This window comes from Artemia franciscana, chromosome 19 (assembly GCF_032884065.1).
Source record: "Artemia franciscana chromosome 19, ASM3288406v1, whole genome shotgun sequence".
In the NCBI taxonomy this organism is placed as follows: Eukaryota; Metazoa; Arthropoda; class Branchiopoda; order Anostraca; family Artemiidae; genus Artemia; species Artemia franciscana.
This window is the reverse complement of record NC_088881.1, coordinates 32,126,140-32,198,228: the sequence shown is the minus strand read 5'-3', so window position 1 is coordinate 32,198,228 and position 72,089 is coordinate 32,126,140. Positions and strand designations below refer to the sequence as shown.

Genomic DNA, 72,089 nt, shown 5'->3' with positions numbered 1-72,089 from the left:
ATCTTTATTTTTTATTTGCCAGGCCGGAATCGAGAGACGAACGCCATCTGTTCGAACCATTTCCAAGTAAAATAAATATAGAAAAGGGAAATAATGAATTACGTGAAAAAAGAATACGAGATTTTTTTTATCTAAAAAGCTTTTCTTTTGTTGCCCTTGCTATTACAGTTCATACAAAAGCAAATAGAAACTAAGTAAAAACCACCCTCCTCCAATGTCAGATTTGCTTCAGTTTAGCCCCTCCACAGACTGAGTTTCTAGCTATGCTCTTGTGTAACCATACGCATCTTGGGTTAAGGCAGCGTTCGCAGAAATTCTTTTCCAGGGGGAAGGGGAATAGTAGACAAAAATAATCGTAGATAATAGTAGACAAAAGTAGACAATATTAGTTTTTTGGAGGTAGGGGGGGGAACAGAGGCTACTATCTCTTCGTGCGTCCCATCATGAGACACTAATATTAGGAGCATTTTCACTTTTTTCTGTGTCCTAGTGTCTAGTGTCCTAGTTCTTTCGGCAATGTCCTAGCAAAAGAATTGTACTTCACCAAGCCTGGGTCACAGACTGGCTATGTCTTTCTTATCACTTTAGTTTACATAAATTGGAAAAACTAAATAAAAAAAAAAGAACTATTAGAATTATAGATAAAATTTGAGAATCTTGATGTTTCCAGGCAGGAGGGGTAGGGCGTGGTACCCATACCTGAGATAATGCTACCAATTTTAGAGTTTTTTCTGCAACCTAAAATATTGGACTTAATATTGGAAAAAATATTGGACTTAATAAAATATATTGGACCTAAAAACAAGAGTCTTTATGAAAAGAGAAGACATTATAGAGACAGTCTTATAATCTAAACCTGTCAAGGCTAGGGGAGGGGGTGTGAGAGTGCCCCGTACCTAAATAAAGCTGTCCATTTTAGAGTTTTTCTTTTAATATTCATGAAATAGGACTTTTTTGTATTTTTGTTATTTTGTATTTTGTTATTATTTGTATTTTTTTTGTTATTCAATACCTGTATTGAATATTCAATTTTACCTAGACTTAATGAGAGAGTAGTTATCTTAACGAGAGAGTAGTTATGTCTTTCCAATTTAATCCAATTCATGTAAATTTGAGAAAAAAAAAACAAAAAACAAATAAACCAAGGAAACTGTATGAAAAACAGAAGAAATCATGGAGACAATCATTTCTAGGCAATGAGGGAGGGAGCAAAGTACCCCGTACCTGAAATAAAGCTGTCTATTTTAGAATTTTTCACGATCCGTATTATTCACTGGTTCATTTATTTTTCAATCATACATGTATTACCTACTAAGTATACCATGTGAAGTCGATTTCTAAAATACTGTCGCGTAACCTAGGCGTAAATTAAAACATATTTCCCCCCGAATATTTTACGGTTGGTATATTTTTCCCTTATTCACTCTTATATTTTGTATTGTTACTCGATATGGCTTGGTACTTTCCCCTCGTTACTTCGTCCAATTCCTGTGATCCAGAATAACGCTATCCGATAATTTTGTGGTGTGAGGATCCAGGGGCCCATAAGGATCGACTTCACTATGTGAAGTCGATTTCTAAAATACTGTCGCGTAACCTAGGTATGATGCGTAAATTCAAACATATTTTCCCCCCAAGCGTTTTACAGTTGTTATATTTTTCCCTTATTTGCCCTTATATTTTGTGTTGTTCCTCGATATGGCTTGGTACTTTACTCTCGTTACTTCGTCCAATCCGTGTGATCCAAAATAAGCTATCCGAGTTTTTTGTGGTGTGGGGAACCGGGAGTCCATGAAGTTAGTCTATGGTGGAATAAATATGCCTGCAGCCGGATTGCGTGATTTTTATACTTTGATTTTTATATAGAAGTATCATAATGAAGACCTTCCAGATTGTTTTGCAGGTATATTTTGTGGGGTCAGATGTTCACCAACACGATACTCGGATGCGAGGAAATATTGAGGGTCCTCAACTTGCTTCTAGTAGGTCTTCTTTTTCTCTTGTTTATAGAGCTTCCAAGCTTTGGACCAAACTTAGTAAGGAAATTAAGGATAATGGCAATTTTAAACAGTTTAAATCTGATTTACGTGTGGGAGTTACTCGGTAGGTATGCTGTCGAAACAGATTAATTATATTTTCAGTGGGTTATTTTTTTGTATTTTTTATGTGTTGATTTGGGGTTTTATACTTATATTGTAGTGTTTCGTTGTTTATTTTTATGTGGTTTCGGTAAATGGTCTCATGCTCCATACTCCTTTTCTTTTTGTATTTTAGCAATCCTCGCAAGCTCCACCCTTGTGATATTATATAAAAATGATTATTTCGAATACAATTGTTCTACTACTACTACTACAACCTACTACTACTACAAAGAAAAGCTCGTTTTGCAGAAATAAAGCAATTTAAGTGATAAATAACGAAATATATTGGTTAATCATTCAAAGAAAGAAGAAAGAGAAAAAAAGACATAATATTAATTACTCACCACGCCAGAGCAGACATCCCACCCGACGATGAAAAAAATAAATTAAAAAATAGATAAATAAATTACAATTTTTCAACCAGCAATGGAACAACAAGTTGATAATGAATACCCAGAAAAAAGACCCAACAACAAAAAAACATCAAGTTAATAATAATAATAAATATATAAGTAAAATAACTAATAGCTGTCCAAAAGGAAGGACTCTAACTAATTTTTTGAAATTCCTAACGACACTTTAACACGAAGCGCCTTATTTTGTTGTCTTTGGAATGGAATAAAATGGGATCTGAAAATATTCAAGCAAATAAGTGGACAAGTCGAAGATAAGCGTTTCAACCCTCTGAAGCGGAATCTAGATATGCCTCTAGTCCCTTTCCCGATTGCGAACAAAACGAAAATCTTAGGAGTAACTTTCACTTGTGACTGTAGTTTCAGCACCCATATTAATTTAACCGTCCACAAGGCTTCATCCACTTACCAAAATGAGGCGTTTTGGGTGTGATATTGAAAGTCTTCTCCATGCCTACATGTGTTATGTTCGCCCGTTACTCGAGTACGCGTGCCCGGTGTGGGGTCCATCTGCTATTCGCACTGCGTACCTATTACGCGACATAGAGTCCGTCCAGAAAAGAGCAACGTGGATTATACTCCAAAACCGCGACATACCTATGATCAAGCCCTCGCTAAATTAAATTTATCTCCACTTAAAGTCCGGCTTGAACACCTTATTCGGCAATTTGGAAAATCCGGTCTATTCAACAAGAGCCACCGATCACTACTACCCGAACCAGCCCCTCACAATAGTCGAACTCGGTTACAAAATAAACTTCTAGCCCCTACAGTACGAACTAATCGTTACGCCAACTCATTTGTGCCTTTCTTCACATCGATTTTCAATACTGAGCCGCAGTGTGTAATTTATGTTTAAATTTTGTAGAAATTTTGGATTTTGTAGAAAAAAAAAACTGAATTTAGCTATGCTACGATAGTTTTTAAATATACCGATCTCTGCTCTCTCTCTCTCTCTCTCTCTCTCTCTCTCTCTCTCTCTCTCATATTAGACTATTAATATTTTGCTTCAAACTTAAAATCGAGTCAATCAGTATACCTGAGTAACAAAAAATATCAAAACCTAATATCTCTGTACTTGACACAGAAGACTTAATCAACTGAAGACCTAGAAAGGCTTGTGATGTACGTGAATATACCAAAAATTTAGTTTTTAAAGTATTCAAGCTAGCCTATTTGCCGTAAACCATGCTACTAGTCTATCGCAAAAGTTAAATTATGTTTTATGCTATCTTCATCAACTCCAGAAACAATACATGCTGTTTCATCAGCGAATAATGCAGTAAGCACTAGGTCCGCAATTGAATTACTGATATCATTAACATATATTAGCATGAACGGCGGGCCTAGAATTGAACCTTATGGTACCCCGACATTAAGATATAAGCTTTGGCTTTTCCTACACAAAATAACAACATTGAACATCAATAAGCTATAGTTAATATCAATAGTTAATATCAATAACAATAGTTATATCGCTAGTTAACATCAATAACAATAATTATCTCAATAGTTAATATCACTACGATAGTTATATCAATAGTTTATATTAATAACAAAAGTTAATATCTCTTAATTTCCTTTCTCGAATGGAAAGGACAAAAATGGAAGAAATTTTTTCTTTTTAGTTTACTTTAATGTAAATTTTACCTTTTGAGCTTGCACTCGTTTATCCCTTTTCCTAATAAAAGCGACAAGGTTTCGGACTTCTTCGTTTCGCTCCTTTCGTGCTTGATCTCGAACCTTTTTATTCTCTTTCTCCATTAACCGTAATATCCGTCTACTGTCCGCATCACAAATATCATATGTCAATACGATATCAATCAATCGATAGTTATAAATCATCAATACGATACGATAGTTTCAATACGATACGATATCGTATATATCGTCAGTGCGATATCATCAATACTATTGATGATATCATCATTACTATTGATGATAGTTATAAATCATCAATACAATACGATTCATTAATATCCACACGATAGCTATATCAATAGTTTATATTAATAACAAAAGTTAATATCTCTTGACGAATGGGAAGGACAAAGAATGGAAGGAAATTTTTCTTTTTAGTTTACTATTTTTTATTTTTACTTTTAATGTAAATTTTACCTTTTGAGCTTGCACTCGTTTATCCCTTTTCCTAACAAAAGCGACAAGATTTCGGACTTCTTCATTTCGCTCCTTTCGTGCTTGATCTCGAACCTTTTTATTCTCTTTCTCCATTAATCGTAATATTCGTCTATTGTCCGCGTCACGAATATCATATTTGTCAAGCCATGAAAATGGTTTCGATGTGCAGTAGCTCTGCCAATAGGCATAAAAAGGACCAACCACCTAAAACAGAGAGAAAGAAATATATACATATATATAGAGAGAAAAATATAAAACGATAATAGAAAATAAAAGAATAACATAGAGAAAGAAAAATTATCCACGTATATCATATTTGTGTAGCCTTGAAAATGGTTTCGATGTGCAGTAGCTCTGCCAGTATGCATAAAGAAGGCCAACCTCCTAAGCCAGGGAAAAGGAAAAATTTAGAGAAAGAAAAAGAAAAATATGAAAAAGTACACTTTTTTGAAACGCTTTTATGTCTAAATAAACTAAAAAGTATATAAACAAAAATATATATACAACAACTAAGTCACACAAAAATAGACACACCCACCCTCTCCGACACGCTCTGTGGTCTGAAAGAGAGGGAAAAACTAATAAAATATTTCAAACAGTAGAAAATAGAAACAGAGCAACTTAGGCCATTTGTCACCAGTAACCTATTCAAATGAGGTAGCGGACGTACCCCCCCAAAAATAAAAAAACACAAATAAAAAAAGAACGCGGTGTGACACCGGACTCTTAAAAGAAACTTGAAAATAAAGTACATAACACCATCTTTTTATAACCGCCTCAAAAACAAAATGATCTTATCAATCAAGACCTGCATCCATGAATTACTATAAGTATGTCATGATGGCCGTCAAGTATGTTTGACGACCCAAAAAAAACATAACGGCCACAAACTTCCCTTTTTAGTTTTTTTAATTTTATCTAATTTCACTCTTTTTAACTCAAATAAAAGAAAAAAAAAATAATATTTTCATTACTTTATCCTAGCATAACAGATTAATGTTTGTATTAACAAAAGTATGCCCATGAAACTTCACGCCAAGACCAAGGCTACTTCTATTTTTAAGAAACCACAGCCACAGCGCTCTTTCTCCACCCTAATCCATACAAAACTTCCCTCTTTACACCTACCCAAGGAGTTCAAATCTCCATCAAGGCCTTTCTTATAACCTCCTCCGCCCCTTTCAGAGACAACCTGCTTTCGTTTGGGCTCAGATGGATTGCCGAAAAGGAAGATTCTTCATCCACAGAACATTCTCTAGTTATAGGCTTAGAAAGCGGAATAAAACTACGTTTTTCGTAAAGTTTACTGTTGGAAATCAGGTCAGTTAAGAAGGATACCCAAAATAATTCGTAAACAATTCCTCTGGAAAACATTTAGCAAATCCTCCGCTGTCTTTCGGAATGCCCACGTTCCAGAACCACACTTAATCACTGTCATCACTGTTGCTTCTAATATTCTAATCTTGGTTCTTCCAAATTTTTTCCAACTGTCAAAAAACGGGTTACGTGATTAATATTTGCTTATATTAACATCTCTAAATGGCTATATGATAAATATATGACAAATCTCTGCTTGAAGATTTAATCCCCTTACAAACAAAGATACTTAGAAACAATAGGGAAAACTTTCTCAAGACAGTGGAATTCAATTCAGCGGATATTTCGGCCGAATTTCCAAGGACCGTCTTCAGCATAACACCAACAAATAAATAAAGTGACGTGAGATGATAAGATTCTTTCAAAACAAAATAATTAAATAAAAGCTTTAAAAGCTAATCTTGCTTTTTTGGCAGCAAGCCTTACAGGCCTTTTTGTAACAGGTTCACTGTTATTGTCTATTGGTTTAGCAAAATATTTAGTTAGATTATTTTTAATTAAATTTGTGTACAAAGAATTTAACGAATATTTCTTAAGTCCCTATTTAAAGAAACATTATGACTTATTTTGAGTCTAAAATTTCAATTGATAGCTGGAATTGAACCCGGTCAACCCATAACCATCCGCAGCTCAATTCACTGTGCCACCTTAGAAGGTTTTTTTTCAGAAAGATTCCCGAACCGCCTGTTTGATGCCAAAATCATTACTAATGAGAGAACATTTTTCAAAAAGTATTGGGTGGCTGGGGCTATCAAAAATATGGCTACCTAAATCCTCTTAACAAACAATGTTAAAAAAACCGTTTAGGAATAGTACACACTGGCCACATTAGATTGATCTCAACTCGGCAATACGGCCCCGGGTTCGATTCCAGCTGTCACAGGCTTGATATTGCACGGAATGTCACCAAAAAACACAGCAAAAAGAAGGAAAAAGATTGAAGAGAAGAATAGTGTATTTTGAGGAAGCAAAGAGGTTGTGTCGACCAAGTTTTCACTCTCGAATTGATAATTGAGAAGTTTCTGAATTTTCAGACCCCTTTATCTAGAATCTTATTGATTATAAAAATACATGCTTTAGTGAAAATCCTTTAGCGAACATAATTTAAGGGGATCAGTGATATATACAAGAAAAATATTGCATTAGTTAAGGTAGGAATCAACTCCCTTAACTGCTGCAATTGGTTCGGTATTAAATGAGGAGTTAGGGTTTGAAGAAAACCTCCTAAGGTGGCACAGTGAATTGAGCTGAGGTTATGGGTCAACCGGGGTTCAATTCCAGCTATTATATGAACTGGAATTGCATGGAGATTATGCATTAACATCTCATAATAATCAAAAAAAGAAGAAGAAGGTTGAAGAGAAGAGTGAGTGAGGTTTTGGAAAAGAGAGAAGATGTATTGACCAAAATTTTCACACCTATATTAGTAATTGAGAAGTTTCTGGATTCAGGCCCCTCTATCATAGAATTTTATAGATATTAAAACTGCACTTCATCCAGATGTTGGAATAGCCTTAGTGAAAATTTAGCAAAGGTGCGTTAAAGGGATTAGTGGTATATATAAGAATGATATTACTGTAGCCAAGTCAGGAAGCATTGATTTGGTGCTGATAGCAGTTAATTGATAGCACCTGATTTGGTGTTGAATCTGAAGTTAAAGAGGAATGTATCTTATGTGAATGTGTCATTTGTCAATATGTTAGGTAAATATTCTGATGAATCTTGTACAAAGAAAAACAGTACAGTGATATGAGCACAAAACATGGTATCAGATGGGAGGTAAAATTCTCTTAAACTCGAATTAAATAGACGATCTGAGTGTCTTACATAAAAATGTTAGATTTGTAAATTTGAGAGTTCAGGGTGCAAAAATTAGTTTGAAAATTAACATGGAGGAGACCAAGTCAATTAAATTAGGGATAATTGAGGACAAAAGGATTGTTTTAGGCTACAAGGAAGCTTACCAACTCGACTTATTTTTCCAGGTACATAGAAAACCAGATCCAATTACGAGATACCACCAATAAAACTGATAAATTAAATAGCTTAATTTACGCTTAATTAAATTTTAATTAATTAATTTACGCTTAATTAAATAGCTTAATTAAATAGCTTTATTATTAAGGTTGGTGGACGCAGTGAAGACGAAAGAAGTAAAATATCTAAGGGACAGGGTGTTTTATACAAATAGAAGAAAGTTTAGAAGAATAGGGTGATTAAGTCTTAGAACTATGATTAAAATACTAGAAGCCAAGATAATGACAATTTTCAAGTATGGTGCTTGAAATGGTTGATGGAGGTATGCTAGATATTTCAAAGATATATTGTCTAAGGATATTGATCTTGGCTCCATGGATATATAATTTGCTTCATGATTGGTTTTGGATGATAGAGTCAATTTTGATGTCAATTATTTTGTAATGTTAGGTGTGGGATCCCCCATGGATCCCTTTTGGGACCATATCTCCTTTCAAGCCAAGGATAAGAATTTGAGCACCGAAAAACTATCACGAAGCATAACTTTTTACGATTTGGAAAGTCCACTGACAATATATCCAACAATTCTTGTTCAGACCACCAAGCTAGCCTATAGTAAAAGAGGCATCATCCCCGAATAATACTAGAGCCTTGCTAAGTTCAAAAGGCACAGTAATACCGCTGGTCTCATCTCATACACTAAAAACCACCATACAAGTATCACAGACAAAAATAGCCAAAAATAATTTCCACAGAAGGAACCCCTGGAGGACACCATACCTATCATTGCAAAGACACTGACATTAAAATAAGCTCTATCATACAGCAGCTGGCCCGTAAATACCCCGGCTCTAACAGTTTAAAAAATCGTGTGTTGCTGCCACATCATAAAATAAAATTCTTCAGGTGAGAAGAAAAGCCAAAAAAGGGTTACGGAATTTTAAGAAGCAATCGGTTTTAAAAAATATGGTTTTTTATGTATTTGAAAGAAGGTAAAAACCCTCTGTTTCCATCAATTCTTAAAAGTTAGAAAGGGACATTTTTCCAGGAGAACGGAAAAGATAAAACATTTAGCAGGATTTTCAACCTTACAAAGAGCCTTGATTTTTGAATTGAAATGGAAAAGTTGTGGGCATCGAGTCTTGGCTAATGGTATAAAAAACCAAGACAGATAGTCCAATCCAAGTGAGAGGCAAACAAAACAAATTGTTTGTAAATTAATTTCGGTCATTAGAATTTTGTTTGAGGGAAAGGTAATTAAATCATAATTACTAGTAGGGTAATTATAATCTAAGGTTTTTTTTAATACCTACCATCTGACGAGCTTTTTGACTAGTTAAGAATGTTTTTATTAATTCCAGTATTTAAATTTCAATAGCAGGGACAGCCTTTGAGTTTTGTAGGATAACGTTGCATTGATTTTTTTTTCTTTTTTTAGCGACAAATCTGGCCGCTTAATGTTAAGCTAGGGTGGTACAAGAGCCCAATTCCCTTTAATAGTTGAATCTCAGACAATCCGGTGAAAAAAAAATCATATGAACAAATATTCCCTTTGCTTTAACCTCAGATTTACTACTACAATTAATACTAACACCTCGGTAGAACAACACGCCACATGAGGCCAACATAGCTGCACAAGTTCCCTGTCCTCTCCGATATGGTCGGAGTTTCTCTCTTCACTCCCTCCCATTAAGTTACTAGATCGTTTAAACCTCTCCTTACGACTATTTACTATCTATTCGAGATCTTATACCTTGAAACATCAAAACCTCTACACAGTCATTAATTTAGCCAGTTCTATTATCTAAGTTTCAGAACAACTGCAAAGTTTAAATCTTGGAAAGTTTTTACTATTTAAAATTAGCTGCTGTTTTTCTTGGTCTTAATTCGCACGTGTTTTTCTTTCTGCTAAAAAATTGTACTTTCTACCAAAGTCAAACTAATGCCTCTATAATTACTATATCATCTCTCATTTTACTATATCATCAGCATTTTAATCAGGCCTTTAGCTAAAACTACAAGGTACTTTCCGTTCATCAAGGTACAGTACTTCCCTCAGTCAATTATACAGCACCACAACATAATCTGTAATGGATACGCAAGAAAGGGGACGGAAATCGCTTTTCTTCTTTTCAGTAATAGTATCGGGGAAGCTTGAAACTTAATTGCCATGGACATCAAAATAAAAACACTTTTGGCGCATCCGACCCATCTAAGGTCTAGATGTAAGTGAAAACTGCTATATAAGCTTTTTCTTTCGCCTTTTTTAAAATTATAGAGTTTTTAAGACAGTACCACAATTTCGTCAGTGTTGCCACGCCGAACGGTGAAAATAAATAATCCAAACTAATTAGTTATATTCGGCCACAATTTTTGTCCGTGAAATTCAACCTTCAAATAAACGCTACACCTTCTTAAGTTGTTTGGTGCCGTATGTTTTCAGCTTATTTCTTGTCAGAGAATTTACCCGGTTTTTGTTGTTGTTATTTAGTTGTTTTTTTTTTGTCGGTTTGGTAAAGTTTAAAATATTTAATTGTCAGGTTACAAGGTACTTGTATGATATATCCCCTACCTAATAATCTTCTAAAATGTTTCTCCGACGCTCAATCCTAACGAAATAAACCGAAGTAAGATAAAAATATATTACTTTAGAAAAATTTGGGCCATATATTTGCAAATTAGGGAGGGAGGGGGGGATAAAGTATAGCTAGTATGCATTCCTAGTGGGTTAGGTACAATTATTCTTCATATTATGTAGTAAGAATTGTTTCTAACTTCACACTGTCGAAATACCGAAATTTGGTGTATTATGTTGAAAACTAATACAAATTATAAAAAAAAAAAAATCGTAAAAAAAATATTATGCGTCTGGAATGATCGGGCATTTGGAATGAGGATTTGGCACTGTACCAAAAACAGTATGATTACATATAAAGCATTAAAATCGAGCTCTTGATTTTTTAAGAGTTTTTAAAAATGTATACAGTTTTGCAAGTTTCCACTTAACCAGTTAAAGCATCATAATCAAGATTTGGCACTGCACCAAAAACAGTAGGACTACATATAAAGCATAATAATTGAGCTCTTGATTTTTACAAATTTTAAAAAATATATACAGTTTTGCAAGTTTCCACTTAACCAGTTAAAGTATCATAATCGTTAAAGTCATCATAATTTGGCACTACACCAAAAACAATATGACTACATATAAAGCATTAAAATTGAGCTCTTGATTTTTTTTTACAAATTTTAAAAATATATAAAGTTTGACAAGTTTCCACTTAACCAGTTAAAGCATCAAAATCCAATTTCACAGTCCTTGGTAATTAAAATTTAAACGACTATGGATCAGTAAACTTTGGGCGTTTTTATTATGTTTAGGTAACCTCTCACCTCTTCGTAAGAACTAGTAGAATATCCAAAAGAAGGCATCGCAAACATTTCATCATCTTCATCTTTGAACTTCAAATCCTCCGAAGCTATCCTTGCAAACAAATCCCTGATAAAAATAAATAAAAAGAAAAGAATCTGTGAAGTTGACCAACAAATAAAAATACAAATAAAAATACTTCGATTAAAAAATACAGCAGCCAAATAAAAAAAGCTAATAAAATAAAAAAGCCAATTAAAATAAAATAAATAAATAAAATTGCTATTTTATGCTTATCTGTTTATTTTTTACTATAAGTAAAACGTCATTCGCACATCTGAGAGTTCAGAAGATAAAGCACACTTGATAGTTTTACTTTCTTTGCTGTCAAGAAGTTAAACTAAATAATTCTAAGTCATGAATGTCCTCATTGGTCGCTCTTGCCACACCTTGTAAAGCTTAGAAATGAAATCCAAGTAAATGACAGAGAACAAAAAGCCAACATTTAACTTATGGTTTGTGCCGGAGATAGAGATTTTCAGTTTTAATGAAACCTACACCATCAGAAAGTGCGAATTTTGTTTTCAGTTTTCATGAAAACAAAGTTTTCATGAAATGAGATTTTCAGTTTTCATACCCAGAAAGTGCGAATTTTGTTTTCAGTTTTCATGAAAACAAAGTTTTCATGAAATGAGATTTTCAGTTTTAATGAAACCTACACCATCAGAAAGTGCGAATTTTGTTTTCAGTTTTCATGAAAACAAAGTTTTCATGAAATGAGATTTTCAGTTTTCATACCCAGAAAGTGCGAATTTTGTTTTCAGTTTTCATGAAAACAAAGTTTTCATGAAATGAGATTTTCAGTTTTAATGAAACCTACACCATCAGAAAGTGCGAATTTTGTTTTCAGTTTTCATGAAAACAAAGTTTTCATGAAATGAGATTTTCAGTTTTAATGAAACCTACACCATCAGAAAGTGCGAATTTGTTTTTTCAAATAAAGGAAGCAGAATTTTCTTTTTAAAGTTCAGAAAAGGGCAGTCCCTAAGACGTCCTACTAGACCTACTCGAAAAGTGATAAAACTCAGATAAAAAGGAATTACGAGCGATGTGGCCACTTTGGGAGTCCCTTATGGCGTGACATGCTTGATTTACAAACTTGCCAACAAAAGGGAGCAACATTTCGCTGTTTTTTTCGTCCAAATTTCACAGTCAAATCATAAGTTATCGGCAGGTCTCGATGATAGCTAGTCCCCTGGCAGAATTTGTTAAAGGACCCTTTGTCTTTGTGACGGTCGGTATACACTAAGGCTCACAAAATGATTTCAAGATACCGCGTCCTCTTAAAGCTCTAAGCGTTCTTTTCATTCTTTCAATTGTTATATCTGATCATGAATCTGAATTGACTAAACTTTGACTTAATCCTCATGCCGGGGTCACGTTGAGAGCCACTCATGTATCTCGGGCCAAGCAAAATAACAGTCATCCTCTCATGGGGTGGGCAGATTTTGTGAGAAAGGTTTGGATTTAGTAACAAAAATGTCGAAAAGTATACACAAAAAAATAATCAGAAAAATGAAATTATATAGTAAACACACAAGCATGAACAATAAGAAATGGCAGATCCTGCCATAGTCGTACATTAAAAGAGGATTATATAACCCAACACAATTGGGGAATCATCCGTTTCTACAGAGCCAGCTTCAGTTTTCGGATCTCTCCCCCCTCCCCCCCTGAGGGATGGGAGGCAGCTCTGTTCTGAAATTATTTTTTCTTCTGTATACATTGCTCTGTACCGACCACGAAGCCAGAAGCTAATAGTGTTTATGGTAATGTGTATGGTTTTATTATAGAAATTTTGTTTTCATTATCCTTTCTATTTAAGTCATTTATATCGATTTCAGCTAATGTGAGCTACAGAATAAGTTCAAAATTTCCAGACTAAAATTCATTCAATCTGCCAATGGACAACTTCACAAAAAAGGGGGACATGGAATTACTCTATTGCCACACCTTCCAGGATAAAAATGTTTGAATATTTTCCTATAATATGTTTCTTTGTGATTTTAATCCCTCACCAATATCTACACACAGATGAAGGATGAGGGTAGAGGAGACCCAGTCCAAGATTCATTCTTCCTTCCCCAATCCCCATGGAAAAATTAAAAATAGCGACCTTATAATAAACTTCTTTTAGATTTTTGCTCACCATCTCAAGATCTTATGCCTCCTTCATGGAGGGAGGCATTAATGCCTCCTTAGAAAGATCTAGGGTGATTTTGTTTTAATCTAAAGGGAGGGGATGTGCAGAAAAAAAATCTTAAGAGAAAATTCACGCCCTCCCCTCTTCTTTAGAAGGATCTAAGGGGGGCACTAATGGCTCCAACTCGTCGACAAATGCATTGATAAATCCTTCCCCAAACCTCGGACTTGTGTATTTCTATCACAAAACTATAATTTCATGACTTATTTTGCATTCTCAATTAAAGGGCACAACTTATTTTGAAATATTACTACCACTACTATTAATAAGTTACAACTCTGAGGCCAGCACAGCTACGCACACTCCTCCTCTATACCAATCAATCCAAAACCTCTCTCTTCAAACCCTTATAAGAAGTTCCAATTTCCCTTAAATCTTTCCTTAAACCATCCTATCAAGCCATTCAGGAAAGACCTGCTTTTCGTTTCACAATGGATGGTTGGCCGACAAAGACGATCTTTGTCAATCTGTCATCCTTCATCCGCAGAATCTACCCTAAACTTATACAACTATTCTCTCGTTATAGCCCTAGAAATTGCGACAGAACCATGTTTTCATGCAGCTTTATATTTGAAATACGGTCAGTCCGACGGGTGCCCAAAACAATCTGCACAATTTCTCTAGAAAATATCTAACAAATATTTTTCCGTCCTTGGAACGCCCATACATCACTGTGCCAAAAACAATCTTCAGACGCCCATACATCACTGTAGCTTCCAATATTTTAACCTTGGTTCCCAGATATACCTTCTTATTCTATTAATTTTTTTTCAGCTCTGATAAACGACCTTGGGACTTGGCTATTCTACTTTTATCTTCTTCACTGGACCCACCGTCTTTACTAATAATAAAACCAAGGTAAGTGAAGCTGTCCACTTGATCAATTTTCTAAATACTAAATGTCACCTCTTCACCTTCACTGAATCCTAGTCTTAGCACCTTAGTCTTCTTAGTATTTATTTCGAAAGCGATTTCTACACTATAAGCTCTCAAACCTTCAAATTCATTCATTTTGTTAACCTTTTCATCCAGAACGCTGAAATCCTCAGCATAATCTAAGTTTCGAAGTTTTTCTTCTCCATTTCATTTCGAGCTCTCCCACAGCCTTCGCTGAGCTTCTTAGGACAAAGTCCATCAAAGTGATCCATATAAATGGGGATGGAACGCAACCCTTCTTAATTACTGATGCAATACGAAACCAACTACTAACCTCATTTCTTACCTTAACGACTGCAATGCTATTCTCGTACATAGCACTAATTAATTTAACGTATTTATCCGGTATACCATAATATGATAGGACCTTCACTTAAGTTCTCCTATAGGCTAAATAAAACGCTTGCTCATAATCTACCAAACTGAGGACTAAGGGGTTTGGTGACTCAAGCACTTCTCGAATATTAATCTAAGAATGAAAATTTCGTTTAAGAATCCACCATCAATTCTAAACCCACAATATTCTTCTTTTAAAATATAATCTTATTTTTTTCTGGTTTTCTGGTCTTTATAATTGAAGGGAATGCAAGGAGGTACACATTAGATATGAAGGAAACATGGACTTATTACTACTACTACTGCTAACAACCCACAGCAGCACTAAACCACATGAGGCCAATACAATAACGAACACTCCCCCTCCATCCGAATCTATTTGAAGCCTCTATCTTTACACCCTCCCGAAAAATTCCAATTTCCTTAAAATCATTTCTTACAACATCTCCCCACCCTATTTGGGGACAGCCTACTTTTCGTTTGGCACTAGATGGTTGGCCGAAAAAAACAAGTTATTGTTCACAATCTAAAATCTAAACTGTCCTTTTTTTGTAATTAAATATAAAAACAGGTATTTCAACTGAAAGTAAGGAGCAACATTACAACTGAAAACGAACAAAAATTATTTCGTATATGAAAAGGGCTACCTCCTCCAAAATCCCTCGCTTGTTACGCTAAAAGACTTTCAGCTAAAAAAAACAACTTGTTTTTGTCTATTTTCTGATCGTTTTTCAAATAATGCCAGAAAATCGGCGGAAAATCCCCCCTCCAAAAAACCCACCTGCAAAAGAAATTTCTAGAAAATTCCCCCCTGGGAAACACCCTCCTTACTGAAAATTCCCCTAGCGGACAAAAATTTCCAGCGGAAAATCCCTCTGAAAATTATCCCTGCTTTCATGCGAAAAAAAAACTTTTTTTTTATTGAATTTCTTATCGTTTTCCAGATCATCCCAAAAATACCCCCAACGGAAAGTTTCTCCAATGGAAAATTCGACCTTAAAAAAATCTCCCACGAAAAAATATCCCAGACAATTCCCTCCCTGTTGAATATTTCCCCTGGACGATTTTCCAGAACTTTCTATTCATATGTGAAATTGTTTAGCCATGTAATATGTCCAAGTAATTCCCCCAAATGTCCGTGTAATTCCCAATAGCAAATACTATACTTAAACAATGGGCAAACTGGTTAACTCTAACCCTTTTCGCCAGGGGCTTTGAGGGGTCATGTCATCCTCAAAAGCATAACTATTGGACCTTAAGAAAATGGCTCTCTCGAAATTTTAATTGGATGTCTTTAGGGGAAGAGAGGGCATGGAATGTGGGCTAGTTTACCTCAAACATTTTTGTCACTTAAAAAGAGCCCTAGAACTTTTAATTTCTGTTTGAATGAGCCCTTTCCCAATTTTCCAGAACCATCGGTTCAATGTGATCACCCTTGGAAAAAAAAAAGCAAAAAATATACACACACATCCGCGATCTTTCTTCTGGAAAAAATTATAAAATTACACATTTTTCGTAGATAGGAGCTTGAAACCTCTACAGAAGGGTGCTATGATATGCTGAATGTGATGGTGTGGTTTTCATTGAGTTCCCTTGACTTTTCGGGGGTGTTTCCACCCTTTTTCGAAATTCAGGTAAATGTTCTTAGGTTCGTAATTTTCGGTAGGTAACATTAAGCTAATGATTTTTATATATTTGGAATCAGCATAAAAAGCCAATTCTTTTGATATAGCCTAGTAATTATATTCAAGATTCATTTTTTAAGGGTTTTGGTTATCAAAGCAAAATCTTGATGGAAATTAGCATTGTGATTTAACGAAAGGGCAGTTACAAGCATAAAACTGACATAAAAGTGAGTTCAGTAAAAAAATTTAGACTATGTTGCATATGACCAAAGACTCCCAAAAATTTTTCCGCCGTTAAGGGGGACACCACGACCTAAAAGGGGCAACGTGGCGAAGCTTCAACGTTTAATTACTGGGTTTGACCATCTAAAGTGATTTAATTAGGATTACCATTTGAATAATATTTTAACACACGTAAATATCACGTTTTCCCTCCTTAAACCCCTTACAAAAAATGGCCTAATCGCCCCGTTCAAAAATGTTCCTCCCATTTATGCAACCAAATGTTTGAGTACCCCTGAACTGTTGGCGTCCCGGAATCTATTTTCAGAGAATCTATACAGAGAGAATTATCCAATTAGAGATCCTATAATATAATTAGAGAGAATAGACGCAGTCGAAAAAAGATGCCTAAGAATTATGTTCAGTGAGGGTAAAGTCCCTCATATCTCTCTGCTTCAAAGAGCCAATTTGGTCACCCTCGAGGGAAAGAGAAGAGAAATTTCCTTCGGTTTAGCCAATATTACCATCCATGCCCCTCCCCCCTTAGAATGTACCTCCCTTGTTCTGCTAAAAAAAAAAATTAACAATTTTACCCAATTGTGTTTTCCACTGAAAAATACAGAAAAACTTTTTCCCCAACATGATTTACATGTTAGATCAGTGCATCTCGCCTTTCGTCCCTCGCCCCTTTTTACTAGTCATTGTGCAAAGGTTATTGTACTAATTTTGAACATTATTTTTATACTTATTTTTTCTTAATTAATTTCCTCAGAAACTTTGTCGGCAACATTAACTAAAAAAAAAATTGAAAATATTCCAATAGTTTCCCTTTTCTTGTTATTTATTCATTTTCTTTGGTTGCCCTATTTTTGTGTTTTTATTAGCCAGTTTAATTCCCCTACAAATTCTATCTGTTTTCATCTCTTTGACATATCCATTTTAATTTTACAAATCTTATCTCATTTATTTTTATTGCTGTGTTTGTTTTTAATTTTGACTCTGAAGTCCACGGTTGAAATGGCCCATCTAGACTTGTTATAACCATTTTCTGAAGATATTATATTATCTTACAGGAAGGCATTTGCCCTCCTAGATCCCCTCTGATTTTGAACCATACATTTTTTGGTTATTTGCTTTGAAAAATACATTTTTTTGGTATTTTTACAGAAAAAAGTTGATACAAACAAAATTGCTCCTCCCCTCCTAGATTTCGAAAAATACATTTGTATCAAAATTTGTTTTTTTTAGAGTTTCGTTTACTATTGAGCCGGGTCGCTCCTTACTGCAGTTCGTTACCACGAACTGTTTGATATGGAGCGAACCTGTTAAACTGATACCAAACGAATTTTGCAGAATATTCTTCTATCCCATGCGTGTTCCTGAAATTATGAACTATATACTATGTATATGATTTTTCAATACTTTCGAAATTTATTCGCTATTTCAGAATTTCTATATGACCAAATTGACCCTTTAAGGGTAAAAATTGTTTTTTGTCACAAGTGGACACTAGGAAACTGGCACTTTCCCTTTTTCCAATCTGTTACTCAGATTAGAGTCATTGAGCCAATAGCTCTGTTCAAAGGCTCACTCTAGCTTTTTCTGACTGTTTGATATGGAGCGAACCTGTTAAACTGATACCAAACGAATTTTGCAGAATATTCTTCTATCCCATGCGTGTTCCTGAAATTATGAACTATATACTATGTATATAATTTTTCAATACTTTCGAAATTTATTCGCTATTTCAGAATTTCTATATGACCAAATTGACCCTTTAAGGGTAAAAATTGTTTTTTGTCACAAGTGGACACAAGTGTTGCTCAGATTAGAGTCATTGAGCCAATAGTTCTGTTCAAAGGCTCACTCTTTGATAGTATTTCACTTGATGAAAAAAGAGTGAAAACAGAATAATTGCTCAAAAGGGAAATATTTAATTTCTTATTATTTGAGAAGTGATGAGATGTATTTCTTTTAACAATCTGTATATATTTCAAGAGTCTATAATTTCTTCATCATTTTAACTTGTTTCAGATTGTTGCTATAATTTGTCTTGTATTGACTCGACAATATGACTTACATTTCGGTGGTTTTGTAAATTGCCACCACTGCACACCAGCTTTTAGTTTAGACTGTCCACTTTGTTTTGAGGCTAAAAATAAATTCTGTACCTTATTTTGAAATGGTAATCTGCAAAGAGAAACAGCGAGGTATTGCCTCATTTCTTTGTAATGTTCTTGTAAATAATTACAAAAGCATTTGGGTCAAAATGAACATATTGAAGGTTAAGGCGAAAATTACTCTAAAATGACTGTAAAATAACTGTAAACCTAAAATGACAATAAACTGACTTTAAATCAATTGCCAGCTTAAGATGACTGTAAATAAACTGTAAACTAAAAATTACTGTAAACCTGAAATGGTTGTATGTACCTGTAAACTGTATAAAAAGACTCAGGGCAATCATCATATCCACTGAAGCATGATGAGGTAAAATAAGCTAATATATCAACAGAGTCATCTTTATAATCACGCCCAAAGCCTGAAAAAAACACAAGGTGTTAAGTCACGATTGTGCAATACTTTACAATTAAATTTCAGCAATGCTTTGCTTAAAAACTCGATAAAACGAACATTTCTTAGATTGTACATGCTGAAGTGACTTGGTCATTTGTGATCCGATTTGAAATTAAATGATTTTTCAGTATAGCCGCACGTAAGATATTTCGGGTCTTGTCACTGGAATATCCAATTTAACACCATATATATATTAAAATTTCGTAAAACAAAAAGACCAAAGTCGTTGGATGAAAAAAAATTCACATTTTAGCATCACATCCATATGGTAATATCAGAACAACCAAAATGCACAAAATTTAAAACTATAAACAGCTCCAGGTTACAAAATATAGTAGCAAAACTGAATAAACGAATTAAAATTATAATTCAATTATATTTACAAGGTCTGAGCTTATAGACTTGTAAGTTTCAAACAAATTAGAGACAATAAATTCTCGGCCTGTTTTCGGGCTTTCTGACTCTCTACTTTACAAAAAAAAAGATATTTCCTTGGCCCAGGGAACAATCCCTGAAAATTTAAAGCCAAGTTATTTGTTGTTATTTTTTGGGGGTACGGGGCGGGACAATTTTTTCCGCTCTGGGGCCCCTTGGTCAAGACTTAAGAATACAAGGTTAAGACCATTTGGAATAGAAGTTTGACCTATTCTCAAGGCCACAGGGACCCTGTGCCTCAAACTTTTTTATACAAATTAGCGTCCCCTTGGCCCAGGGACTTTACACGTGTAATTTTCCGACCAATCAAGAGATAAAAAAAAAATTCTGACCTATTTTAGACACCACAGCGCCCTATCCCTCCCGAGATTTTTAAGGTCTCCTTGGCCCGAAGAATTATTCTTGGAAATTTCTAGCCGATCAGACAGAAAATTACTCTTTTTTCTCATTTTTTTTATTAGTTTCCCTTGAACGTTTTAGTAAAAAAAACGTTTTTAGTAATATTTGTTAGGAGCCCATACCTCAAACCTAATTTTGTTTTACATCCCCACCACATCAACTTATTATTACTTGTCGATTTTTGAAGTCCTTAATCAAATACCCCCTTACCCAAAAGGTGTGAGATCCACTTGGCCCAAGGAATGATCCCTGAAAAATATAGGCTAATGCTTAAATAGATAATATAAAGCACGCGATGCCAATCACTCTTTACTAAGTCAATGCTACATAGTTGACTATGATCTAAGCAGACTCCCAGATATGAGTGAGCCCAGGGCTATGCCTATTGGTAAAACTGACCTTTCTTGCTTCTATCCCTGAGATATTTTCCAGTGGCCAAAAGGGTATGTTTACCTTTCTATTTGATTTAAGCCTGAATTTACTACTAAAGAAAGAAACAAAAACTGCCACTAAGAAGGACTAAAACTAAACTACCACTAAAAGAAAGAAACAAAAACTACCACTGAGATAGACTACAACAAAACTACCACTAAAAGAAAGAAACTGAGAAAAAGAAGAAACTAAGAAAAAACTACCACTAAAAGAAAGAAATGAAAACTACCACTAAGAAGGGCCTCCTTGTGTCTGTCGTACCAAGCTCTTTCTTGAGGATCACTCAGAACGTCATATGCTGCCTGAATAAACTGAAATTCGCGTTTGGCTTCTTCTTCTCTGTCTGGATTCTTATCTAAAAAAGAAAAAAGTTAAAAAATACAATATTCCGTTTTTTTAAACTGAACATTAACTAAGATATTCAAGGTGGAGATTTGCAATGTAAGTACACATAGTGATAGATACATATAGTGAAAAATCAGCAGAAGTGACAAGATTGCTCATTTTAAGGAGACTTGGTAAAGGTCTAGATTAGGGGCTATTGAGAAGGAAACATGTTAAAAATAATAATCCTTACTTCATAATTTGAAGAATAATTGTGGTTAACATACTTTGACTGCAGCTTCACTATACTTTACCCCCAACCCTTCTAATGTGCAAATATATAGACAAAATTATATATTTCCCATGTATTCTGCCGATGTGTTTCTCTTGTAACAACCATGTTCGTAAATTGAATCAAGTGCGACGAAACAAAAACGGGGAAAATAGTAGTGACAGGTGGTGGAATACATAGGAAATATATAATTCTGGCTGACTCCGCCCCTATTATATTCACCTATAATTAAAGGTGACAACAACCTTAATTTGTGTGACTAGTGATCACCCTTGTCTTTGGATTCTCTTTCAGCTATGCTTGCTGATGGTACATTACCTTCTGTATTCATTCCATTTGATGAAACTGATGCTTCCTTGATAATATTCTTTCATTGTTGACCTTGGTACAAAATTCTATAGCCTACTGATGAGTGATATCTCAGACCACTTTCTGATTTTTCTAGGTGATTTTTTCCATTCCTTGCCTAAGAAAAGTCAAAGAATTGGGTTTTCAGGTAATGTTTATATTAATGGACTATTCAGGTAGCTAAGAAACAAACTTACCTCTATAGTCAGAATTACATCCTGAATCCAAATTTAATGTTCATTTGTGTCCGAAATGAACTTTGCCCCCACCCCTAAATATACCAATTCAGGGTATATATTTGCATATTAGGTGAGTGGTTCTTTAAAATTTAATGATCAGGAGCTGACCCTTCTTAGGTAGCAGTTGAGCGTTCGTGGACTATCTTTGAAATCAAATCTGATATTTAATTTGTTTTATGGTTTGGTGAAAAAAGCTATCTTGGATACATGTCATAAATCCAGCATAATAAAACAGCCCCATTAAATCCTTGGATGACTCCTGGAGTCCTTAAAAGCTGGAGGATGAAAAACAATATTTGGAAGCCTTACAGGTCATCAAAGCCATCATTGCATGAATTTCAACTTCAACTTTCCAAAGCTCATAGAAGAGTTTATAATTTGCTTTGTCAAAAGGGTAAATCATCTTTTTATTACAGAAAATTCTCTGAGCATGGGTGAAGATATTAGGAAGACGTGATAAATAATCTTCTCTTCCTCCTTATGTCCCTTCATATGTTTAAATTAAAAGCTAAAACGTAAAGGATGAGCTAAAAGTTCAAGACACTTTTACTTCCTATTTTGCTAGCATTGATAAATTCTAAGAACTATCAGCTGATTTAGTAGGTGTTCATGTTCTGGCCAAGACTGTATTCCAACTAAAATGATTCAGTTCATTCTTCCTGTTATTAAACTTAAATTTTTTCAACTGAAAGTAAGGAGCAACATTAGAACTTACAGCAAACAGAAATGTTACATATATGAGGGGGTTTGCCCCCTTGTCAAAACCTCACTACTTACCCTAAAGTTCAAATTTTGTTCCAATTCTTTAAGAATGACTCCTGAATCACACATGTCATTTAATTAGAATAAATGGCTCTTTTGAAAGTACTAAAAATACTTTAACGTAAAGAGTGAGATATTGGCGAGGGGGCAAACCCCATCATGTGCGTAATAATTTCTGTTCCTTTTAAGCTTAAATGTTGCTCCTTATTTTCAGTTGAAAAAACTGGTTTTTTGCTTAATTTCTGATTGTCTTAAAATAATGCTGGGAAAATCAGTGCCTCCTTCATGGAAAATTCTCTTCCTCAATGAAAAATTACTCCATGGAAAGATCCTCTCACATAATCCCCTCTCCCAAACCCTCCACCAGAAAAAATACCCCCTGAAAACGTCTGTAAACTTCCCAATAACTTAAATTATTTGTAAATAATGGGCAAAGTTCATAGCTTGCAGCCCTTCCCCCAAGGACTGTTGGGGATTAAGTTGTCCTCAGAAACATAGTTATTAGATTTTTTTTACTATGATGAACAAAATGGCTATCTCAAAATTCTGATATGGAGATTTTTGGATAAAAGCAAGGGAGGGGGCCTAGTTGTCCTATAATTTTTTGGCCACATAAAAAGGGCACTACAACTTTTAATTTCCATTCAAATTAGCCCCCTCCCAAAATTCTAGGACCACTAGGCCAATAAAATCACCCCTGGGAAAAAAGAAATAAACACACATCTGTGATCTTTCTTCTGGCAAAAAATACAAATTCCACATTTGTGCAGAGAGGAGATTGAAACATCTACAATAGAGTTCTTTGATTTGCTGAATCTGATGGTGTAATTTTCATTAAGATTCTATGATTCTTAGGGGTGTTTCCCCCTTTTTTCAAAAATAAGGCAAATTTTCTCAGGCTCGTAACTTCTGGTGCATAAGATTCAACTTGATAATAATAATATTTCACATGAAAAAAAAAAAGTTTTAAATTTTTTTTTTTAACTGCCACTTGGCCTCACACTATGTTCATATTTTTGAGCATTCAACTTGTTTGATTGCAACATCCTAATTAATTTATCACTGAATAAATTCAAAGTAGACCCTCTTTTTGTAAATTCTATATATGTTTTCTTTTAAATAGATCTCAAGCTGTAAAATAAAAAATATTCCCTCTGAACCCCTCCTTAATTAGCATGGTATTCCTCCCAGGAACCTTGTTAGGACCACTATTATATGTAGGATTGATGAATGAAATTGGTAAGATTCCCTCAAGGGTGTTAATATGTAGATGACCTGCTAATCCTTAAAGTATGTCATGGAACCATCAAAATCCTACCCATGTTTTGGATAAAGTCAAGAATGAAAGTAAATCCCACTAAATCAAATATAATGACAGTAAACTTGTTGTTATAATGACCAACAAAGAAATCTACAATGCTGTATAAGAATTGCTGTTTGCTACAAAATGGTTTCTGGCATGAAGTACAGTGATGAGTGGTTTGCAGTCATTATTGAGTGGACAGAACCAGCAGCCAGTCTTATCCTAAGGTTGTTGTTTCACAAACAAGATTCATCTTTGGGATATCTCAAATGGTTTTTAAGGAGTCAAAATGGCAAACCTTGTATTTCATAATGATGTTGCATATATGGCTTTACCAGCATTTCTTAGTCATCACATGGCCATATTGCTGACACTGTTTTTGTCCCAGGTGGTGTACATTGTGTGCATAAATGATAAATAAGTTGATGAAAGCTGCAATCATCATGCCATACAACAGGCACATGGCATGGGTAACATGGCATGGCATGGCAACAGGCACATGCCATACAACAGCCAACACCAGGTCTTATAACATCAATATAGCCTTGTCAACTACACAAAGCAATCATAAGCAGAGGTGGGTTTGCAAAAAATTAAAATAAACAATTATATTAAATATGAAGTTAAAAGTATGTATATAGATGAATAAAGAGATTTCAAAAGGATTAAAAATTAAACTATATTCAAATCAGCCTTAAATATTAAGAAATCAAACTGCTAACCAAAAGCCAAAAAGTTGTACCAATACTAAAGATAGGTAAAATTTAGTTACTCACCTCCTGTATCTTTGTCTCTGTTAGTGTTTGACACACAGCTAACTGAGAAACTAGCTCTCTTATGTTCAAAGACAAAATAAAAGAAATTACACCTCCTTTCTATAGCCCTCAGGGTAAGAAAAAATATAAATTCAATTTTATAGGTGTATATTTTACCCACCATTATTACCCTAAGGTCAATAATCTTCAGAGAAAATATGTAACCTTAAATTGCAAGCAAAGCAATTCCCAATTTAATTACAATTCCCAGCAAGATAAGGCAGTTATGACCTCCTGAAGATTTCTTGCTGGTCTTAATTGAACCTCCTGTCAATGTTGGCTTAATTTTCATCAACCCTAGCTTTGAGTGAGTATATAGTTACTGCTCAGACTGTCAACCCATTCTATGTTGTTGTTGTTGTTTAGTTGACATTTGAGTGAATCAACTGCTTGTATATGTGTGATCCTCTTGTAAAACATGGGCTTATGAGGCCACATCACTTTGAGAAACACAAATATAATTCTGGCACAGGCCACATCAACATGTCAACCCATTCTATTGTGGCACTGCTTTAACACTAACAAAACTTTGTAGCTCTCTTCTTGATTTTGAAGCCCCTACCTCTGCTCCTTCTCCTTCTAGAGGGCACTGACCTTTCACTATCTCAATTTTATAAAAGTGAAACCTAGCAAAATTGACCTTCTACTTATATGACACACAGGGTCTGGGTCTTTTACCTTTGCTTAATAGCAATTTATAAGACTTGAAATATTTATAAATCTATACCCTAAATTTAAAAGAAAATCTGTTAACACATCTAATAATTCTAATGCAATAATAGGAATTGAACTTTCAAAATATAACCCCCCCCCCAAAAAAAAAAGATTGTAAATGTAAAGTCAAGCTAAAAAGTTTTTTTCAAATTTAGAAGACTATAGACCTTTCATGTAGCTTAGTCTATGCAATCTTCTAAGCACAAGGCATAACAAGACTGGAGACACAGTAGCTTGGCAATACCTTACAAAGGTACCATAGGCCTATATTTTTAGCTCTAGATTTGTTTCTGAAAATTTTATTAATAGGCCTATAGCTTAACTTTTTTCCAAGATAACAAAAAAGTCCTTAAAATAGGATTTTACTAATATAGGATATAATTTCAACTCTAGCTTAATAAGGCTTGAGACAGATTTGCTTAAGCTAAATGTTATCTTCTAATGTAGAAAGATCCAAAGGGAAGACAATGAAATTTCTAGTGGTATAATTGATGTTTTGTAATGATTTTGTTGTTGAAGTGTGATTAGCCATCTAACTAGCCTAGGCTATTTTACCCATTAAATCTTGAGTTTTATAAGGATTAGAGAAGAGAGTTGGTTACTGGAGCTTGTAAATAAATGCTTGGTCCTAACCTCAACTTTGAATCCTTTTCTGGAAGTTTGTTTTACCTAGCTCTATGACAGCAAATAGCCAAAGCTAATCTAGCAGCATATCTAGGCTAGGACTGCATAGCACTTTTATTCCTGATTGATGATTCTAGGCCAACATTTTGAACAGCCTTAATGACACTCTATACTATTTAATTTTTCTGCTAAATCAGGAACTGCAAAGAAAGGAAATTATAGGCATAGCGGATTCATTCAAACAATCTACCTGGATGCCATACAAGGGCAAGTTTTCTGTAAGCTTTTTTTAATTCTTCTTCAGTGGCATTTTCAGACACACTTAAAACTTCGTAATGATCCCGTATCTGCGGCATTAGATATGAGACTAGTCTATCTTCTTTATACTCAGAATCATAAAATGAAAATTCAACTTTTCGCAATTTGGCATTGCCAACTGTCCACTTTTTACGCTATGATTACTGCTTTTCGCTCGTCGCTAGATGAGCCCCAGTTTTTCTTTTAAAATTATGTGTGCTTGTTGAGGCCCTTGTTCTTACTGAGACCATAGTGAGTGTACACAGTCACGTCAAAAATCATGTTTTCTGCTTCCTGTTGATTGGAGGTGAACCAGAGCAAATATACGCCCGCTATATTTTAAGAAATACCTTATTTCGGTATTTCTTTTAAGCAATTTCATCGAAAATATTTAACGAACCACTAAATTGCCCCTCTTAGTTTTTAGAAAAATACAGTTTTTGACTCCAAATTTACACATTTGTGAATTGACAAAACTGTCCTTAATCAAGTTTGTGTAGCCTGACTGGAAGTAGCGGGAGAAATAACGTCACTTTCTCTTGACACCATATGTTAGAAATAAAATTTACGTAGACCTCTTTCTTTACTATTCATAAAAAGATTGGAGCCCATGTTCTTGGGTTTGTAATTCTAAGAAGTGGTTTTATTATTATTGTTTTTTGCATCAAAGAAATGTAAAAGTATATCAAAGTTACATTTATACTGCTGTGCAATAATTCAAAATTTAGTAGAAGACTTTAATATTCAATACAACCAGATATATTTTCTAAATAATTATTCTTTGATTCTAAAATTTTAATTTATATATCTTCATGTCTGGAAACTTTAAAACAGATCAGCGTACAAAAGAGGAAAAAAAAAGAAGGAATTTTCAACATTGAGAATAAAAAAACTTCATTTTCTTCTTTAATCTGCTGTCCTTAATCTCCCCTAAAAAAAAAAAAAAAAAAATCAAATCCTGCACATCCTTCTCCCTGTCTAATACTTTTTGAAATTTCAGCTGAATCCCCTAAGTCGTTGATTTCAGTTGTTCTAATAAACCATATATATATTAATTTAATAGTTTGGATGAAACACTATCTTTTGATTTAGTTATACCCTTTCCCAGAAGCGACAATTTAAACGTCCACTTGCCCCCTCTTATCCTCAACACTTTACAATTTCAATTCCATCCAATACGCCGTTCCCAGCATACAAGAGATGCACCTTTTTTCTATCACATTTTTACAAATTGTATATGTAATATATAAATATTTGATAGATAAACCTTGAAGTGAAACACTGCTCTTCAGAAATAAGGGTTAGTATCTTTCAGCTATATTGAAAGTGAATTTTATAGTTGTCGTAAAAAGTCCAATTCTAAGCGAAATATTTCAATGTAAGGTACATGAAAATCGATTTTTTTGCTAAGCTAAAGCCATCAACAAAGCTATCAGATAGATTTGAAACTTTAGAAATTTCTTACTCAAGTGAGTTGGTGATAAGAGACAGTGACTAGGTTCCCAGCGTTAATGCGATTAATAAATTTACCCAATGACTTGACGTAACTAAATCGTTTTTTGCATCAGAAAATGGAAGTTTTCAGCAAAAAAATTATAGACATCTATAGAAAAAACATTATATCAGATGTACAAAGATTATACCCAATACTTGTCATGTTACTATTAAGTTTGGCTTGTATAATGCATCTCTTTATCGTAAGTAACGTATCTCTGGTTTGTAATACAATGTTTTGCTTGTACTGTATATTGTGTAATAATTTGCTACTCTTCTCTTCCTTCATATTACTTCCATTGCCTATTAATATCGCATTTAGATTCACGTAAGGATATGAGTCACTAGGGCCATTTCTTTAAAACAAAAATATTTACCACACATATCAAAGAATTACTTGCTAGTCCGAGTTGTCAACTTCTAATATTTGTCATTGCTGGCTGATGGCTTGCAACCAGGCCTTATCTCATAATCCAATAAATGATGTTCAAAGATTGCTGACGGAAACTGACTGAAAACTTTTTATCAGGGTTACTTAAAAATTTACTGACTCAAGAAACAGCAATTAGTAACTACACGATAAGCTGTAAGAATACGAAATAATGAAGTTTTACTTAAACCAGCTTTCCAATTTTTATTAAAAACTATTAAAAAAGTATTTTGCCTTTTCTTGTTAGTTTGTTTCTTGACTCAGGAAACGGTTCCTTGGCTGAGGAGCAGAGGCAGTACGAGGAGCTTGGATGAGCAGTAAATTCGTTTATCGAGGAGTGAGCAAAAAAGATAATAAATTAAAATTTTTAAGAGTTCTATTTCTTTTAAAATGTATATCAAATATATCAATGTATATCTATATATAAAATATATATCAAATAGATCTATAAGATCTATAAGATCAGCTATAAGATCTATAAGAGACCTATAAGATCAGCAGTGAAAAAAGCCAGGCTGGCATTAAAAACCTGTTTTTAGATCATGTTCTTTCATTTCATTGAATTGCCTCGTTTCATAAAAAAAATTTTTTCAGTCCTGTTTGAACTTTGCAGAGGTAAGGATACTGGGACTGTTTTGAAAAACTGTTCATTTTAGTTCTATTGATTTTATCCTCTCGTAAGTTGTTTTTTCTTATTTGTATTGCTGAGGACGGCCCTTGGACATAGGGCCGAAATATTCATTCTAATTTGTTTCCCACTGTCTTAAAAAATTACCTATAGTTCATCTTGTTTTTAGTGTTTGTGATGGAAAGGCAGTGTGGTCTTCGTCGTTATTTTTGTCATACAGCTTGTCATATACGAGTTACTTGCTATTTCTAGAGCCAGAAACTAAGGGATCCTCATAAAAGACTGAGTCAGTTGTCAGTGACAAGCTCCTTTATAGAGCTAAACGGGAGTGGCCCCATTCAGATTTTTTTATATTGCCATTTTCCGTGCTAGATTTTTTTTCATTAAAAGTAGTCCCTCTTTTCTTTAAGTTGGCAACTTTGAGGATTTGATTTATGCTCCTCGTAATTTGTAAGAATTACGTCTTCTTTTTGGTTAAAAAACTAAAACTTTTTAATTTATTGATTTTTCTTTTTGAAATGACATTGTATCTACGTGTATATTATTTTTATGTTTGCGTTAGCTTCAGGTTGAAGAAGAAGCATTCAAAGCTGGAAAATTTGGTATGTTTTTATGAGTGTCTTTAGTTGTTTGAGTAGGCAAGAATATCAACTACCCATCAAAATAACTACAGAATATTTGTGGAAAACTAGGAGTCCTCTTAGTTCAGACGGTCTGGAGGACCTCCCAGTCCTCCAGAGGACTGGAAGGTCCTCTTGCATTTTATTAAAAAGAGACAGTTAAAACAGGGTGTTGCTGAATGTTTATTTTTTAACAACAAAGAACTAAGGCCATTTAATGACCAAGCAAACATGTGAAATATCAAGATGAGCTTTGCGAAATAGTAGGAAAGACGTGAAATGTCATAGGAATATGAAAGAAACGGGTTACTTGGTTGTAAGCCATCAGCCAGCAATGAAAGGCTTTCGAAGTTGAGATATCGAACTAGCAAGGAATTCGATGAGGAAGGAAACAAGTATTAAAAGGAAAATTTTAGCTCTATTCATTTCTGTAAAATTTCTGGTTGTATTTTCAATTATTTTTTCTTTTTTTATTGTTTAAGCTTCTCATATGTGTAATAATTTTGACAAGGAGACACGCAGTAGTCTCCAAATACGAAAGGAAATGCAGCAGAGTCGAAGGAGCAAAGGAAATAGTAGCGAAGATATAAACCGTCATTTATGGGATTATGAACAGAATTGGTAGCTTGGTTGTAAGCCAGCAATGAAATGTATTCGAAGCTGAAATTTAGGACTAGTAAGAAATTCTAGGAGAGACGAAGCGATTACTAAAATCAAAATTTTACCTCTATTCATTGCTACAAAATTTCTGGTTGTAATTTCAATTATTATTTTCTAAATTTGTTTAAGCCAACCATACTTGTAATAATTGTCAGTTGTAGACAAATGGTGGTTCTGGATTGGTGGGGTTAAGAACAGAAGTGGTCAACAAAAAAAGTGGTGCAGTCCCCAGCCTGAAAGGAAATTTCCAGAGGGAGGAAACGCCCCTTCTTGACGAAGATAGGAGGAGACTGGGATCTTCTGTGAAAGCAGGGGTAACAGTGATAAGGCATGAAGCTCCTTGAAGATAGTTGGCATCCTAGCTCTTGAACTTGGAAAAAGAGGGGTGCGAGGGGGAGGTAAAACAGGTATTGAAGGGTGTACCTGTGAGTACGAAGTTTTTGTTAGACGGACAATCGAAACACGACCAGCTGTCAGTCCGATTAGCTCCATCAATCTTAATACACTCCATATCCCGCATTTAATGAACAATTGCATCTTTCACATTTGACCGAGTTTGAATATTCAAAATCTGTATTCAGTGCAGATTATTTTTTTCCTTTTTTTATATCAAAGGTTAAGATCCAGAAAGATAAACTTCAAGGTGTTCACAGCTGGGATAAGTATTGGGATGTTAAATTTTTATTTGTACCCAACAAAGTCGTACAAGTGTACCAGACACTAAAACTTCAAGCAGGTGTTTCGAACGATACTCTGTCTTGGTGTCAAATATGATCCATTAGTCTCAGGGTAATTTCAAAGATGGAACACCTGATTCTCCCTGTTTTAGGTTGCAAGTTCATTTGGCTCAAAATATAATTTCCCCTTAACCAATTATTCATATTGGAAAGGGCATAAAAAGGCATCAAGTGATGTATTTACTTTCTTAGTACCTAAACTATGTGAAAATATGAGTATTCCCCTTAAATCTACCTGCATTAATTTGTATTGAACTATTTAAGGTCGAATTGCCGTAGGTTCAATTGTACCCCCTACGTGTACCTTGCAAATGAAACTTTCTTTACCTTATCAAAAGCAGCATAAATAATTAGCTGAGTACACCCCTACCTATTTAAGTACTTTATCAATGCATAAAATCTTAAGTATACTTCAGCAGGCTTGCCGTAACGATGGAAGTAAATGAGCCTCGTTTTTACAGTGTTAAATTTGATGCCAAATTTTTAAACGAATAACTTAAAACCATAGAAGAATCTGAACTAACCTTCCAAAGAGCTTTACAGAATCTTTATAATGTTGGGCGGCAATTAGATTAAACAATATATCGATATTTTTAATTTCGATACATCGATTTCGATATTTTTGATCTGTTTTTTGTTCAGATTTACTCTTGGCTTTGCCAAAGTTCAATAAAAAAAATTGTAATTAAAGCTTATTTAAAAAAAAGAAGCTCGTTTGACTTTGAATGATTAAAATCAAACAACAAATACAAAATTCAATTTCATTAACGAGTATCACAGAAATCTGGATTTGAAATTAGTCGAGAGGATAAAGAAGGATAGCCTACTGGCTACTTTTGGCTGATCAAAATCAGCAATGTGTCAATATTTTTCCTTGAGAATTGGTTCTACCTTTCAGTGATTAAATAGAAAAAATCAAGTATATTTAAATGAAACTGTCAGTTTCGAATGACCCCTCCCCTTACAACTTCTTCCATATGACGTGGTGTGGAAAAAAATACATTCAATAATTATCGCAGATTTGCCAAGAAAAGACCTACACAGTAATTCATTACCCTCCCCCCCAGCCCGAAGAGAGTAGGCACCCTCCCAAAACAAAATACTGGAGATAGCCTCACCCCTACTTTCCAGCATATAATCATTTGACAACTTTTTTTTATCAGCAAAACGAAGCTCTAACCTTTGGCATGTAGTTCTTTTATTTTTAAATCTTTAACCTCTAACATGTTTTTCTTTGCAGCGAAACGTCTCCAAGCAGATCGTATGGTTACAACGGCTGAGCGTTCTTGAATTCGAGCTTTTCTGAGATTGGCCACTCTCCGTCATGCCTTACAAGATCTCCCTATGGACTGAATCTTAATTGCAGCAACAACTTCATTGTCTCGCTGAGATTTTAGTTCCATTAGCTTTATTCTAGCTGTAAAACGTCTCCAAGCACGCTGAATTGTTAATGCAGCTAAGTACTCATAAATTTGAGCTTTTTAAGTATAGCCACTCTCTGTCTAGTTTTGTGGGATCTCCATACTGACTGAATCTCAGATGCAGCTACAACCTTGGTCTGCTGAGATTTTAGCTGGGATAGCTTCATTCTGGCTGCAAAGTAAGGATCAGCATTAAAACGAACATAAATAAATGAGCCTTGTGTTTCAGGAGTTAATCTTAAAGAACTGGGACTAAAAGTCAGACTTTAGTGTATAGAGCGAGGCATTGAGGAGAAGGTATCTCCCTCATATACGGTACGATTTCTTTATTGCATATTTTATCATTGCCTCAGTCAGTTCACAAGTAAATTATTTTCACTATGTAAAATTTTGCCTGCTTTTCATACTTTTTGGTAAGCTTCGAATAATTATTGCAATATTTTTATCCAAAATTGCAAGGTCCAGCGGTCCTTTAGCAAGATTAGGAACATATATTCCTCCGTTTCTACTTGCTTTATTCAAACAAGAAAGAACATGCTTGGGCAATAAAATAGGAATAGGAATTTCTTTGCACAATTCTATTCAGATATTACACCTGAGACGAAAAGAAAAAAGTATTAGCTTATTTTTCGAATACAAAATAAAGAAAACAGCTCATCAATCCTGGGCTAGAAAGTGTTTATAGATTTGTTGGCCTTTAAGAAGACCGTTGGGTAGGGGGACTGGGACAGTTAAAAAACACATTTGGAGACCATTGACCACCGAAGTCATTCAGTGGGCGATCTTTGACGCTTTGGAGCCCTTTTTCAACCAAATGAGCCTCTTCTAAATTTAAACCACCTTCCCTTCCAGAATAACCTTAAATGCCCTGCAACATAACTTACAACCCTCACCCCTGGCTCTGGTGGTTTGTATCAACCCCAAAAGATTTGTTACATGATCTTAGGATTATTTTGATAAAAATGGCTGTCTAAAAACTGTTTATTCAATATATTTCTGGAAAACAAGAGTGTTAGGCAAGTGACCCCATTCATAAGCTAAGACATTTTGAATTAAAATCAAATAGTTGGGGGAAATTAGCCCATGGCTAATTGTAAAAAGACCAAGACAGACAAAGCTCCAAGTATGTGAGAGGCAAATCTGGAATAAGCCCTTTATAGGATCGTATAAAAATGTTGTTATTTCACCTTGATAGATAAGTCTATCATTCATTCGTCCGTACATAATTCCTAGGGCAGAACTTAGATAGATAGTCTTAGAAATAAGGGATGAAACATCGTATTGATTTTGGGTTGACGCGTCTTCAATTGCCTTCAAACGGGTCATTAAAATTTAGAGACTGCTTGAATTACCCTTATTCTGTGACTATCTATCTTAGTTCTTCCCCAGGATGGATGATATCATGGAACTCTAGAAAGGGTAACTTCCTCAATTGTTGCAGCGAAAGACAAACATTGCTAGAAAATCTAAGCTATGCATTAAGACGGGTTTTACTAAAATTAATTAAGGTTAAAAACTTCAAATTGTTAGTTAATATGCTGAAACAATTTAAATATTAGTCTCTTTTGCTTATTAGGGGCTTTTAAATGACTGAATTTGCATTTTTTCCGTCATTTTTAGAGGAAGAGGAAAACAATTAATTATGATCAGCTTCTAGAATTTCCCCTAAACAAGCCAAAGCAGTTTTTCAACACAGCAAGGGTGACAAAAGAATATTCTACCTTTCTTCAGGACACTTATATTGGATCTAAAGAAAATTTCATTTTAGATTTTTAAGTAAACTAAAATGTTAATATATCTTAGTTAAACTAGCTTTAAGCTTGTTTTGAAAATTTTTGAAATTTTCACTCAAACAAACGAAGCAGCAATTGAAATAATTGGAGAACTAGGTCACCTGATTTCTGATTTTAACCATTGCATCTCTTGCGGATACCCTTTGAGACCTAAGGGGTTGATGATGCATTTGATTATGTGATTAGGGAAGTGGTTCACCGTTTATTTCAGGGATTGCTAAAGTATTTGCTACTCTTTTGAGAAAAGCAAAATACGACTCATTTATTCTTAAATTGCCCGAATCTCTGTTCAAAGCTAGACCGTGCAACTGAAACCTCGTTTAACTGAATCCCGTGCAACTGAACTCATTTAACTGTTTTTTAGAGCAATTGAACCCTTGTTAAACCCTCGTTCAACTAAACCCCTGCGCAATTCAACCGTCATTTAATTATATCCTCGTGCAACTCCATCCCTGTTCAAGCCAAACCTACTTGACTCAACCCCCATTTAAATAAAATCCCTTCAAATCAACCCTCTTCAAATACAAAATATAACTAGAAAATGTAATCCAGTCAGTTTTGTCGGGAGTGATGAAAGTTAGCTCGAATGAAATGGTCTTCACGGATTAATTCTTATGCAAGTGTTCTTATGCTGATTTAATGAAAAACTATTCCTGCCCCCCGTCCGTCCTGTAAAAAAACAATAAGTCCTTCTTCTGTTTTATATTAGACGAAAAAACAAGCTTTTTTAACTGAAAGTAAGGAGCGACAGTAAAACTTAAAACGAACAGAAATTACGTCGTATATGAAAGAGGCTGCTTCCTCATCAACGCCCCGCTCCTTACGCTAAAGTTTGACTCTTTCTCTCAATTCTTCTTTTTAAAACAGTAAAAAACTTTAGCGTAAAGAGCGGGGCGTTGATGAGGAAGCAGCCTCTTTCATATACGAAGTAATTTCTGTTCGTTTTAAGTTTTAATGTCGCTCCTTACTTTCAGTTAAAAAAAACTTTTTTTTTTATTTAATTCTGAACGTTTTTGAATCAATGCATGTTTTGATGTTGGCTCTCCGCAGAGGAATAATTAAAACGAAATTTGCATTTTTTTTTTGGCTAAATGGCTTTCTCATAATTTTGATCGAATTTTGAGAAAAAAAGAGCGGGGGAGGAAGCCTAGTTGCCCTCCGATTTTTTGGTTAATTAAAAAGGCAACTAAAACTTTTAATTGTTTACGAATCTTTTTATTAGTAAAAGATTTACCTAACTTATAAATTAGCTTACGTAAAGAACTTTTGTATTCTCATGTTTTTATTACATATATGAGGGGCTTCGCCCCCTCGTCAGTACCTCGCTCTTTACACTAAAGCTTAAATTGTGTCCCAATTGATTAAGAATGACCCCTGAATCACAAAAGCCGTAGAATAAATAGTTGAAATTACTAAAAATACTTTAGCGTAAAGAGCGAGGTATTAGGAGGAGGTGAGCCCCTCATATGGGTAATATCTGTTTGTTTTAAGTTTTAATGCTGTTTCTTACTTCCAGCTGAAAAAAAAAACTTTTTCATATTTATTTTTTCATTGTTTTTTTAACTAATGCTAGTAAATCCTGCGCTCCCTTCATGGAAATTTTCTTCCCCCATGACAAATTCTCGATGGAAAGTTCCTCTAGCATATCCCCCTCTTCTCAACCCCTTCCCCCAACCAAAAAAATCCTCCTGAAAACACCTGTACACTTCCCAATAACCATTACTATATGTAAGCACTGGTCAAAGTTTGTAACTTGTTGCCCCTCCCACGGGGACTGTGGGGGAGTAAGTCGTCCCCAAAGAAATAGTTATAAGGTTTTTCGACTAATGAATAAAATGGCTATCTCTGAATTTTGATCCGTTGACTTTGGGAAAATAATTAGCGTGGGAGGGGGCCTAGGTGCCCTCCATTTTTTCGGTCACTTAAAAAGGGCACTAGAACTTTTCATTTCCGTTAGAATGAGCCCTCTTGCAACATTTTAGGACCACTGGGTCGACACGATCACCCCTGGGAAAAAAAAAACAAACAAATAAACACCCATCCGTGATCTGCCTTCTAGCAAAAAATACAAAATTCCACATTTTTGTAGATAGGAGCTTGAAACTTCTACAATGGGGTTCTCTGATACGCTGAATGTGATGGTGTGATTTTCGTTAAGATTCTATGACTTTTAGGGGTTGTTTTCCCCTATTTTCTAAAAAACGCAAATTTTCTCAGGCTCGTAACTTTCAATTGGTAAGTAACTTGATGAAACTTATATATTTAAAATCAGCATTAAAATTCGATTCTTTTGATGTAGCTATTGGTATCAAAATTCTATTTTTTAGAGTTTTGGTTACTATTGAGGCGGGTCGCTCCTTACTACAGTTCGTTACCACGAACTGTTTGATATCTGAAATAAGAAAACTTTCCTTACCCAGGGCCCGAACATACTTGAATCTCACGGTTAAGCTGTAACCTAGAACAGAAAAATCACGGCCCATAGTACCCAAAATCTTAAAAACTGATTCTTAAAAAATAGGTCTCGTAAGAAAAATTCCTGTTACCACTGATTCAGAAATGATTGCTATTATTTAGATTCATCTCAATAGTAGAAGTTAATTGCGGGAACAAATTTATAGGAACTTTTAAATAGAGATTGAAACCTGAATAAATCTCTTTTTTCCCCTCAAGTACTGATACGGCACTAGAATGTCGTAGAAAGGTTTTTAAGGTTATACAAAAGCTAATACTCATATTTACGGTATTTTCATGATCTCGTCATGCCAGCACCATCATAAAATGCCTTATGACATCAAAATTTGACTTTACAATCGTTTCTGGATTGTATTAAATAAAAAAAACTAGTTTTTTTTAACTGAAAGTAAGGAGCGACATTAAAACTTAAAACGAACAGAAATTACTCCGTATATGAAATGGGTTGTCCCCTCCGGAGTCCCTCGCTCTTTACGCTAAAGTTTTTAATTGTTTTAAAAAGTAGAATTGTGGCAAAGAGTCAAACTTTAGCGTAAAGAGCGAGGGACTGCGGAGGGGACAACCCATTTCATATACGGAGTAATTTCTGTTCGTTTTAAGTTTTAATGTCGCTCCTTACTTTCAGTTAAAAAAACTAGTTTTTTTTATTTAATTTCTGAACGTTTTTGAATTAATGCATGTTTGATTTTGGCTCTCCGCACATAAATTATTGAAATGAAATTAGTATATTAATTTTTTTTTGGCTAAAACGTCTGTACACTTCCCAATAACCATTACTATATGTAAACACTGGTCAAAGTTTGTATCTTGCAGCCCCTCCCCCAGGAATTGTGGGGGAGTAAGTCATTCCCAAAGACATAGTTATTATGGTTTTCGACTATGCGGAACAAAATGGCTATCTTAAAATTTTAATCTGTTGACTTTTGGAAAAAAATTAGCGTGGGAGGGGGCCTATTTGCCCTCCAATTTTTTTATCACTTAAAAGGGCACTAGAACTTTTCATTTCCGTAAGAATGAGCCCTCTTGCGACACTTTAAGACCACCTGGTCGATACGATGACCCCTGGGGAAAAGAAAAAAACAACAACAAACAAACAAATAAACACGCACCCGTGATTTGTCTTCTGGCAAAAAATATGAAATTCCACATTTTTTTAGATAGGAGCTTGAAATTTTTGCTATAGAGTTCTCTGATATGCCGAATGCGATAGTGTGATTTTCGTTAAGATTCTATGACTTTTAGGGGATGTTTCCCCCTTTTTTCCAAAATAGGGCAAATTTTCTCAGGCTCGTAACTTTTGATGACAAAGACTAAATTAGTTGGAACTTATATATTTAGAATCAGCGTGAAAATTCGATTCTTTTGATGTATCTTTTAGCATCAAAATTCCGTTTTTTAGAGTTCCGTTTACTATTGAGCCGGGTCGCCCCTTACTACAGTTCTTTACCACGAACTGTTTGAAAAGAAAATAATTCGGTATTTCGGGGCTTCTGACATTATTACTCTTTTGCGGAAGTTAGGCTCAAAATTGAAAAATGATTATATTTTTTCTCTGGGCCCCTTCCACCTCTTAGTTCGTTTATTTTCCCGTTAGTTTTCACCTGTTTTCGCTTTATAGTTGTGTTATCTCTTAGCAGTTCTTTCGTTAGTTGAGTTATGGTTGTGGTATATATGTTTTATCGCTCGTATAGTTGTGTTATTTTCAAATTATAGTCCATAATAGAGAGGCTCCGAACACCCAGCATTGTATATTAAGCTCTGAATTTGACGTTTTTTTCTAACGTGACCAGATTCGTCCTGCGCCCTTTTCATTGAATTTTTTCCCCCATGGCATATTTCTCCAAGGAAAGATCCTCCCACATAGCCCCCTCCCTCAACCCTACCCCCAAAACCAAAAAAATCCCCCTGAAAACGTCTGTACACTTCCCAATAACCATTATTATATGTAAAAACTGGTTGAAGTTTGTAACTTGCAGCCCCTCCCCCAGGAACTGTGGGGGAGTAAGTCACCCCCAAAAACATATTTATTATGATTTTCGACTATGCTGAACAAAATGGCTATCTCAAAATTTTGATCCGTTGACTTTGGGAAAAAAATGAGCGTGGGAGGGGGCCTAGATGCCCTCCAATTTTTTTGGTCACTTAAAAAGGGCACTAGAACTTTTCATTTCCATTAGAATGAGCCCTCTTGCGACATTCTAGGACCACTTGGTCGATACGATGACCCCTGGGGAAAAAAAAAAAAAAAAAAACAAAAAAACAAACAAATAAACACGCACCCGTGATTTGTCTTCTGGCAAAAAATGCAAAATTCCACATTTTTGTAGATAGGAGCTTGAAACTTCTACAGTAGGGTTCTCTGATACGCTGAATCTGATGGTGTCATTTTCGTTAAGATCCTACGACTTTTAGGGGGTGTTTCCCCCTATTTTCCTAAATAAGGCAAATTTTCCCAGGCTCGTAACTTTTGATGGGTAAGACTAAACTTGATGAAACTTATATATTTAAAATCAGCATTAAAATGCGATTCTTTTGATGTAGCTATTGATATCAAAATTCAATTTTTTAGAGTTTTGGTTACTATTGAGCCGGATCGCTCCTTACTACAGTTCGTTACCACGAACTGTTTGATAGGCTTCATCCCATTCGTAAGTAAAAAAAAAAATAGTTTTGAAAAAACTAGAGAAAAGTGAAAAAGAATTCATTCAAGCACAAAGCAGATTCGTTAATGATAGATGCTATACATTTTCATCTCAATGCTTAAGTTAACTAGACCTACGTTGCCCGGGCAACGTGAAGTGTTGCTGCAACCTTTGTCCGGCTTCGCCGACTAAAGTGTTGCGAGAGCAACACTTTGGTTTTGTTTCTTCGCTATCGATCAGTAATCACATGATCAAAGGCTATTCCTCAGCGTTGAAAAAACTACAGCAAAACACTATCGAAAGAAGGGACTAAATTGACTTTGCGGCCAGTTGAACTTTATCCTTTTCAATCGTAGACATCGCGACGGATGAAAACTCGGAACAATATCTGATATAATCTAGTTGGTAATATAAAGCTATCCCTAACTTTTCAGGATCAAAATATCATAGATGACATTCTATTAATTATTGCGAAACTATCTCATTGTTTTACATTCTCGTTCGTACTTGTTTCTTCACTATCGGTTAAATGATGAAGTTGTCAGTCTATCGAAGTTTCTAAAACGGTATGTTCAAACAAGAACGCAATCAGTTATCAAACAGTTCGTGGTAACGAACTGTAGTAAGGAGCGACCCGGCTCAATAGTAAACGAAACTCTAAAAACGGAATTTTTATACTAAAAGATATATTAAAAGAATCGAATTTGATGCTGATTTTAAATATATAAGTTTAATCAAATTTAGTCTTTGACATCAAAAGTTACGAGCCTGAAAAAATTTGCCTTATTTTGGAAAATAGGGGGGAACACCCCTAAAAGTCATAGAATCTTAGCGAAAATCGCACCATCGCTTTCAGCGTATCAGATAAATCTACTGTAGAAGTTTCAAGCTCCAATCTAAAAAAAATGTGGAACTTCGTATTTTTTGCCAGAAGACCGATCACGGGTGCGTGTTTATTTGTTTGTTTTTGTTTTTTGTATTTTTTCCCAGGGGTCATCGTATCGACCAAGTGGTCCGAGAATGTCACAAGAGGGCTCATTCTAACGGAAAGGAAAAGTTCCAGTGCCCTTTTTAAGTGACCAAAAAATTGGAGGGCATCTAGGCCCCCTCCCACGTTAATTTTTTTCCAAAGTCAACGGATCAAAATTTTGAGATAGCCATTTTGTTCAACATAGTCGAAAACCATAATAACCATGTCTTTGGGATGACTTACTCCCCCACAGTCCCCGGGGGAGGGGCTTTAATTTACAAACTTTGACCACTGTTTACATACAGTAATGGTTATTAGGAAGTCTACAGACGTATCTTAGGAGTATTATTTTTGTTTGGGGAGGGGGTTGAGGGGAGGAGGCTATGTGGGAGGATCTTTCCCTGGAGGAATATATCATGGAGGAAGAGAAATTCAATGAAGGGGGCGCAGGATTTTCTAGCATTATTATAAAAAAACAATGAAAAAATAAATATGAAAAGTTTTTGCAACTGAAAGTAAGGAGTAGCATAAAACTTAAAACGAACAGAGATTATTGCGCATATGAGGGGTTCATCTCATCCTAAATACTTCGCTCTTTACGCTAAAGTATTTTCAGTAATCTAAACTATTTATTTTACGGCCTTTCTGATTCATGGACCATTCTTAAAGAGTTGGGACAAAATTTAAGCTTTAGTGTAAAGAGTGAGGTATTAACGAGGGGACGAACCCCCTCATATATATAACACAAATATGATAATATAAAAGTTCGCTACGTAAGTTAATTTTTAAGTTACGTATAATTTTACTATTAAAAACGTTCGTTAAAAATTAAAAGTTCTAGTTACCTTTTCAAGTAACCAAAACTTTGGAGGGCAACTAAGCCTCCTCCCCCCGTTCTTTTCCTCAAAATCGTCTGATCAAAACTAAGAGAAAACCATTTAGCCAAAAAAAGAATTAATGTGCAAATTTCATTTTAATAAGTTACGTGCGGAGAGCCAAAATCAAACATGCATTAAATCAAATACGTCCAGAAATTAAATAAAAAAAAACAGTTTTTTTTTTAACTGGAAGTAAGGAGCGACATTAAAACTTAAAACGAGCAGAAATTACTCCGTGTATGAAAGGGACTGTTTCCTTCTCACCGCCCCGCTCTTTACGCTAAAGTGTTTTACTGTTTAATAAGGTAGAATTGAGAGAAAGAGTCAAACTTAAGCGTAAAGAGCAGGGTGTTGAGAAGTCTCTTTTGCTTATTACGAGCTTTTATATGGCTGAGTTTCTATTTGTCAGTCATTTCCAGATGAAGGGGACAACAAATAATTAATTATGATCAGCTTCTAGAATGCCCCCTAAACAAGCCCAAGCAGTTTTTCAGCACAGAAAGAGTAAAAACCAAATGTTCTACCTTTTTGGTTTAAATTAGATCTAAAGAAAATTTCATGTCAGATTTTTAAGTAAAACTAAAATTTTATGTATCTTAGTTAAACTAGCTTTAAGCTCGTTTTGAAAATTTTTGAAATTTGTAGTGGATAACACAGCAGACTCAGACTGATCTGAAGTGTTGCCATTACTTCTAATTCCTATTAAACTTGAGTTAAAAGTGCCAAACTTGTTTCTATGCAGTTCTATTCACTTGTTTCCCTAATTTCTGATGACGTTAAATCAAATAATTAGCTTTAAATTCCAAATACGTAATTGTTTAATGTTTGGAGTTAAACATTGACATCGTTTTTCACTAAATCGGGAAACGTCTATATTTTTTACACAAATACTGCCAATATTCATTTATTCTTTCACAAATACTGCGTATATTGAAAGATGCGATAATGCTTGATTACTAGAAAAAGAAATTTGATCAAACAGTTCGTGGTAACGAACTGTAGTTAGGAGCGACCCGGCTCAATAGTAACAGAAACTCTAAAAGACGGAATTTTGATACCAATAGTTACACCAAAAGAATCGCATTTTAATGCTTATTTTAAATATATGAGTTTCATCAAGTTTAGTCTTACCCTTCAAAAGTAACGAGCCTGAGAAAATTTGCCTTATTTTAGAAAATAGAGGGAAACACCTCCTAAAAGTCATACAATCTCAACAAAAATCACACCATCAGATTCTGCATATCAGAGAACCCTAATTTTGAAGTTTCAAGCTCATATCTACAAAAATGTGGAATTTCGCTTTTTTTTGCCAGAAGACAGATTACGGATGTGTGTTTATTTTAATTTTTTTTTTCCTTGGGGTGATCGTATCGACTCATTGGTCCTAAATGTCGCAAGAGGGCTCATTCTAACAGAAATTAAAAGTTGTAGTGCCCTTTTAAGTGACAAAAAATTGGAGGGCACCTAGGCCCCCTTCCACGCTATTTTTTTCCCAAAGTCACCGGATCAAAATTCTGAGATAGCCATTTTATTCACCATAGTCGAAAAATCTAATAACTGTGTCTTTGGGGACGACTTACTCCCCCGCAGTCCCCGTGGGAGGGGCTGCGAGTAACAAACTTTGACCAGTGTTTACATATAGTAACGGTTATTGGGAAGTGTATAGATGTTTAGGGGGATATTTTGGTTAGGGGGGAATAGTTAGGGAGGAGGGGCTACGTGGGAGATCATTTCATGGAGGATTTTGTTATGGGGGAAGATAATTTCAATGAAGGGGGCACTGGATTTTCTAGCATTTAAAAAAAAAAGAAAAAACAATGAAAAAATTAATATGAAAAGTTTATTTTCAAACTGAAAGTAAGGAGCAGCATTATAACTTAAAACGCACAAAAATTATTATGCATATGAGGGGTTCACCTCCTCGTAATACCTTGCCATTTACGCTAAAGTATGTTTAGTAATTTCAGCTATTTATTCTACGGCCTTTGTAATTCAGGGTCTTTCTTAAGGAATTGGGACAAAATTTAAGCTTTGAGTGTAAAAAGCGAGGTATTGACGAGGGGGTGAGCCCCTCATATACACAATAAAAACATACGAGTATAGAAGTTTGCTATGTAAGTTAATTCCTAAGTAACGAATATTTTATACTAATGAGAATGTTCGTAAAAAATTAAAAATTCTAGTTGCCTTTTTAAGTAAACAAAAAATTAGACGGCAACTAGGTCTCCTCCCGCGCTCCTTTTTTTCTCAAAATCTTCCGATTAGAACTACGATATAGCCATTTAGCCAAAAAAATTAGTATGCAAATTTTGTTTTAATTATTTATGTGTGGAGAGCCAAAATCAAAATATGTATTAATTCAAAAACGTTGAGAAATTAAATAAAAAAACAAGTTTTTTTTAACTGAAAGTAATGAGCGACATTAGAACTTGAAACGAACAGAAATTACTCCGACTATTAAAGGGGCTTTTCCTCTTCAACGTCCCACTCTTTACGCTAAAGTTTGACTCTTTCTCTTAACTCTACTTTTTAAAACAGTAAAAAAAAACTTTAGCGTAAAGAGCGAGGCGTTGAGGTGAAAAAGTTCCTTTCATGTTCGGAGTAATTTCTGTTCGTTTTAAGTTTTAATGACGCTCCTTACTTTCACTTAAAAAAACTTGCTTTTTTTTATTTAATACTAGAAAAGAATGAATTCGAAAATGAACTATACAGAATTTATACGAGATTATTTATTTGCTGAAAAAAAAGAAACAGCGAATGAATGTGGATTTACAGTTTAATATACATGTACATATATTTATTCTTTAAAGTCATAATAATTTTGATGTATTTAAATACAAATAGTTAAAACATTTATAATGTATTTTTTTTCTTAAAGTTCAAACTATGTTCTGGTGTTGAGAGGGTATGGAGAACATTTGCCCTGTTTATTTTAATTATGGCTCATTTTGAGATTGACTTGGTTATTTATTGTAATTTTCGCTTTGGGCTTCAATTTCGGCTTTTGGGCTTACAGCTGGTAATTTTTAGTAATTTTACGCTTGGAAGAATATTTGACTTTATTTCAACTCATTTTATGTTTAATGGAGCTCTACTTTGGTTGAAAAATTTATTTCACGGAAATTTTTTTTTAAATTATTTTCTTTTCTTTGTCATGGAAAAAAAGTAATATTTTATACTTTTTCGGTTTTCTAGAGACAAAAATGCATAAATAAATCAATGAAACAATGAAAGTAATTTCAAAGCCCAGAGACGTTCAGCCTTTTTAGAGCCTTAAGAGGGGAATCACTTATTTTCTCTTGTAGGTGCAGGTATTAAGAAAAGTGAGTATAATCTCTTATAGCTAGGAGTGTTTATATTTTTGGACGCGGGTTCGAATCCCAGTATACCCAATTGTTCAGTTAGGGACGGGGGTCAGTGGTGTGACTCTGTAACCTTAGTCAGAGTCAACCCAGCTCTAAATGGGTACCTGGAGAAATCTGGGGAAGGTAAACAGGAAGGGTGTGCGAAAGCACAGGATGGTTGGCCCCCAACCCCCAATTGCACTTCCTGGCTGAAGGACCAAGAAACGGAGATCAGCACCGCCGGTAGGGATTGTTAAGTCTAATGCCGTATCCTTTACCTTTTAATGTTTATATTTACTCTTTATCCGCTTTTGTCTGGTTATGTATATTGTTTGATTATAGGAGGCCCAAAATTAAAATACTTCACTCTCAGGTTTGAACATGAATTCCTCGTCTTCGAAGTTCTTCTTCGCCTGTTTTTGTATAAAAACTGATCGCTTCCACTGAAAAAGATTATTTATTTTCAGATCCAAAACATAAAAAGAATTCTTTTTTATTTTACTGTTTCCTGTTTTTCCATGGGTCTTAGCAACTGCGGCAGGACTGAGGAGTTCAGTTAGTTTTTAAAAGTTTGAACGCTGATTTCTTTTTTTTTTACTTTAAATTCTCATTTTATCTATTAAATCCTCAACAGTGCGTGGGCAGTTCGAGTGCAAAGCAAATTAAAGATATTCCCCAAGAATAAAGTCAATGGGGATCCTATCGCCTTAATACCGGCCTGAATTACGCTTATTTGACTCTGCATCCACTCCTGATATTCAAGATTCTGAATCAACAAATGTTGCTCACATACTTACCTTGCCCTGCTTAACACAATGATACCCCTGTCTTAAAAGAAAAATCTTCTATTGACTCCTTACTCTTTAGGTATATCAATCTCTGCGAAAAATTTGGCTCAATCCCATCTTCTAGGGCTGTAATGAGAGAAAAATTGAGATTGGTAGGACATTTTCGGTGAATGAAGGAAGATTACCAACGATTGTCATTTCTGATTAGTCACTAAGGGACAAAGAAAATCAGGTCGTTCATGAATAGAGTTAATAGAGGTTGCAAAGATGAATTGAATGGGAATTTAAATTTCTTACATGAGTGTAAATAGGTAGGCTCTTAGTAGATTGGGATGGAGGAGAAGTGTGAGTAACTTTGTTAGCCGAGGGACCCTTGGTGCTGCAGTGAGTTCTTGTTAGTAGTGACTTGCTGCAAGCCGTCATTATGGCATATGAAAAATAATTATTATTCTAAGTAAGAGGATTAATTGAAGCTGATGAAACGTTTAAAGGGAAACTGAGCACCGACAAACGACCAGGTTGATGTAAAAATATAAATAAAATAGGATTCTTTGCAGTAATGACTGGTGAGTAAATAAAGATCTTTGTCAATAAAGAAAGCATAAGAACCTAATTACTGATAACATTAAATCAAATAATCAGTTAATATTAGTCAATGTTCGAAGTTAAACATTGACATCGGGTTTTGATTAAATCGCGAAATGTTTATATTTCTATCGCAAATACTGCGTCTACTGATATAGTATTTCGCAATAGTCTACTACGTATATTTAAAAATCCGGTAGTACTTAATTACTAGGAAAATATATTTCCTTACTTAGAAGAATGAATTTCAAAAACAACTGTACAGAATCTATATAAAATTTTTATTGCGTCGAAAAAAAAACAAATAAATGTGGATTGCTAGTTTAAAATACATATACTAGTATTTATTCCTTAAAGTCACAATTATTTTTGATTTATTAAGGGTAAAAGAACTAAAGCATTTAAATATATTGGTTTTCAGAAAAGTCCGCATTATCTTCTGGTCTTGAGAAGACATGAGGGTTGTCAGTCCTACTCATATTAATTTCCGCTTCTTTGGACTTTGACGCGGTTATTTATTAACCGAGTAAATTTTGGGTTTCTATTATTTATTGATAGTGATCTTGGGTAGTTTTGCACTTGGAAGACTATTTGCCTTTTTTTTTTTTTTTTTTGCTTAATGGAGCTCTTTAATTTTCTTTCACCTACAAACTTACACTTAAAGTTGCCGCTGGTGGTCCTGCGTAGAGAGAAATGTGACTCTTCACCTCCATTCCTAACGGCCCCGAGCAGGCGTAACTGCTTCTTGGAGATCAGTACCGATCATGGAGATATACTGGATAAGGCTGTCCCTCCATCTGAATTGGGTTCTTCCATGGGGTTGCTTCCAGCCTTGTTCAGGAGAGTAATAATTGAAAAGTGTGCTGGAGGGGCTTCTGCTGACATGCGAATTAAGTGACCGAACCCCCGAAGGGTTCTTACAGCGAGCTGACAAGAGTTGGGGGTCTGATCTGTTAGTGTCAGCAGTTGGGTATTTGAGACGGAATAGTACCACTTGATCCGTCTTAAGAAGTTTGTTTGGGTTGCATATATGGCATCACGAACAGAAGCAGCAGCCAGCCAGGCTTTCCGCACCGTAGAGAAGGACTTGCGTTACGGTCGTGTTGTAGATAAGCATTTTGGTTTTTTGGCTGATGTTGGGCTTTGACCACACGGAACGGCATAATCGAACCAAAATAGACGCGTCTTTAGCGATGTGCAACTGAACTTCCATTTCAATAGAGCCATTATCTGAGACAGCAGATCCAAGGTAGGCAAAAGACTTGAAAACTTCAACATTGTACCCTAATACGTTGACCGCTGGTAAGTGGGCAGAATTACCTGCCGGGTCGATGATAACTATTTTGTTTTCCACCTTTTGCTAGTATGAAGTCCCACTTTCAGGGCTTCTTCCGACAGTGAATTGAGGGCTGCCTCGGGTTCAACTGTAGAAGTATATATCAGGGTAACATCATCTGCGAAGTCGCAATCGGCTAGGAATTTATCGCCATATCTCAGTCTGAATTGGAGCCGATCCGTCGTTCAATTCTTGTTGAAAAGATTTAATTTTCGTTGAAAAAAACTTTTTTGGATGGAAAAAGGCTTTTAAATTAATTTTTTCCTTTATTGACATAGTCTTTTTCAAGGAAAAAGAAAATAATATTATAGATCTTTTTGGTTTTCCATTGACCGGAAACAAATTTACATAAATAAAATAATGAAACGTATATAAGTGATTATAAGGCCAATACGTCCATATGTATGCAATTTTTAAATGTCTTAGTAGCCTTTTTAGGGTGTTAAGAGGGAAATCCCTCTTAAGATATATTGTATTATATTCTGTGTTATAATATACTTTCAATATAATATTATATTCTATATGTAATGTTATATTCTCTTAAGGGTGCAGACATGAAAAAAACAAGAAAAATCTAGTTTGCTTATGCATATTGTTTGATTTGTTCATACGAAGCCCAAAAACAAGTTATGTGCTTTCAGTTTGTATGTGTTTTGTATAAATTCCTTATCTTTGAAGTTTATTCTCTTTAGTATAAAAAGCGACCGCTTTCACTGGAAATGATCATTCACTTTCTAGATCTAAAACATGAAAGGAAAATTTTTTATCGTGCTATTTGCTTTTTCTACATGTGTCCTGGCACATGTAGCAGAACTGAGAAGTTCTTCTAGAATGGAGAAGGAGGTAAATAAAAATGATATATATTTAGTAAGGACCTGTAAGTAAAAATATGGTACCCAAAGAACAAAAAAAAAAAATTTAACAAAATTATTACCATGCTGAAATAATCTACCTTTTCTTTGATAATGCTTGTAACCCTTGGATTTTGGTTGGTACCATTAGAAGCAATATAACTGGATATAGCCTGATACACTATAACTGGAATGATTAATTGAATATTACAAGAAAATTCAAACTTATAAAACAAAAAACATGGATAACAGCAAAAGTAAACATAATAATCTTACTAATAGAATTATGCTGAATACTACAAACTTGATTGTTTTGTTTATGCTTGATATGTATCCTAAGGTTGTATATTGGATAATCCGGTCGGGAGGGGATCTCGGTGATTTGCATTGCCAAAAAATGGCCACAATATTAAAAAAAACAGCATAACATAAGGAATGTAATGGCAGTAATTTTTTTATTAGGACATTTCGTCAAAAGAGTCGTAACTCCGCAGCGTTACTAGTTTTTTTTTGTCGTTCTGTCTGTAGAATAAATAGGCATGATTCAGGGCTTATTTCTAAACGGCATGAAGGCTGAATTCTTCTCCCGGAACATTCCAAATTTATTTTAGACCATGAAACCAAAAAAAAACGGTTATTTAAATAGGTTAAACAAGGTTAACTAACTATGTTTAAATTATTTGACTAGGTTGTTTAACTAAGTTAAATAGGTTATTTAATCTTCATATATTAGATTAAAGAACGCTATAATAATAAGAACATTATAGGACTTGAATATAGCACAGGTGGCAAACAATAGGGCCACTTTTTGCAAAAACGTTAATATTGTCGTTTTGCGAAACGTTTTGCAAAACGTTTTATTGATAAATTTGTGGGTACTGGCATGAATTTTACAATCGACATTTAAAAGAGCTAAGCCGATGAACTTGGCTTGTCATATTTGTGTTCTTAGTAAAGCTTATATCTTCAAAATTTTGGAAAGCTCCGTTAATCAGACGCAACACTCACCAAGATTGATATGAAAATATAAAGCATATGGTTAACATAAGGACATACATTCTCATAACATTCCTTGACAGCTTCTTCAAGCAAAGATGGAAGCAAAAGTCCTTTCTTCATGGTTCAAGCCACTTATTCATTCCTATCTGTGTCTTTACTCTTGAAGCTGGTGCAAGTTTTCTCATTTGAGAATCGTTTTGACTCTTTCTCTCAACTCTTCTTTTTAAAACAGTAAAAAACTTTAGCGTAAAGAGCGGGGCGTTGGTGAGGAAGAAGCCCCTTTCATATACGAAGTAATTTCTGTTCGTTTTAAGTTTTAATTTTGCTCCTTACTTTCAGTTAAAAAAACTTGTTTTTTTTATTTAATTTCTGAACGTTTTTCAATCAATGCATGTTTTGATTTTGGCTCTCCGCAGAGGAATAATTAAAACGAAATTTGTATATTTTTTTTTTTTGCTAAATGGCTTTCTCATAATTATGATCGAATTATTTTGAGAAAAAGAGCGAGGGAGTAAGCCTAGTCACCCTCCGATTTTTTGGTTAATTAAGATAAAGGCAACTAGAACTTTTAATTTTTTACGAATCTTTTTTTTAGTAAAAGATATACGTAACTTATAAATTAGCTTACGTAAAGAAGTTTTGTATTCTCAAGTTTTTATTACATATATGAGAGGGTTCGCCCCCTCCTCAGTACCTCGCTCTTTACACTAAAGCTTAAATTTTGTCCCAATTCATTAAGAATGACCCCTGAATCACCAAAGCCGTAAAATAAATAGTTGAAATTACTAAAAATACTTTAGCGTGAAGAGCGGGGTATTAGGAGGAGGTGAGCCCCTCATATGGGTAATAATTTCTGTTCGTTTTAAGTTTTAATGCTGCTCTTTACTTCCAGCTGAAAAAAAACTTTTCATATTTCGTTTTTCATTGTTTTTTGTTTTTTTAATAATGCTAGTAAATCCTGCGCTCCCTTCATGGAAATTTTCTTCCACCATGACAAATTCCTCGATGGAAAGCTGCCCCAGCCTATCCCCCTATTCTCAACCCCTCCCCCCAACCAAAAAATCCTACTGAAAACGCCTGCACACTTCCCAATAACCATTACTATGCGTAAGCACTGGTCAAAGTTTGTAACTTGTAGCCCCTCCCACGGGGACTGTGGGGGAGTAAGTCGTCCCCAAAGACACAGTTATAAGGTTTTTTGACTACGTTGAATAAAATGACTATCTCAGAATTTTGATCCATTGACTTTGGGAAAATAATTAGCGTAGGAGGGGGCCTAGGTGCCCTCCAATTTTTTTGGTCACTTAAAAAGGGTACTTGAACTTTTCATTTCCTTTAGAATGAGCCCTCTTGCAACATTCTAGGACAACTGGGTCGATACGATCACCCCTGGGAAAAAGAAAAAAGCAAAAACAAAAAAACAAACAAATAAACACGCATCCGTGATCTGCCTTCTGGCAAAAAATACAAAATACCACATTTTTGTGGATAGGAGCTTGAAACTTCTACAGTAGGGTTCTCTGATACGCTGAATCTGATGGTGTGATTTTCGTTAAGATTCTATGACTTTTAGGGGGTGTGTCTCCCTATTTTCTAAAATAACGCAAATTTTCTCAGGCTCGTAACTTTTGATGGTTAAGACTAAACTTGATGAAACTTATATATTTAAAATCAGCATTAAAATGCAATTCTTTTGATGTAGCTATTGGTATCAAAATTCCATTTTTAAGAGTTTTGATTACTATTGAGCCGGGTCGCTCCTTACTACAGTTTGTTACCACGAACTGTTTGATAAGGATGAGTATTTCTTTGTGCCTGTCTCAAGATGATCGTTGGAACTTTAACTATTGTGCTGATATAGCTTGCAGTGTCTTTTTTAAAGCAGCAGATTAAACTTAATGATTCACTTTTGTGAATGCTATTCCACTTTAAGGTTTCATAAAGGTAGCTGTCAATGGATAATGTAGGTAATTGTATATTACTATATATTAAGTTAGTCTATTTTAGTTGTAAATATATTTTCTTGTTATATTTTTAAGTTTTAGTTTCTAGTTTTTTTTTTTCTACGCTATATACGCATTTTTGTATGGGGCGAAATATTTGTTGGATTTTTATTTTTGTTTTCTTCGTTTTCATTAACTGGCCATAGAACCGTTTGCAAGCTTTATATTCATTTCTTTGTTTTTGTCATGACTGGCCCTATTGCCTTTATCTTTGATTAAATAAAAAAAACAAGGTTTTTTTAACTGACAATAAGAAGAGACATTAAAACTTAAAACGAACAGAAATTACTGCGTATATGAGAGGGGTTTTTCCTCCTCAACGTCCCACTCTTTACGCTAAAGTTTGGTTCTTTCTCTTAACTCTACTTTTTAAAACAGTAAAAAACTTTAGCGTAAAGAGCGGAACGTTGAGGAGAAAAAGCCCCTTTCATATACAAGTAATTTCTGTTCGTTTTAAGTTTTAATGACGTTTCTTACTTTCAGTTAAAAAAATTTGTTTTTTTTTACTTAATTTCTGGACGTATTTGAATTAATGCATGTTTTGATCTTGGCTCTCCGCACATCCGCAAGGAACGACCCGGCTCAATAGTAAACAAAACTCTAAAAAACGGAATTTGGATGTTAATAGATACATTAAAAGAATTAGATTTTTATGCTGACTTTAAATATATAAGTTTCATTAAATTTGATCCTACTCATCAAAAGTTACGAGCCTGAGAAAATCTGCCTTGATTTGGAAAATAGAAGGAAACACCCCCTAAAAGTTATAGGATCTTAACAAAAATCACACCATCACACTCAGCTTATTAGGGAAACCTACTGTAGAAGTTCCTATCTACAGAAATGTGGAACTTAGTATTTTTTGCCAAAAGACCAATCACAGGTGCGTGTTTATTTGTTTGTTTGTTCGTTTGGTTTTTTTTTGTTGTTTTTTCCCCCAGGGGTGATCGTATCCACCAAATGGTCCTAGAATGTCGCGAGAGGGCTTATTCTACGGGAAATTAAAAGTTCTAATGTCCTTTTTAAGTGACCAAAACATTGAAGGGCACCTAGGCCCCCTCCCACGGTCATTTTTCCTAAAGTCAACGGATCAAATTTTTAAAATAGCCATTTTGTTCAGCATAGTCGAATAACATATTAACTATGTCTTTAGGGCTGAAGTACTCCCCCACAGTCCCCAGGGGAGGGGCTGAAGGTTACAAACTTTGACCAGCGTTTACATACAGTAATGGTTATTTGGAAGCGCACAGACCTTTTCAGGGGGAGTTTTTGGTTGGGAGGAAGGGTTGAGGGGAGGGGGCTACGTAGAAGGATTTTCCCTTGGAAGAATTTGTCATGGGAGAATAGAAATTCCATGAAGGGGGCGCAGGTTTTTCTAGCACTATTAAAAAAAAAACAATGAAAACATATATGAAAAACCTTTTTTTTCACTGAAAGTAAGGACCAGCATTAAAGCTTAAGCCGAACAGAGATTATTACGCATACGGAGGGTTCATCGTTTCCTAAATACCTCGCTCTTTACGCTAAAGTATTTTTAGTAATTTCAACTTTTTATTCTACAGCCTCTGTGATTCAGGGGCCAATCGTAAAGACTTTGGAAAAAAATTAAAGCTTTAGTGTAAAGAGCGAGGTAATAACGGTGGGGTAAATCCCCTTATATACGTAATAAAAATATACAAATATAGTAGTTCGTTACGTAAGTTAATTTGTAAGTTACGTATATTTTCTTACTAATAAAAACGTTCGTTAAAAATTAAATATTCTAGTTGCCTTTTTAAATAGCCAAAAATTGGAAGCAAAACTAAGAGAAAGCCATTTAGCAAAAAAAACTTAATACGCCAATTTCGTTTTAATTATTCATTTGTGGAGAGCCAAAATCAAACACGCATTAATTGCAAAAACGTTCAGAAATTAAATATAAAAAACAATTTTTTCAACTGAAAGTAAAGAGCGACATTAAAACTTAAAACGAATAGAAATTATCCCGAGTATAAAAGGGGTTACCACGAACTGTTTGATGTGCGGAGAGCCAAGATCATAACATGCATTAATTCAAAAACGTCCAGAAATTACGTAAAAAAAACAAGTTTTTTTTAACTGAAAGTAAGATGCGTCATTAAAACTTAAAACCAACAGAAATTACTTGTATACGAAAGGGGCTTTGTTTCCTCAACGTCCCGCTCTTTACGCTAAAGATTTTTAGTGTTTTAAAAATAGAGTTAAGAGAAAGAGCCAAACTTTAGCGTAAAGAGTGGGACGTTGAAAAGGAAAAGCCCCTCTCATATACGGAGTAATTTCTGTTTGTTTTAAGTTTTAATGTCACTTCTTACTTTCAGTTAAAAAACTTGTTTTTTTCATTTAATCAAAGATAAAGGCAATTGGGCCAGCCGTGATAAAAACAAAGAAATGAATATAAAGCTGGCAAACGGTTCTATGGCCAGTTAATGAAAACAAAGAAAACAAAAATAAAAATCCAACAAATATTTTACCCCATATAACAATGCGTCTACAGCGTAGAAAAAAAAACTAGAAACTAAAACTTAAAAATATAACAAGAAAATATATTTACAACTAAAATAGACTAGCTTAATATATAGTAATATACAATTACCTACATTATCCATTGACAGCTACCTTCATGAACTCTTAAAGTGGAATAGCATTCACAAAAGTGAATCATTAAGTTTAATCTGCTGCTTTAAACACGACCCTGAAAGACCTTGCAGGCTATATCAGTACAATAAAGTTCCAATAATCATCTAGAGACAGGCACAAAGAAATACTGATCCTTTGGACTGAGTAATCTTATCAGTTCAACCTTTCCAGTTCGTAAATCAAACCGAAAAATTACCCATATAAACCTGGATATCTAATACCCTGATAATCTCTTCATATCAAACAAACGACATATATAAGTTAGCTTGCAAAACCAGAAACGCTATTGACCCTCCGCTTACCATAAAAATCTTTCCCTCTCTAGTTCCACCCAGCGATCTCCCATTTATAAATCTATACTTCAATGCAATATAATATCCTCCAGTGTCAAGCTGTCGAGTGTCAAGCTATAACCTCCCTAAAAATAATTCCCTTATATATTCCCATAACAAATAATATATGGGAACAAGGGGTAAATTGCATGACTTGAATATCTTTCCACAAGGACCAGGGATGGTCATGTCATCCCCAAAAATTCTTCTCGGACTTCTGAAATACGCTGAATCAAATATTCTTCTCACAGTTGGTGCCCAAAGAAATGAAAAAACAACAAATTAACACTTATCTGCGGTTTTTTTCCTGCCAAAAAATATAAATCTACACGTCTGTAGGTATTAACTTGAATTTTCAATCGTAGGGTTCTATAGTACACTGAAGCTAATGTTCTACTTTTAATATCAATTGACTTTTTGGATGTGTTTCTGTCCCTTGTTGGAAAAATGTGACATTTTCTTAGGCTTGTAAGTTTTGATTGGTAATATTGGACTTAAGGATTTTTCAAAATTAAGAATCAGAAAAAGAAATTTCATTTATTTCACATATTTACTGCTTTTAAAACCAGTTTTTTAAAGCTTTGGTCATTTTTGGGCCGATCATCTGGACATCCGACATCTGGATTCAGGATCCCTTGTCTGAGAGGACGCGGGTTCGAATCCCAGTGTACCCAATTCTTCAGTTTGGGACTGGGGTCAGTGGCGTGACTCTGTAAGCTTAGCCAGAGTCGACCCAGCTCTAAATGGGTACCTGGAGAAATCTGGGGAAGGTAAACAGGAAGGGTGTGCGAAAGCACAGGATGACTGGCCCCCAACCCCCCATTGCACTTCCTGGCTGAAGGGCCAAGAAACGGAGATAAGCACCGCCGGTACGAACTGTAAAGTCTAATGCTGTATCCTTTACCTTTTTACCTTTACCTTTTTACTGACATCTCTTCATTACCTCGACATGTTTGACAAGTCTAATCAGTCTCTGTCAGTGAGAATGGTAGCTGTAAGTAGATTGCAAAACCATAGGTTTCAAGGTGGTGTAAAGTTTTAGGCTCTATTTATTTAGGCTGAGTTCTGCATTTAAGCTAAATCGTTTTTATTTCTAGGATGATCCTAATTTGCTGAGTGATGAATTGGCACCTTCTTCTGGTGAATTCTCTACCAAGTGCGGTGGGATTTGTTCGGTATTACCCTTTTCTAATATAATTTGAGTTTTACTTCATATTGTGAAAAATTAAAATTGAGATTCCTTTTTTATAAAAAAAAATAAATAAAAATAAAATTCGCAATTTAGAGACATTCTATAAGAAAAAACTCAACTCATATCAATAGGATGGAGTTAAAATCGGGTTTGACATCAAATATAACACACAACTGACAATGAACCTTATTAAAATTATTAAACTTATTAAGCGTTTAAAATTTATTAAAATTCTACCATACGGCTTCAGTGTTTTTCATTGCACGTCTTGATTTTAATGATTTGAGATAGGGGAAAAGATTATCAATTTGACCGTTAGACACTGCTAAAATCTATGCTTTGTCTATAACGCCCATGCTTGAGAATTTTGTACAGCCTTCACTGCATTCTACGTACTAAGTGTGCATGAGGCTATGTACTAAGTGAAACCTTCAGAACTTTACTTTATTTACAAAAATCCTACATAAGTAATTCTGTGGATTTATTAGGAAAATTTAAAACTGCAAGTATTTCAGAAAACAGAATAATCGGTAGCTTTGACATAGTTTCTATGCATACAAATATTGATGTGGCAATAGAGCAATTATCAAAAAAAATAGAAAGAAGTAAACTATCATATAATCGAAGATTCAACAACAGGATTGCTAGGTTTTAGTGACCTAGTTAAACATTGTAATAATGAAAAAAGAGAACACTAATGCAACACTACAAACACAGAAATAAATAACAACATAAAAAAAAAAAAAAGAAAAGAAAAAAGAAACAAAAAAAAAAAAGAAAGACAGAAGGAGAAAGGAAGACTGTTTCCCTACTTTAGTAAATAATATAGATCAGTACTTGAATGAGGCATTAACCCTACTCATCCATCAAATTACATAGGTCAAACAGCATAGCCATACACCATCAACCATAAGGAATAACCCATGGACAGGCAGTTGTGTCGTAAGTAAGTATAAGCCGTATCGTCATTTACCAACTATAAAAACACCAACTATAACTACCAACTATAAAAACAATAAAAAAGACAAATAATTCAGAGGTGACAACCCAACACAAGCGCTCATCAGGAGAATACACACTTGCCTATAGGGTTTCTTGCCCATAAGGTATAAGTATTCAATGTATTTTCAGTTCCGTAATTCTTTTTATCAGCAAATAAAGGATCTATCCATGGGGGTGCCTCTCTTCAGGTTACTGGCAAATATTTAGGTATATTACCTAAATAATTGGGCCTTAAATACATATTTCTAAAATAATTCTATTGGGAACGTTATATGAATGACATAATATCACTTTGGAATTATGGGTAAAATGAATTTAGGGGCTGTTTAGATTGCCTTATCAAATTTGACATAAATTTACAGTTTACCTTAGAATTGGGAACTGCAAGTAAATTATCATTTCAAAGTATATATCAAGCAAGTAAGTATCAAAGTAATTTTCAAAGTAATTTAGCAAATAAATATCGTAATATTGACAAAAGTAGATTTCACTATTTACATAAAACCAACACAAAACAACAAATATCTTTGTTTTAAATCCTACGTTTGCTCTGAATATCACATATCACATATGAACTAAACATTATCCGAGACACAAATCTTTGTATGACATTTCTTTTGAAAAAAATCCCGATTTGGCGTAGAGTAAAAATATACTCCCGTAAAATCAAAGGTCTTTTATCATATGAGGCTCTCGATAAGCCTTGAAATATAATCCATCTTCTACATATCCCACATATCCCGTCACTACGAATTTAAAAAAGAGTTACCACACAAAATGATCAGTATGCAGTACTCATTAATGATTTTAAAATCATTAATTTTCTAAGCTCTGGTAAAGATTAAATTCCAGCTACTCGCCAAAGAGGGGTTTATCAAGTGTGTCTGTGGCAGCTAATCAAACAGTTCGTGGTAACGAACTGTAGTAAGGAGCGACCCGGCTCAATAATAAAAGAAACACTAAAAAACAGAATTTTGATACCAATATTTACATCAAAAGAATTGCATTTTTAATGCTGATTTTAAATATATATGTTTCATCACGTTTAGTCTTACCAATCAAAAGTTACGAGCCTGAGAAAATTTGCCTTATTTTAGCAAATAGGGGAAAACACCCCCTAAAAGTAATACAATCTTAACTAAAATTATACCATCAGATTCAACGTATCAGAGAACCCCATTGTAGAAGTTTCAAGCTCCTGTCTACAAAAATGTGGAATTTCGTATTTTTTGCCAGAAGACAGATCACGGATGAGTGTTAATTTTTTTTTTCCCCAGGGGTCAGGGTATCGACTCAGTGATCCTAGAATGTCGCGAGAGGGCTCATTCTAACGGAAATTAAAATGTCTAGTGCCCTTTTTAAGTGACCAAGAAAATTGGAGGGCACCTAGGCCCCCTCTCAGGCTCATTTTTCCTCAAAGTCACCGGATCGAAATTCTGAGATAGCCATTTTGTTTACCATAGTCGAAAAACCTAATATGAAAGGGGCTTTTCCTCCTCAACCCCCCGCTCTTTACGCTAAGGTTTTGTGCTGCATTAAAAAGTGAAGTTTAAAGAAAGAGTCAAACTTTAGCGTAAAGAGCGGGGGGTTAAGGAGGAAAAGTCCCTTTCATATACGTGGTAATTTCTGTTCGTTTTAAGTTTTAATGTCGCTCCTTACTTTCAGTTAAAAAAAACTTGTTTTTTTATTTAATATTCTGTTAGAACCCATCAGGATTTTGATAAACGCCTACAACAGCACAAAGATGACGTAACTAAAGCTTTAATATATGACGTAACTTTAATATAGATGACGTAACTAAAGCTACTATTATTCTAATAGTAGGCCACTAATATTTATTTTGATACTGCCTTAAGCTGTCATTTTTAGACAACCCAAACATAAAATACTTTCTGAAGAAACCTACCTTACTAGCAATGACTTGGGCATAAAACAGGTTGTTCGAGAAGCAACGGAAATTGAACTCAAAATAAACAATAATGTTTATTTAAATAGAGATTTTGAGAGTAATCACTAAATTCTTTATACATAAATTTTTCTCAAAAATGATTTAACAAATTATATTACCAAATCAGTAGACATTACCACCAAACCTGTTACAGAAAGACCTTTGAGGCTAGCCACCAAAAAGGTAAGAAGCGTGTTTTTAATTATTTTTATTTCACTGGAATAAATTGTTGTTTTAAAAGGACTGTTTTAAAAATATTTTAAGTCTAGTGGTTGTATTTGAATGCGAGTTTCTTTCATATTTTTTTTTGTCTTGCTGAGGAATTCCTTGTCAGAAATTTCGACCAAATATTCACTCTTACTTTAATAATTGAGAAGTGCCTGAGTTATCAAACATCTTTAGTCCTCAGTTTTATAGATTATATATGTAGATGAGCAAGATTTCGATTCTTTTGGTAGAAGAGCTTTAGCGAGGGTATTTTCCTTGTATTGTATACCGGATAAATATATTAAAGTGAATAGGGCTATGTACAAGAATAACACTGCTGCGGTTAAGGTAGGAAATGAGGTTAGTAGCTGGTTTCATATTAAATCAGGAGTTAAGCAGGGTTGTGTTCTATCCCCCTTTATGTGAATCATTATGATGGACTTCGGCTTAAAGAGCAGAGAAAAGGCAATAGGAGACCACGGAATCAAATGGGGAGGAAAAACTCTGCTGGACTTAAAAGCATCCATATATATATATATATATATATATATATATATATATATATATATATATATATATATATATATATATATATATATATATATATATATAGCAAAATGAATGAACTTTTAGAGGTCTTGCAAGTTCAGGACGCTAGAATAGGTTTAAAAATTGATATTAAGAAGACTAAGTCGCAATGGCTAGGAGTAAGTGAAGATGAAAAGGTGACGTTGGGTAACGAAAAGATTGATCAGGTAACAAAAAGATGTCTCAACTATTAATCTAAAAAAGGAAAATTTGGTTAATACATCCTCTGCCCTTCCAAAAATCACACTTTTCTTCTCCTGAAACTACGTCCACAGCATCTCTAAGTTTAAAAATTATCATCATGCTAAGTAATTTGCTATCAACAAAAATAAGGCTAATGCCTAAATAATTACCACATTCACTCATATCACCTTTGTGATCCTAAAATCGCTTGGAATTTTCCCCCTTTTCAAAAATCATATTCAGAATCTTCAGTAACTTATCTCTAACCTAATAGCCATCATGTTGAGGAAAGTCATTTGCCAGCAACTTACACCTTATTATTTGTCAATCTTCTCCCAGCTGAAATTCAGTTTCTTCAAAAAAAAGCAAAAATTAACGTAAGCCTACATAGTTCAAGCATCTACAGAATCGGGTGAGTTTTCTTTATTATACCTTAACCTTTATGGTAGTGTATGGCTCATTTTTCAGTTGTCACTGTCATTTTCACTTGAGCTTGGAAACCTGGCTCCAACTGCCCCCCGGAAGATTTTGACAAAGCTATGCCACTGCTCCTAACTAGTCTTTCTTCTTTCAGAATTGTTGTCATGGAGTGTTTTGTTGTCCAACCAGTTGTTCTTGCGGTCTAGCCAGTTGTAATTGCTATGCTTCGTCTAAAAAGCTTATCCGAATGGTATCAAATAAAAATGACGTATCCAACAAGAAATCACAGGTATTGATTAAATCTGAGGGCCTTTACTAAGTAACAAATAAATTTATTCCAAAGCAACAACAAACAAACACATTATAAAAAACGAATTTATAGCTTAGACTACTGCATTTTAGTATTTATACTTTGCACTAAAAGTTTAATTTTTCCATAGAAAACTTTGCACTATACAAAGGCTAAAACACAACAAAAGCACCATTTTTATGATTTCAGTGCTAGAATATTGGGGGAAAATCATTCTTATTTACTATGAGGAGAGGCATAATTGTTCTAGTATTAAACAGTACAACATTGCTGAATACTTTCATGAAAAGTCCTAAAATATACGAAGAAAGAAAATACGTAATTTAAAAAGTAATTAGTAAAAATCTAATAACCATCACAATTGTGTGAAGACAAGAAAAAGGGACATCAGTGTTAGCCAGTTACAAACTTCCAGTTGATTATTTCAAGAGTGGTGATTTGATTTTTTTTTGTTCCCATAGCCCTGCGTTTCGATTATATCCCTATATCAAATATAAAGCTTTGATTATAGCCCTTTTTATTTTTTTCCTATTGCCCTATTCGTTCTTGGTACTCGTTCTTGTTTTTCATTGCCGTGTACATTGCTCGTGATCACTCTTGGGCTTTCGATATTTCATTTTTCCTATTTTTATATTTTTCTTTGTCTTTTAAAATCAGTATGTACTATGTCATCTTATTTGCTTGTGACAAATTGTTAATTGAATGATCCCCCTCCCTTTCCCTTAAATTTCAGTAATCAAACCTTCTATAAGAAATATTTTTATTCCTCCAACTCTGGAATAAGACTCGTCTTGAGGGTTCTTTTGTTACGTTTCTGGGTCCTATGGAGTGTGCTCTTTGGTCTTCGTTGGTGACAGGTGCTTTCCAGATGCCAGTACTGGAGCAGTTTAAGAAGCCTATGATCTGGCACACGGAGGATATGACCAATTAACAACATCCTCGTTATCTCACAACAGATGCAATGTCTGGTTGTCACGTTCTATTACGGGTTGACAGGTCTTGTTGGCAAGCTCGAGTATCTTGTCATTGCCATCATGGTCTCTCCAGCTGACCCTTATGATCCATGCACGAGACTTGCTGAAACAAAACCGAGTTGCTAAGTCCATAAAACAGATATCAACACCACTGGCAGTGACTACAAAGTCCACTGTCGTAATCTTTATCTTTTTTTTACCTTTGAATTTCGAAAATTTATAACCGTGATGACATGGACATCTAAAAAAGTCTTGAGGGGCTGGTTGTTACTGATTCTTCTTCAATTGATACCCTTGACTTGCACTAAACGTGTCAACTTAATACCCATTTTTTAGATATTGCTGATATACTCTTCTGACAACTCCACTTCATCTAGCTTGTTTTGATTTATTCGACATCCGTCTTACTATTCCTGAAATTTTCATATGAATATACATTAAACTTTATCGGAGATCTAGCATAAAATGCTCTCTTTTCACGATTCAAACCTTTGGCATCTTGCACAAGGAAGAGCAATTTACCGAGGAGCTGTGTGGTGTAATATCCATTTTTAAGATATTGCAGACTTGCTTTTCTGATAAACTGAAAGCATTGGTGGTCTTTTGATTTATTTCAATGTGTCCCTCAAACTTATTTTTAATTTCTCCTAAATACTCTAGGGCCTTTTAGACACATCCAGAATCTAATATTCCTCTTTTTTCGAATAGTAAATCTTCGTTTCAACAATGAGCAAATTCTATAATTAACAATGTTTGTCCTGGAGTTATGGGAGCATGGCATCCCAGGAGACATTTTAATTTGGCATTTTGACTATTTTAAACTAAATTACTTTATGAAGTTTCGAAGTTGTTGAGGGAAGCAGGTACCAAATAAAACAGGGGTGTTAGTTCTCCTATCATCCTTTAATATCCCCATTAGTATACCCTAAACGTTTCAAGTTTCATACCTTTCGACAACCAGCATCCACCCAGTATTTTTTTAATTTGTTCAACATACCTCACAAATTTTTTTTTTTAAATTTAACTTAATATCCTAAGCCTTTTTGAGATCTAGAATCAACTAAGCCCCCTTTCTGCAATAAAACATACCTTACATGTAATGAAAAGGGTAACTTGTGCAGCTCACAGCCCTTGCTCTGTGGGCCATATGTACGTCTTCCACCTCTTGCCACAACGTAAACGCTGCAAATATTACAAATTATGTCTAGATAGTTGAATATATACCCTAGAAAATAATACTATTTTTTCAAAAAGAAATTTAATTTCTCAATTAGAGCCTAAGGTATAAGCTCGGTTAAATGTAGTGGGTAAGATCAATAGATTGTGAAAGGTAAAATTTATTAAATAAATATATATTTAATAGCAATATAATATAAAATACAACAATGTACTTACATTGTACTTACATTATCAGATATATTAAAATCACAAATACGTTGATGTTTTTTTTTGTTTTTTTTTTCAATTCAGTGTTCCTTTCAGAAATGAATAAGGACACAAAGAATTTATTTGAAATATTGTAATTTTATTTGCTTTCAATTACCAACTTTTTAAGTTTTTTTTCTTCTTGGGAAAATAATGGTATTTATTTAATATATACTATTTGTTAAAAGTGCTGGTTTCATCAACTCAAAGTTAATAAAGCAGCCCTGGCTCTGGGGTCTTATGTCCATTTTCCTACCCCCTGTCGTACCGTCAGTACTTTAAATATTACAATTTTTTTACAGTGAAAGTTGAATGTATACATTTAAAAACAATAACATTTATTTCATGAATATTATTTATTGTAAGTGCTAGTTTCTTTAACTTACACTATTTACACTACTTTCGAAAGAATACAGAACCAGGCCAATGAAAATATACGAATGGGTTGTGATATGTGGGGGTTGTGATATGTGGATATACAAATGATTGTGATATGTGATATGGGACAAAGTGGGTTGTGACGTTGTGAAACAAGATCGTAGACAGCTGTCTTGTGTAATGTCCACAACCTTTTTTCAATGTTCTATTTTTTAATATTACACCCGTTTTTCTATATTTTCATCGGTTCAATTCAGTATATTTAAAGGTAGTGGCGTCTAAGAAATTATTTACTATCTAAAGATGGATAATATCATTTGTTTAAAAAGACAATGTCCAAAATATACCGTAAGACATAAACTTAGTTAAATGTCAATGTTTTTTTTTTAGCGTCTTTAGTGAATTGTTAGTGTATTTAAAAAATAAAATCATAATTAGAACATAACAATGCACTGACTATATAATAAGAAGTAACAAAAGTGTTTTTTTCTTTTTTTTATATATTCATTGTTCCTTTTAGCTTTTTTTGCAACAATATATTTTTTCCTAATTTTCTACAGGAAGTTTTAACAAAAAATAATATACCTTTTAAAACTGAAGACGACTACAAATAAAGTACTATAATAATTCAAACTTACAATTGACCAGAAATTATTGTCAATGTACAATTAAGATCCGAATAAGCAGAAAGAAAAATGAAAGAATATCAAAGATGAAGGCAGTAGGTACTGATTCAGAGGAACAATTATTAAACATTAAAAAAAATTAATAAAAAAATTAATAAAAACTACTACATCAGAAGTTTGGCTTCTACCCTAATGCTACCCTTAAATTTGCTTCTTATGGTTAGTATCTGCTTTTGTTAAACACTATTTATTTTTGTTTTGATTTTTCAAAACATCGAAAGAAAGTTAAGAATAATAACGTTAATAATCAAGATTACTGGAGAGAACTAATCAAAAAGGAACTGTGCATTTTATGTGGATTTATTTTTTCCTGGAAACCTCAGCGATTTAAATTTAAAGATTCTATTAAATTAACTTTTTTTGTATTTCAATGTTATAACTAAAAAAACCTCAGGTTAAAATAAATCTGTTCTCAGTAGAGCATAAAAGACACAACATATTTTGAAGATTTAAAGTTAGGAGAGAGAGCATCCTGACTCCTGTTTATACCAATTCCTGTCCATTTTAAGCTTAATTTATGTGTTCGTTTAAATTTTTACTTGCTTTTGGATTTAATTTTTCACCTATATCTGTACCCTTTGCCTTTATGAAAAATTACATGCCTTGCTAAATTTGTGTGAATTAGGTTCTGCTGTAACTTTTTAAAATCATTAACCTAACTGAACTGACATAACTGAACAGAAGACAACCATATATGCTTCACCCATGCCTGTTATATCACTCCATCGTCCTAATGCACAAATTAAACCTTAAAGCAAAACAGGAGGGAAGAGCTAGAGGCTACTGAAAATGTCTACCTATGCTTGACAAATACACGTATTATAATATAGGCAATTTTAATTACTAATTATTTTTTTTACCACCTGGCTCTACCACCCGGGGTACTTACCCCTTCCTTCTTCGGCCTCTTGGTTCACTTTCAACAGTTGTTAAAGGTGCTAGAGACTATATTTCGTCTAATAATGTTAATTTCAGAATTTTACCGTATATTTTTAAACTTGGGAGTAATTGGAAAAAATCATAAAAATTGCGGTGAACAGGAGCCGAAAATGAAAAGTTCATCGTAGATATGGAGAAAATTGTTGAAAACTGCAAGAGAATTTCCAGATTTTGACACATCTTGAGTAAACCATTCCTTCTCCCTCTTTTACTTGACATGATATGGTGATACTGTTTTTTAGTAAAACAGGTTTTTCTTTTCTTTTACTTTCAAGGGTTGTTAAAAGGATCCAAGATTCGTGGATTCTAATAATTTTTTTTTTCAGATTGAGGAATTATCTAAGCGCAAGTAAAATGGCATTTTCTTACAGCTTCCGATTATTAAGTCGATGTTTTCGTGTTCTTGTGTACTAATATTTTTCTCTATTTTTAACCCATAAAAATATGGGTAAGACTGGATGGTCACTTATTTATCCATTGTTTGTCTTTTAAGTGTATTCATTTTTCAGCTTTTTGTTAGCATTTTTATGATTAAAAAAACTATCTGCATCACTCGTGTTTTTTTGCTGTTTTTTTTTTTTTTTCAAACAAAGCAACAGATAAAATCTCAAGATAAAAGAAACAAACGGGACTACGACCAGTACAAGAAGAAAACAAACTAAAACGAAGCGGATATTCCCCTGTATAAGAGTTTTACCCTAAAAAAGAAAAAAATCTAAAATAATCTAAACCCTAAAATTAAATAAAATCTAAAACTAAGAAATGAAACAAAAATATACAACTGATGCCGCTATTACTGAGCACCACAGAAACTGACTAAAATAAAAGAAAATGAAATTAATTATTCTGTTGCCAAATAATCCTTTTACTAGCTTCCACTGCTGCAATTCTACTTGGTGTTAAATTTAAACTATTTCCGGGGGATTTTGCAAAGCCTTATTGCCCCCGAAAGCTATTGGTTTACTTTTAAGAAGAATGTTATAAATTGAGTAATTATTTGAACTACATGTATATCTATTTATTGAAAGATTAACAAAATATGTTCTTTTATTTCAATGACTTTCCAATACACTGTTTCTAGCCTCTATCGTTAGAAATGGCTGTGGCACCATCAAATTGTACGTAGTGATCAGGGTTGCAGAAAATATGTTATGCCAAAGCTGAAACGAAAGTTTCGGGTGGCTTGCTGAATTTTAGAGCCTCATCTATGATTTTCAATAAATCATTTCAAACAAAATACATTTTAAATGTTTTCACTTTTTGAATTTAAAAAATAAAAAAATTATACATATTAAACTGGAAATCCACGGTCATCTATGTTTTTTTTTTCAATAAGGTGCAAAATATGTTCTGGTTTTGCGAGGACATGGGGGTTATCAGCCCTATTAATTTCAATTTTTGTTCGTTTTATAGTTTGGACCGGTTATTTACTGAAATTTCTGGTCGCTTATTTGTTGTGATTTTATTTACTTATTGGCGGTAGTTTGTGGTAGTTTTAAGCTTAGAAGATAATTTGACTTTATCTCTCCCCATTTTTTTTTAATGGAGCTCTTTACTTTTCTCTGAAAAACTTATTTTGTGGAAAAGATTTTTTAAATTAATAATGAGAAAAGCAAATGGTTATCTCTTTTAATTACAGTCATAGTTTTTTTTTTTGCTTTAATTTACATTGTTTTTTGGCCTTACTTAAACCAATATTATCTTTTCCTAAACTTAATCTGAATTGACTCTCTCTCAAAATGTCCTTGGAATCTATTATAAAGACATGTTCTGACAAAAGGTCATGGTTGTAGATGCCTCTACCACGATAGTGAGCCAATTATTCTTTCAAGTATACAAAATTTCTTATAAAAATCATAACAGAATCATATTTGAGGGGTCCGGCTTATTCCCCTCCCCAAATAAGCCCCAAAATATTCCCACGCAGAAAATAACTCTCCAGAAAGCTCCCCTGAAATAGTTTTCACCAAATGTAAAATTGAGCAGCCAATAAGAAATTAAGATAGTCAAGAGAACAAATAAATTTGTCTAATTGTATTTCACCTATTATGAAAAAGGGTTGGAGTTTTATTGTGTAGGCGACGGGGGAGAATGCTAAAAATTTAAAATAGCACTTTTTTATGACAAAATTTTCAAAATCTCTATAATTCTTCAGATAAATATAAAAAGAGGTAAGAGGGTAGGGTGGAAATTAATCTAATATGAACACCTATTATGTGGGCTAAGTCTTTCAATAGAAATTGATATTTAATTCCTTTCAATTTCCAAGACATTCTGGCTTACACATATATTATGAAACTAATGACTGACATTTTACCCTAAAACCAAAAGAACTTCATATGTATAGAAGGAAGATCCACCCTTCTCAAAATTCTCCTTAGTAGTTATAAAAACTTGGGAGGATGCCAATTCCAGTGTTTGGAATACTAGAAGTACTTGAGGGTACTTAAGTACTCAAGTACTTTCAGAACAGTGTTCAAATTAAAATTTCAATAGTAACTTGATTGGGAAGACGCTCATTGTAAAGCTTTTACATTGTTTAACAAAAGATTCAACTTTACTGCTACTACTTTGGTACAACTTACCCTGCAGTTCAATCTTTGATAAAGATTGAATCCTCCAGATCATCTCCTTGTGGGTTTGGAGAAAAGATTTCCTACTATCCAGGACGAGAGACCTTTTCATGTGCTGTTGCCACTTCGTCATTCTTATTTCGAAGTTAAGTGGTTCCCTAGCGAGAGTAGGGACATAGCCGCTGAAAACCTAATAGAAGTTAACACATTAAGCAGTAGAAGTTAACTTTATTAGTTAAATTAGAAGATTATTAGTAGAAGTTAACACATTTGGAGCAGTGTTACGGAACACCTTATTTTTCAATCAGATGTAAAAGAATTATTTTTACAAACTTAGGGTAAACAAATACTGTATTAGAAGTTGTAAAAAATAAATACAAAAAGAATTTAATAAATCATAAAACTAAAATAAATGTTCTTCTACACTGACAAAAGTAAACTACTGAGTCAATCTATAGTTTTGTTACGAAATTATATATAGTTATAGTTTTATTCAATCAGATATAGAACGAATTATTTTTCAAAGATTAGTGTTTAACAAATTACTGAACAAAATAAAATCTGAAATAAATGCTATAATTAATTAACAACAGAAATTTATTGAGTCAATCTATAATTTTTGTTACTAAGCATCTTATTTTTAATCTGTTTCCGAACGAACAATTCTTAAAAATTAGGTTTCAAAAAATCACCAAACAAGAAAAAAAAAATCGAATTCAGGAACCAGATTTGAAGCGTGTGTTGAGCGGGTTCGATCAAACCCGCTCAGGTTCTCCGTGTTCAGCCCAGCAAAACTTTAAAAGCGTTTTCAAACAGTTCGTGGTAACGAACTGTAGTAAGGAGCGACCCGGCTCAATAGTAACCAACAATCTAAAAAATGGAATTTTGATACCAATACCTACATCAAAAGAATTGCATTTTAATGCTGATTTTAAATATATAAGTTTCATCAAGTTTAGTCTTACCCATCAAAAGTTACGAGCCTGAGAAAATTTGCGTTATTTTAGAAAATAGGGGAAAACGCCCCCTAGAAGTCATAGAATCTTAACGAAAATCACACCATCAGATTCAGCGTATCAGAGAACCCTACTGTAGAAGTTTCAAGCTCCTATCTACAAAAATGTGGAATTTTGTATTTTTTGCCAGAAGGCAGATCACGGATGCGTGTTTATTTGTTTTTTTGTTTTTTTTTCTTTTTCCCAGGGGTGATCGTATCGAACCAGTTGTCCTAGAATGTTGCAAGAGGGCTCATTCTAACGGAAATGAAAAGTTCTAGTGCCCTTTTTAAGTGACCAAAAAAATTGGAGGGCACCTACGCCCCCTCTCACGCTAATTATTTTACCAAAGTCAACGGATCAAAATTCTGAGATAGCAATTTTATTCAGCGTAGTCGAAAAACCTTATAACTATGTCTTTAGGGACGACTTACTCCCCCACAGTCCCCATGGGAGGGGCAACAAGTTACAAACTTTGACCAATGCTTACATATAGTAATGGTTATTGGGAAGTGTACAGGCGTTTTCAGGAGGATTTTTTTGGTTGGGGGAGGGGTTGAGAAGAGGGGGATATGCTGGGGGAACTTTCCATCGACAATTTGTCATGGGGGATGAAAATCTCCATGAAGGGAGCGCAGGATTTACTAGCATTATTTAAAAACACAATGAAAAAATAAATATGAAAAAGTACTTTCAGCTGGAAGTAAGGAACAGCATTAAAACTTAAAACAAACAGAAATTATTACCCATTTAAGGGGCTCACCTCCTCCTAATACCTCGCTCTTTACGTTAAAGTATTTTTAGTAATTTCAACTATTTATTGTACGGCTTTTGTGATTCTGGGGTCATTCTTAATGAATTGGGACAAAATTTAAGCTTTAGTGTAAAGAGCGAGGATCTGACAAGGGGGCGAACCCCCTCATATATGTAATAAAAATATGAGAATACAAAAGTTCTTTACGTAAGCTAATTTATAAGTTACGTAAATCTCTTACTAATAAAAATATTCGTAAAAAATTAAAAGTTCTAGTTGCCTCTTTAATTAACCAAAAAATCGGAGGGCAACTAGGCTTCCTCCCCCGCTCTTTTTTTCTCAAAATCATTCGATCAAAATTATGAGAAAGCCATTTAGCCAAAAAAAAAAAAAAATGCAAATTTCGTTTTAATTATTCCTCTTCGGAGAGCCAAAATCAAAACATGCATTGATTCAAAAACGTTCAGAAATTAAATAAAAAAAAAACAAGTTTTTTTTAACTGAAAGTAAGGAGCGACATTAAAACTTAAAACGAACAGAAATTACTTCGTATATGAAAGAGGCTGCTTCCTCATCAACGCCCCGCTCTTTACGCTAAAGTTTTTTACTGTTTTAAAAAGAAGAATTGATAGACAGAGTTAAACTTTAGCGTAAAGAGCGGGGCGTTGATGAGGAAGCAGCCTCTTTCATATACGAAGTAATTTCTGTTCGTTTTAAGTTTTAATGTCGCTCCTTACTTTCAGTTAAAAAAACTTGTTTTTTTTTATTTAATCATCTTACGGGCTCCAAGCATGCTAGACACGGGCTCCTCAAAATTGTAACACACCAGAATAGCATGGTTGAATAGTTCAACCCATATTCAAACAGGAGAACATTCGCCCGTGTTGAACACGGTACTTAAAACGGTAATTTGCATAATTCGTGTGGAACTCCGTGTTGGATGTGGGAACCAGAAAACAAGGCTCAAATGCCAAACTGTTTTAAGGGTTTGTTCGTATCCGCTAAACGTAGATTATTTGAGACCTTTTTGAATACATGCTTAATATTACAGAAAAATATTACAGTGAAACAGATTGACTTCTCAGAATACTCTTATAGCTGCTATTGCGCTGCTTATGATTGGCGAACAAGGGAGACAACTTCCCAGTTCATATATCTAGTAGCTTCTGTTCGTTTTGAGTTAAGTTGAACATCGGTTTTGCTGTTGGTTCATTATATGCTTATTATTTTTTTTCTTTTTTTTAGGCGTAATATCTGGGTTTCTTCTACTTTTAGTTCATTGTTCATTATAATATCAGTTTTATTTTTGTTTTTTCTTGCGCTGCATAACACTTATTTTGGCTTTTTACTTTTGTTTAAAAAAACTTCTCTTTTAAATTAAAAAAATCTAGGCTGCTTTCCAAAAAAAAAAAATCCCAGTTAAAAGTTATCCAACTATCATTCCCTTGTGACAGCAAGACATGAAGTGGTGATAATTTTATTTATTTTTTTTTCAATGCGAGTTCTGATCCGTTCAGCTTATTTTTTTTTAGCTCAATGTGAAATACTCATTCCATACGCAGTTCTTTTTGCAATACTGACCAAACAGGGACTTTTTACACGTTGGAGGACTCTTAAAGATATTCCAATTTTCTTTATTTAGGCTTTACCTTTGACAGTTCAACAGGCAAAGTAAACCAATTCGTAAAACATAAAAAGGAGGGTGTGAGCTTTTCAAGAAAAATTTATTAAATTTATAAATTTATAATTTATAAATTTATAAATTTATTAAATTCATTAAATTTATTTAATAAATAAAGTAGAAAAAAATCGTCCAAGATATTCGTTGAATTGATATGAACTCATTATTCCATTTTTTTTAAAGTGGTTCCTTAATGACAGGTGAATACTTAATTACAGCCCTCGAGCAAAATTCTAAATTTTTCAGTCCTTATCTTCAAGACGTTTTTGTTTTTATTTGTACGGAATTTAATTAAAGACAAACCGAGACTGTATTAAAAAAGTGTTAATTGCAGTAGTAGCAGGTACATGTTGCCTTTTGGTAATTTGAACATTCCACTCGTGATGACCTTGAAGTTTCTCTTTGATACGCCATTCCAAATATATTGCTGAAATGCCTGTAGCAGCAGTTTGCAGTTTTGATTTTGGTTCAACTGCCCCCTCAACGTTCCATCATATGTTTTTTTTCAATATCTTCTGCCTTGGTAGTATTTGCTACAAAAGCAGGGTTTTAGTAGTAGTGGTAGTATTAGCTGTATTTAGTAGTATTTAGCAGTATTTAGCTAAATTGTATTTAGCTAAATTGGTAGTATTTAGCAGTAGCAGTGACGGTATTTATAGTAGTAGTAGCAGCAGCTGTAACGTGCAAATATTGCCTTTTTGGTCAATTGATAGTCTTCATTATCATTTCACGAAAGTTCCAAATCAATATACTAAGTTATTACTGAGTTATGCCCTTTTGACAACCCATTTGCAGATAACGTGTTTTGGTTTAGTTCAACACTCCCATTGCATTTTCTAAAAGGCTCGACTGAATGCCCTTTGTCTTTGTGAAAAGTAAAGGTCAATAATGATCTTTCTCAATAACATATACTATATAATAAGCCTATCTTAAAGCACTTGCCCTGAGGGCTTTGGAGGGGGGAGTTGACATCCCCAAAGGCGTGAATACTAGAATTTTCAACGATTTTGAAGAAAATAGATATCTCAAAATTTAATTGGATGTTTGTCTTGGGAAAAGACAAGAGTGGGAGGGGGGACTGGTTACCCTCCATTCACTCTTGACTCTTAAAACGAGCGCTATAACTTCTGATTTTCAATGAACTGAGCGCCATTCAAATTTTATACGACAACGTATTCCATAAAAACTTATATGGCCCCAGGGTGTAACTTACAACCCTCACCCCTGGGCTGTGGGGGGTTGTGTCTAACATGGAGGCATTGTTATATGTTCGACTATTATGAGCAAAATGGCCATCTCACAATCTCGATCAAATGCGTTTGAGGAAAAGAGAGCGTCGGAATGAAGGCGGGCTAGTTACCCTCTATCACTTTTGACTCTTCAAAGGGAACTAGAACTTTCAATTCCCAATTAAATGAGCCTCTTCTAATGTCTATACGACCGCCCCCTCCTTACAAACCTTATAAGCCCCTGGGGTGTAACTTATAATCCTTGCCTCCAAGCTCTGGGAGGGGTGGGTATTTCAACCTCGAAGGCTTTCCTCGAATTATTTCCTCGAAGGCAACCTCGAATTATATTATTTTTAGACTGTTTCGAACAAAATGTTATTTAAAAATTTTCCTTCAATGCATTTGGGGGAAAGAGGGTGTGTGGGGAGGCTAGGTGCTCTCCAACCGTTAACTCTTAAAAAGGACCGTAGTACTTCAGCTTTCTAATCGAATGAGCCCCCTCTGAAGTTTATAAGACAACTCTTTTCATAAAGATATAATACATTGGGCATATGATATGATGTAATCGGGAACTAGCATAGCTTTTAGCCCTGACTCTGAGGAC

General features: G+C 34.2%; 2 protein-coding genes across 2 annotated transcripts in view; one reads left to right on the top strand and one right to left on the bottom strand.

The window, feature by feature from the left end:
- Positions 1-26,557, bottom strand: part of LOC136039571 (dnaJ homolog subfamily C member 21-like) — a 40,150-nt gene extending 13,593 nt beyond the window's left edge. The window contains exons 1-5 of the mRNA XM_065723416.1: positions 26,314-26,557; positions 20,872-20,997; positions 19,233-19,341; positions 11,441-11,546; positions 4,673-4,897 (exon numbers count right to left, since the gene is read on the bottom strand). Of these exons, the coding sequence (XP_065579488.1) occupies positions 4,673-4,897; positions 11,441-11,546; positions 19,233-19,341; positions 20,872-20,997; positions 26,314-26,419 (672 nt within the window). The 5' untranslated portion in view covers positions 26,420-26,557. The remainder of the gene's footprint in view (positions 1-4,672; positions 4,898-11,440; positions 11,547-19,232; positions 19,342-20,871; positions 20,998-26,313) is intronic.
- A 21,291-nt stretch (positions 26,558-47,848) lies between these two features.
- LOC136039570 (uncharacterized) lies at positions 47,849-64,805 on the top strand. The gene is made up of 4 exons (XM_065723415.1): positions 47,849-48,004; positions 55,099-55,176; positions 59,696-59,830; positions 64,580-64,805. The coding sequence occupies exons 1-4, from the start codon at positions 47,909-47,911 to the stop codon at positions 64,604-64,606; spliced, it is 336 nt and encodes a 111-aa protein (XP_065579487.1). The 5' UTR covers positions 47,849-47,908; the 3' UTR covers positions 64,607-64,805.
- Positions 64,806-72,089: the final 7,284 nt, after the last annotated feature.

Coding starts and splice junctions, on each gene's coding strand:
- LOC136039570 (XM_065723415.1), top strand. CDS start 47,909: ATGAAAGGAAAATTTTTTATCGTGCTATTTGCTTTTTCTACATGTGTC. Junction 48,005..55,098: donor CTTCTAGAATGGAGAAGGAG/GTAAATAAAAAT, acceptor TTTTATTTCTAG/GATGATCCTAATTTGCTGAG. Junction 59,831..64,579: donor TATCCAACAAGAAATCACAG/GTATTGATTAAA, acceptor TTTTTTTTTCAG/ATTGAGGAATTATCTAAGCG.